Genomic DNA, 69954 nt, shown 5'->3' with positions numbered 1-69954 from the left:
GGCTGGATGTTAGGGGTGGGATAGGGCTTTAGTCTCTATGGAAGAGGCTGGATGTTACGGGTGGGATAGTGCTTTAGTCTCTATGGAAGAGGCTGGATGTTAGGGGTGGGGCTTTAGTCTCTATGGAAGAGGCTGGATGTTATGTGTGGGGCTTTAGTCTCTATGGAAGAGGCTGGATGTTAGGGGTTGGATAGGGCTTTAGTCTCTATGGAAGAGGCTGGATGTTAGGTGTGGGGCTTTACTCTCTATGGAAGATGCTGGATGTTAGGTGTGGGGCTTTAGTCTCTATGGAAGATGCTGGATGTTAGGTGTGGGGCTTTAGTCTCTATGGAAGAGGCTGGATGTTAGGGGTGGGATAGGGCTTTAGTCTCTTTGGAAGAGGCTGGATGTTAGGGGTGGGATAGGGCTTTAGTCTCTATGGAAGAGGCTGGGTGTTAGGGGTGGGGCTTTAGTCTCTATGCAAGAGGCTGGATGTTAGGGATTGGGCTTTAGTCTCTATGGAAGAGGCTGGATGTCAGTAGTGGGATAGGGCTTTAGTCTCTATGGAAGAGGCTGGATGTTAGTGGTCGGATAGGGCTTTAGTCTCTATGGAAGAGGCTGGATGTTAGGGGTGGGATAGGGCTTTAGTCTCTGGAAGAGGCTGGAAGTTAGGCGTGGGGATTTAGTCTCTATGGAAGAGGCTGGATGTTAGGGATGGGATAGGGCTTTAGTCTCTGGAAGAGGCTGGTTGTTAGGGGTGGGGCTTTAGTCTCTGGAAGAGGCTGGATGTTAGGGGTGGGATAGGGCTTTAATCTCTATGGAATGGGCTGGATGTTAGGGGTGGGATAGTGCTTTAGTCTCTTGAAGAGGCTGGATGTTAGGGGTGGGATAGGGCTTTAGTCTCTATGGAAGAGGCTGGATGTTAGTGGTGGGATAGGGTTTTAGTCTCGAAGAAGCTGAATATTATTGATAGGGCTTTAGTCTCTATGGAAGAGGCTGGATGTTAGGGGTGGGATAGGGCTTTAGTCTCTATGGAAGAGGCTGGATGTTAGGGGTGGGATAGGGCTTTAGTCTCTATGGAAGTGGCTGGATGTGAGGGGTGGGATAGGGCTTTAGTCTCTATGGAAGAGGCTGGATGTTAGGGGTGGGATAGGGCTTTAGTCTCTATGGAAGAGGCTGGATGTTAGTGGTGGGATAGGGCTTTAGTCTCTATGGAAGATGCTGGATGTTAGGGGTGGGGATTTAGTCTCTTTGGAAGAGGCTGGATGTTAGGGGTGGGATAGGGCTTTAGTCTCTATGGAAGAGGATGGATGTTAGGGGTGGGATAGGGCTTTAGTCTCTATGGAAGAGGCTGGATGTTAGGGGTGGGATAGGGCTTTAGTCTCTATGGAAGAGGCTTGATGTTAAGGGTGGGATAGGGCTTTAGTCTCTATGGAAGAGGCTGGATGTTAGGGGTGGGGCTTTAGTCTCTATGGAAGAGGCTGGATGTTAGGGGTGGGATACGGCTTTAGTCTCTATGGAAGAGGATGGATGTTAGGGGTGGGATAGGGCTTTAGTCTCTATGGAAGAGGCTGGATGTTAGGGGTGGGATAGGGCTTTAGACTCTATGGAAGAGGCTGGATGTTAGGGGTGGGGCTTTAGTCTCTATGGAAGAGGCTGGATGTTAGGCGTGGTGCTTTAGTCTCTATGGAAGAGGCTGGATGTTAGGGGTTGGATAGGGCTTTAGTCTCTATGGAAGAGGCTGGATGTTAGGTGTGGGGCTTTAGTCTCTATGGAAGATGCTGGATGTTAGGTGTGGGGCTTTAGTCTCTATGGAAGATGCTGGATGTTAGGTGTGGGGCTTTAGTCTCTATGGAAGAGGCTGGATGTTAGGGGTGGGATAGGGCTTTAGTCTCTATGGAAGAGGCTGGATGTTAGGGGTGGGATAGGGCTTTAGTCTCTATGGAAGAGGCTGGATGTTAGGGATTGGGCTTTAGTCTCTATGGAAGAGGCTGGATGTTAGTAGTGGGATAGGGCTTTAGTCTCTATGGAAGAGGCTGGATGTTAGGGGTGGGATAGGGCTTTAGTCTCTATGGAAGAGGCTGGATGTTAGGGGTGGGATAGGGCTTTAGTCCATATGGAAGAGGCTGGATGTTAGGGGTGGGGCTTTATTCTCTATGGAAGAGGCTGGATGTTAGGGGTGGGATAGGGCTTTAGTCTCTATGGAAGAGGCTGGATGTTAGGGGTGGGATAGGGCTTTAGTGTCTTTGGAAGAAGAGGCTGGATGTTAGTGGTGGGATAGGGCTTTAGTCTCTATGGAAGATGCTGGATGTTAGGGGTGGGGATTTAGTCTCTTTGGAAGAGGCTGGATGTTAGGGGTGGGATAGGGCTTTAGTCTCTATGGAAGAGGATGGATGTTACGGGTGGGATAGTGCTTTAGTCTCTATGGAAGAGGCTGGATGTTAGGGGTGGGATAGGGCTTTAGTGTCTATGGAAGAGGCTGAATGTTAAGGGTGGGATAGGGCTTTAGACTCTATGGAAGAGGCTGGATGTTAGGGGTGGGGCTTTAGTCTCTATGGAAGAGGCTGGATGTTATGTGTGGGGCTTTAGTCTCTATGGAAGAGGCTGGATGTTAGGGGTTGGATAGGGCTTTATTCTCTATGGAAGAGGCTGGATGTTAGGTGTGGGGCTTTACTCTCTATGGAAGATGCTGGATGTTAGGTGTGGGGCTTTAGTCTCTATGGAAGATGCTGGATGTTAGGTGTGGGGCTTTAGTCTCTATGGAAGAAGCTGGATGTTAGGGGTGGGATAGGGCTTTAGTCTCTATGGAAGAGGCTGGATGTTAGGGGTGGGATAGGGCTTTAGTCTCTATGGAAGAGGCTAGATGTTAGGGGTGGGATAGGGCTTTAGTCTCTATGGAAGAGGCTGGATGTTAGTGGTCGGATAGGGATTTAGTCTCTATGGAAGAGGCTGGATGTTAGGGGTGGGATAGGGCTTTAGTCTCTGGAAGAGGCTGGATGTTAGGCGTGGGGATTTAGTCTCTATGGAAGAGGCTGGATGTTAGGGGTGGGATAGGGCTTTAGTCTCTGGAAGAGGCTGGTTGTTAGGGGTGGGGCTTTAGTCTCTGGAAGAGGCTGGATGTTAGGGGTGGGATAGGGCTTTAATCTCTATGGAATGGGCTGGATGTTAGGGGTGGGATAGTGCTTTAGTCTCTGGAAGAGGCTGGATGTTAGGGGTGGGATAGGGCTTTAGTCTCTATGGAAGAGGCTGGATGTTAGTGGTGGGATAGGGTTTTAGTCTCGAAGAAGCTGAATATTATTGATAGGGCTTTAGTCTCTATGGAAGAGGCTGGATGTTAGGGGTGGGATAGGGCTTTAGTCTCTATGGAAGAGGCTGGATGTTAGGGGTGGGATAGGGCTTTAGTCTCTATGGAAGTGGCTGGATGTGAGGGGTGGGATAGGGCTTTAGTCTCTATGGAAGAGGCTGGATGTTAGGGGTGGGATAGGGCTTTAGTCTCTATGGAAGAGGCTGGATGTTAGTGGTGGGATAGGGCTTTAGTCTCTATGGAAGATGCTGGATGTTAGGGGTGGGGATTTAGTCTCTTTGGAAGAGGCTGGATGTTAGGGGTGGGATAGGGCTTTAGTCTCTATGGAAGAGGATGGATGTTAGGGGTGTGATAGGGCTTTAGTCTCTATGGAAGAGGCTGGATGTTAGGGGTGGGATAGGGCTTTAGTCTCTATGGAAGAGGCTGGATGTTAGGGGTGGGGCTTTAGTCTATGGAAGAGGCTGGATGTTAGGGGTGGGATACGGCTTTAGTCTCTATGGAAGAGGATGGATGTTAGGGGTGGGATAGGGCTTTAGTCTCTATGGAAGAGGCTGGATGTTAGGGGTGGGATAGGGCTTTAGACTCTATGGAAGAGGCTGGATGTTAGGGGTGGGGCTTTAGTCTCTATGGAAGAGGCTGGATGTTAGGCGTGGTGCTTTAGTCTCTATGGAAGAGGCTGGATGTTAGGGGTTGGATAGGGCTTTAGTCTCTATGGAAGAGGATGGATGTTAGGGGTGGGATAGGGCTTTAGTCTCTATGGAAGAGGCTGGATGTTAGGTGTGGGGCTTTAGTCTCTATGGAAGATGCTGGATGTTAGGTGTGGGGCTTTAGTCTCTATGGAAGATGCTGGATGTTAGGTGTGGGGCTTTAGTCTCTATGGAAGAGGCTGGATGTTAGGGGTGGGATAGGGCTTTAGTCTCTATGGAAGAGGCTGGATGTTAGGGGTGGGATAGGGCTTTAGTCTCTATGGAAGAGGCTGGATGTTAGGGATTGGGCTTTAGTCTCTATGGAAGAGGCTGGATGTTAGTAGTGGGATAGGGCTTTAGTCTCTATGGAAGAGGCTGGATGTTAGTGGTCGGATAGGGCTTTAGTCTCTATGGAAGAGGCTGGATGTTAGGGGTGGGATAGGGCTTTAGTCTCTGGAAGAGGCTGGATGTTAGGCGTGGGGATTTAGTCTCTTTGGAAGAGACTGGATGTTAGGGGTGGGATAGGGCTTTAGTCTCTATGGAAGAGGCTGGTTGTTAGGGGTGGGGCTTTAGTCTCTGGAAGAGGCTGGATGTTAGGGGTGGGATAGGGCTTTAATCTCTATGGAATGGGCTGGATTTTAGGGGTGGATTAGTGCTTTAGTCTCTGGAAGAGGCTGGATGTTAGGGGTGGGATTGGGCTTTAGTCTCTATGGAAGAGGCTGGATGTTAGTGGTGGGATAGGGCTTTAGTCTCGAAGAAGCTGAATATTATTGATAGGGCTTTAGTCTCTGTGGAAGATGCTGGATGTTAGGCGTGGGGATTTAGTCTCTATGGGAGAGGCTGGATGTTAGGCATGGGGCTTTAGTCTCTATGGAAGAGGCTGGATGTTAGGGGTGGGATAGGGCTTTAGTCTTTATGGAAGAGGCTGGATGTTAGGGGTGGGATAGGGCTTTAGTCTCTATGGAAGAGGTGGGATGTTAGGGGTGGGATAGGGCTTTAGTCTCTATGGAAGAGGCTGGATGTTAGGGGTGGGGCTTTAGTCTCTATGGAAGAGGCTGGATTTTAGGGATTGGGCTTTACTCTCTATGGAAGAGGCTGGATGTTAGTAGTGGGATAGGGCTTTAGTCTCTATGGAAGAGGCTGGATGTTAGGTGTGGGGCTTTAGTCTCTATGGAAGATGCTGGATGTTAGGTGTGGGGCTTTAGTCTCTATGGAAGACGCTGGATGTTAGGTGTGGGTCTTTAGTCTCTATGGAAGATGCTGGATGTTAGGGGTGGGATAGGGCTTTAGTCTCTATGGAAGAGGCTGGATGTTAGGTGTGGGCTTTAGTCTCTATGGAAGAGGCTGGATATTAGGGGTGGGATAGGGCTTTATTCTCTATGGAAGAGGCTGGATGTTAGGTGTGGGGCTTTAGTCTCTATGGAAGATGCTGGATGTTAGGGGTGGTTAGGGCTTTAGTCTCTATGGAAGAGGCTGGATGTTAGGGGTGGGGCTTTAGTCTCTATGGAAGAGGCTGGATGTTAGGGGTGGGATAGGGCTTTAGTCTCTATGGAAGAGGCTGGGGTGGGATAGGGCTTTAGGGGTGGGATAGGGCTTTAGTCTCTATGGAAGAGGCTGGATGTTAGGGGTGGGATAGGGCTTTAGACTCTATGGAAGAGGCTGGATGTTAGGGGTGGGGCTTTAGTCTCTATGGAAGAGGCTGGATGTTAGGTGTGGGGCTTTAGTCTCTATGGAAGAGGCTGGATGTTAGGGGTTGGATAGTCTTTAGTCTCTATGGAAGAGGCTGGATGTTAGGTGTGGGGCTTTAGTCTCTATGGAAGATGCTGGATGTTAGGTGTGGGGCTTTAGTCTCTATGGAAGATGCTGGATGTTAGGTGTGGGGCTTTAGTCTCTATGGAAGATGCTGGATGTTAGGTGTGGGGCTTTAGTCTCTATGGAAGATGCTGGATGTTAGGTGTGGGGCTTTAGTCTCTATGGAAGAGGCTGGATGTTAGTAGTTGGATAGGGCTTTAGTCTCTATGGAAGAGGCTGGATGTTATTGGTCGGATAGTGCTTTAGTCTCTATGGAAGAGGCTGGATGTTAGGGGTGGGATAGGGCTTTAGTTTCTGGAAGAGGCTGGATGTTAGGCGTGGGGATTTAGTCTCTATGGAAGAGGCTGGATGTTAGGGGTGGGATAGGGCTTTAGTCTCTATGGAAGAGGCTTGTTGTTAGGGGTGGGGCTTTAGTCTCTGGAAGAGGCTGGATGTTAGGGGTGGGATAGGGCTTTAATCTCTATGGAATGGGCTGGATGTTAGGGGTGGGATAGTGCTTTAGTCTCTGGAAGAGGCTGGATGTTAGGGGTGGGATAGGGCTTTAGTCTCTATGGAAGAGCCTGGATGTTAGGGGTGGGGCTTTAGTCTCTATGGAAGAGGCTGGATTTTAGGGATTGGGCTTTAGTCTCTATGGAAGAGGCTGGATGTTAGCGGTGGGATAGGGCTTTAGTCTCTATGGAAGAGGCTTGTTGTTAGGGGTGGGGCTTTAGTCTCTGGAAGAGGCTGGATGTTAGGGGTGGGATAGGGCTTTAATCTCTATGGAATGGGCTGGATGTTAGGGGTGGGATAGTGCTTTAGTCTCTGGAAGAGGCTGGATGTTAGGGGTGGGATAGGGCTTTAGTCTCTATGGAAGAGCCTGGATGTTAGGGGTGGGGCTTTAGTCTCTATGGAAGAGGCTGGATTTTAGGGATTTGGCTTTAGTCTCTATGGAAGAGGCTGGATGTTAGCGGTGGGATAGGGCTTTAGTCTCTATGGAAGAGGCTGGATGTTAGGGGTGGGGCTTTAGTCTCTATGGAAGAGACTGGATTTTTGGGATTGGGCTTTAGTCTCTATGGAAGAGGCTGGATGTTAGGGGTGGGATAGGGCTTTAGTCTCTATTGAAGAGGCTGGATGTTAGGGGTGGGATAGGGCTTTAGTTTCTGGAAGAGGCTGGATGTTAGGCGTGGGGATTTAGTCTCTATGGAAGAGGCTGGATGTTAGGGGTGGGATAGGGCTTTAGTCTCTATGGAAGAGGCTTGTTGTTAGGGGTGGGGCTTTAGTCTCTGGAAGAGGCTGGATGTTAGGGGTGGGATAGGGCTTTAATCTCTATGGAATGGGCTGGATGTTAGGGGTGGGATAGTGCTTTAGTCTCTGGAAGAGGCTGGATGTTAGGGGTGGGATAGGGCTTTAGTCTCTATGGAAGAGCCTGGATGTTAGGGGTGGGGCTTTAGTCTCTATGGAAGAGGCTGGATTTTAGGGATTGGGCTTTAGTCTCTATGGAAGAGGCTGGATGTTAGCGGTGGGATAGGGCTTTAGTCTCTATGGAAGAGGCTTGTTGTTAGGGGTGGGGCTTTAGTCTCTGGAAGAGGCTGGATGTTAGGGGTGGGATAGGGCTTTAATCTCTATGGAATGGGCTGGATGTTAGGGGTGGGATAGTGCTTTAGTCTCTGGAAGAGGCTGGATGTTAGGGGTGGGATAGGGCTTTAGTCTCTATGGAAGAGCCTGGATGTTAGGGGTGGGGCTTTAGTCTCTATGGAAGAGGCTGGATTTTAGGGATTGGGCTTTAGTCTCTATGGAAGAGGCTGGATGTTAGCGGTGGGATAGGGCTTTAGTCTCTATGGAAGAGGCTGGATGTTAGGGGTGGGGCTTTAGTCTCTATGGAAGAGACTGGATTTTTGGGATTGGGCTTTAGTCTCTATGGAAGAGGCTGGATGTTAGGGGTGGGATAGGGCTTTAGTCTCTATTGAAGAGGCTGGATGTTAGGGGTGGGATAGGGCTTTAGTCTCTATGGAAGAGACTGGATGTTAGTAGTGGGATAGGGCTTTAGTCTCTATGGAAGAGGCTTGGAAAGCCGGTGCTGAAGGTCAGATATCGGTCCGCTGTCGTTACTGGAAGAGGCTAGTAAAGCTCTGTCAGGACAGACCCCTGGGTCTATCTAGTCACTGCTGGAGATATCGTTGTAGACGGCTCCGTCTATGTGTGTGTGATGCATAATTTATGATCCTCTGTCTTCTCTCATCTACCATGGCTGTAGACTACTCTCATCAGTTACACAGCACGGCTCTCTGCAGACAGACATTGGATATACAGAGAGAACCTGGCTCTGGGCAGGCAGTCAGGCAGTGAAGGGCGTGGTTAGCAATTAGCATAGCAGTCAAGGACATGGCTAGCATGGTAGCAGGGTTAGCATTATCACAGCTGTGAAGGGTATGGTTCGCATGGGTAGCAATATCACAGCAGTGAAGAATATGGTTAGCACGATAAGCAATTTTCATAAGACATTTTCATGATAAGCAAATAGCATGGTTAGCAGTAGCATGGTTAGCAATAGCATGGTTAGCAGTAGCATGGTTAGCACAGTAGTGAATGGCATGGTTAGCATTAGCAGTGCTGATCTCATGAAGGATTAGTGTTGGGGTACAGACAGACCCAGTGAGTAACTCTCCCCCAGAGGACGGACGGACAGAGACCCAGTGAGTAACTCTCCCAGAGGACGGACGGACAGAGACCCAGTGAGTAACTCTCCCAGAGGACGGACGGACAGAAACCCAGTGAGTAACTCTCCCAGAGGACGGACTTACAGAGACCCAGTGAGTAACTCTCCCAGAGGACGGACGGACAGAGACCCAGTGAGTAACTCTCCCAGAGGACGGACAAAGGATAGGAGAGACTACTAAGGGCATGCAGTCCATTACGACACAGATCAGAGGTCACTAAGCTTACTCTGAAAGCACACACAAACACTGTCCACCAGACTGTTAAAATCAACCAACCCAGCCAAAGAAGCTTGTTTCATTGACCTCTGCATTGAAGAGCTTGTTTCATTGACCTCTGCATTGAAGAGCTTGTTTCATTGACCTCTGCATTGAAGAGCTTGTTTCATTGACCTCTGCATTGAAGAGCTTGTTTCATTGACCTCTGCATTGAAGAGCTTGTTTCATTGACCTCTGTCTGGCCATCCAGAATCACACCACACGGCCTTTGGCCCCGTTGAAGCGTGCTCATCGTTTTCCTGACGTTCTCAGCTAACCCGTTTATTCACACAAACACACACACACACACACACACACACACACACACACACACACACACACACACACACACACACACACTATCAACCAGACTGTTCAAACCAACCAACCCGGCCAAAGCTCTCCAACATTACTTTCTCTCTCTGGTTTTTCAGGAGATTGTGGACAAAGATGGGAACAGCAAGCTCCTGTCGTTCACCATCCCCTCCCTGTCCAAGCCCTCTGTGTATCACGAGGTAAGTCACCATCCCCTCCCTGTCCAAGCCCTCTGTGTATCACGAGGTAAGTCACCATCCCCTCCCTGTCCAAGCCCTCTGTGTATCAAATCAAATCACATTTTATTTGTCACATACACATGGTTAGCAGATGTTAATGCGAGTGTAGCGAAATGCTTGTGCTTCTAGTTCCGACAATGCAGTACTAACCAACAAGTAATCTAACCTAACAATTCCACAACTACTACCTTATACACACAAGTGTAAAGGGATAAAGAATATGTACATAAAGATATATGAATGAGTGATGGTACAGAACGGCATAGGCAAGATGCAGTAGATGGTATAGAGTACAGTATATACATATGAGATGAGTAATGTAGGGTATGTAAACATAAGGTGGCATAGTTTAAAGTGGCTAGTGATACATGTATTACATAAAGATGGCAAGATGCAGTAGATGGTATAGAGTACAGTATATACATATGAGATGAGTAATGTAGGGTATGTAAACATAAAGTGACATAGTTTAAAGTGGCTAGTGATAAATTTTTACATAATTTCCATCAATTCCCATTATTAAAGTGGCTGGAGTTGAGTCAGTATGTTGGCAGCGGCCACTAAATGTTAGTGGTGGCTCTTTAACAGTCTGATGGCCTTGAGATAGAAGCTGTTTTTCAGTCTCTCGGTCCCTGCTTTGATGCGCCTGTACTGACCTCGCCTTCTGGATGATAGCGGGGTGAACAGGCAGTGGCTCGGGTGGTTGTTGTCCTTGATGATCTTTTTGGCCTTCCTGTGACATCGGGTGGTGTAGGTGTCCTGGAGGGCAGGTAGTTTGCCCCCGGTGATGCGTTGTGCAGACCTCACTACCCTCTGGAGAGCCTTACGGTTGTGGGCGGAGCAGTTGCCAGGCGGTGATACAGCCCGACAGGATGCTCTCGATTGTGCATCTGTAGAAGTTTGTGAGTGCTTTTGGTGACAAGCCGAATTTCTTCAGCCTCCTGAGGTTGAAGAGGCGCTGCTGCGCCTTCTTCACAACGCTGTCTGTGTGAGTGGACCAATTCAGTTTGTCCGTGATGTGTACGCCGAGGAACTTAAAACTTTCTACCCTCTTCACTACTGTCCCGTCGATGTGGATAGGGGGGTGCTCCCTCTGCTGTTTCCTGAAGTCCACAATCATCTCCTTTGTTTTATTGACGTTGAGTGAGTGGTTATTTTCCTGACACCACACTCCGAGGGCCCTCACCTCCTCCCTGTAGGCCGTCTCGTCGTTGTTGGTATCAAGCCTACCACTGTAGTGTCGTCCGCAAACTTGATGATTGAGTTGGAGGCGTGCAAGGCCACGCAGTTGTGGGTGAACAGGGAGTACAGGAGAGGGCTCAGAACGCACCCTTGTGGGGCCCCAGTGTTGAGGATCGGCGGGGTGGAGATGTTGTTACCTACCGGGCAGGGTCGAGACCCGGGGTCGAGACACAGGGCGGGGTCGAGACCCGGGGTCGAGACACAGGGCGGGGTCGAGACCCGGGGTCGAGACACAGGGCGGGGTCGAGACCCGGGGTCGAGACACAGGCGGGGTCAAGACCCAGGGTCTCGAGCTTGATGACGAGTTTGGAGGGTACTATGGTGTTAAATGCTGAGCTGTAGTCGATGAACAGCATTCTCACATAGGTATTCCTCTTGTCCAGATGGGTTAGGGCAGTGTGCAGTGTGGTTGCGATTGCGTCGTCTGTGGACCTATTGGGTCGGTCAGCAAATTGGAGTGGGTCTAGGGTGTCAGGCAGGGTGGAGGTGATATGGTCCTTGACTAGTCTCTCAAAGCACTTCATGATGACGGAAGTGAGTGCTACGGGGCGGTAGTCGTTTAGCTCAGTTACCTTAGCTTTCTTGGGAACAGGAACAATGGTGGCCCTCTTGAAGCATGTGGGAACAGCAGACTGGGATAAGGATTGATTGAATATGTCCTTAAACACACCGGCTAGCTGGTCTGCGCATGTTCTGAGGACGCGGCTGGGAATGCCGTCTGGGCCTGCAGCCTTGCGAGGGTTAACACGTTTAAATGTTTTACTCACCTCGGCTGCAGTGAAGGAGAGCCCGCAGGTTTTGGTAGCGGGCCGTGTCGGTGGCACTGTATTGTCCTCAAAGCGAGCAAAAAAGTTATTTAGTCTGTCTGGGAGCAAGACATCCTGGTCCGCGACGGGGCTGGTTTTCTTTTTGTAATCCGTGATTGACTGTAGACCCTGCCACATTCCTCTCGTATCTGAGCCATTGAATTGCGACTCTACTTTGTCTCTATACTGGCACTTAGATTGTTTGATTGCCTTGCGGAGGGAATAGCTACACTGTTTGTATTCGGTCGTGTTTCCGGTCACCTTGCCCTGGTTAAAAGCAGTGGTTCGCGCTTTTATCACGAGGTAAGACTGGTAGCCTAGCGTTTAGTGTTGGGCCAGTAACCGAAAGGTCGCTGGTTCGAATGCCCGAGCCAACAAGGTGTAAAATCTGTCTGTGCCTTTGGGTTTGTGCTTAACCCTAGTATGCTCCTGGGGCGCGGGCTACTAAGCCTGACCCTGTAAAACAGCACATTTCACTGCACCTATGAAAATTAAACGGCATTTCTATGTGTTTTCTGTTGCCCTCTGTCCATCCTCTGTGGGTGCATCCCACAGGGTACAGTATTACACTATATAGGGAATATTGTGTCATTTGAGACATTAATCGCCTTTACTCATCTCTCCTGGCCGTAAGGCAGGCTTATTATCTGACCGTCTGGAGAGTGAAGAATGGAGGCTCTGTGATGTTATTCTCATTGTTCACCTCTAGGGGTAACGGTGGTTTATTTTCCTTTCTACTCTGCTCTGCGGTCGGTCAACCCTTTAGAGAATCAATGAACTGAGCTCATTAGCCTAGCCACCGTGCTTCTACACCTGCATTGCTTGCTGTTTGGGGTTTTAGGCTGGGTTCCTGTACAGCACTTTGAGATATCAGCTGATGTAAGAAGGGCTTTATAAATACATTTGATTAGCCAGGAAGTGTTTACAGGAACACACCAATCTGTTAGCTGCTATTGAATGGAGAGAGCGATGCTTTCTACCAGGCCAAATGGAAGTCTTTATGGTCTGGTGTATTACATTAGCCACTGAGTCTATTGGCACCCTGTTCCCTCTGTAGAGCACTACCCTGTTCCCTCTGTAGAGCACTACCCTGTTCCCTCTGTAGAGCACTACCCTGGTCAACAGTAGGGCGCTGTGGGCCCTCCCGAGTGGTGCAGTGGTCCAAGGCATTGCATTGCAGTGCTTGAGGCGTCACTACAGATCTGTGTTCGATCCCGGGCTGTGTCGCAGCCAGCTGCGACCGGGAGACCCATGAGGCGGTGCACAATTTGCCCAGCGTCGTCCGGGTTAGATAAGGGTTTGGCCGGCTTTAACGAATCCTTGCGCGCTGACACGGTCACCAGCTGTGTTTCCTCCACACATTGGTGCGGCTGGCTTCCGGGTTAAGCGACCAGTGTGTCGAGAAGCAGTGCGGCTTGGCAGGGTCGTATTTCGAAGGATGCATGGCTCTCCGACCTTCGCCTCTTCCGAGTCCATACGGGAGTTGCAGCGATGGGACAAGACTGTAACTACCAATTTGGATATCATGAAATTGGGAGTAAAAAGTAATACAAAATAAATGAAACCATTTTTACTCGGGCTCCCTTTCCAGCGTTGGGGAACATTCCAGTCCCCCTGCTGGCTCCCGCCACGTCTATTTATTTCTATGGCACAAACTGTTCACACCGCTCTGGTTGGCGGAGAAAACATTTAGCAGGTTTAAAGCTTATTTTCTTACAATTATACACATTTTACCCTGTCTAATGTGTATTCGTGTGATATTTGATTGACTAAAAAATAACTATCTATGGGCTAAATGTTAGCTGACATGACAAGAGGAACTGATGATGTCCTACCCAATTTAGAAATTGCACCTTGTGAATTCTACAATTCCAACTTTAAAGCGTAAGTTTAAAGCCGGACTGAGTTCCTTAATAAAAGCCTGCTCCCCCTGCCGACCCCTAAGCGCCCCACCATGCAACAGAAGGCAGCGCTCTACGTGACATCAGTCTTACCCCACAGCATGCTGGACTAGCATATCCTCCATACACCACTAGTCTCATCCAGAATGAATTCCCTCTCTGCTTTCTCCCCCTGATACCATCACCAGAAACCAGTTTACTGAAAGGAGGTCTCTGCTCACTGCCACAGTGACTGAGTGTCTCTGGCTCTACATCACCTCAGGAGAGCTCTACTCTATTCTACAATAGTGTGCCAGTTCAGCCCAGGCCAATGTTCCTATTTAAAGGCTACCTATCCTTACTGCAGTACTGTGGCGTGTAGTCACTTTTGGCTACATGGCTCATCTGCGGCCTATTTCTATGTGCATTTTCCCCTAGTACACACAAGCAGACTGACAGACATAGGACACAGACACACGGAACTCTGACATAACCCAGGAAATATGAACAAAGGAAACGACACAAACAAGCAGAATTTCTACCTCATCAGCAGAACGTTTAGTACAATAAACATGGCACCCACTTAGAGGGTAAGAAATGGTGATTGAAAATGTCTTGTTTCAAACATGAAATGCTAGCTAAACTCATCAAAAAAAGAAACGTCCTCTCACTGTCAACTGCGTTTATTATCAGCAAACTTAACATGTGTAAATATTTGTATGAACATAACAAGATTCAACAACTGAGACATAAACTGAACAAGTTCCACAGACATGTGACTAACAGAAATGGAATAATGTGTCCCTGAACAAAGGGGGGGTCAAAATCAAAAGTAACAGTCAGTATCTGGTGTGGCCACCAGCTGCATTAAGTACTGCAGTGCATTTCCTCCTCATGGACTGCACCAGATTTGACAGTTTTTGCTGTGAGATGTTACCCCACTCCTCCACCAAGGCACCTGCAAGTTCCCGGACATTTCTGGGGGGAATGGCCCTAGCCCTCCAATCCAGCAGGTCCCAGACGTGCTCAATGGGATTGAGATCCGGGCTCTTCGATGGCCATGGCAGAACATTGACATTCCTGTCTTGCAGGAAATCGTGCACAGAACGAGCAGTATGACTGGTGGCATTGTCATGCTGGAGGGTCATGTCAGGATGAGCCTGCAGGAAGGGTACCACATGAGGGAGGAGGATGTCGTCCCTGTAACGCACAGCGTTGAGATTGCCTGAAATGACCACAAGCTCAGTCCGATGATGCTGTGACACACCGCCCCAGACCATGACGGACCCTCCAAATCGATCCCGCTCCAGAGTACAGGCCTCGGTGTAACGCTCATTCCTTTGACGATAAACGCGAATCCGACCATCACCCCTGGTGAGACAAAACCGCGACTCGTCAGTGAACAGCACTTTTTGCCAGTCCTGTCTGGTCCAGCGACAGTGGGTTTGTGCCCGTAGGCGACGTTGTTGCCAGTGATGTCTGGTGAGGACCTGCCTAACAACAGGCCTACAACCCCCCCAGTCCAGCCTCTCTCAGCCTGTTGTGGACAGTCTGAGCACTGATGGAGGGATTGTGCGTTCCTGGTGTAACTCGAGCAGTTGTTGCCATCCTGTACCTGTCCCGCAGGTGTGATGTTCGGATGTACCGATCCTGTGCAGGTGTTGTTACATGTGGTCTGCCACTGCAAGGACGATCAGCTGTCCGTCCTGTCTCCCTGTAGCACTGTCTTAATGGTCTCATCTATTCATCAGTTAAATACTGCTGTGTGTCAGAATGTAATGGTCTCATGTATTCATCAGTTAAATACTGCTGTGTCAGAATGTAATGGTCTCATGTATTCATTTACATTTTACATTTAAGTCATTTAGCAGACGCTCTATTCATCAGTTAAATACCGCTGTGTGTCAGAATGTAATGGTCTCATGTATTCATCAGTTAAATACTGCTGTGTGTCAGACTGTAATGGTCTCATGTATTCATCAGTTAAATACTGCTGTGTGTCAGAATGTAATGGTCTCATGTATTCATCAGTTAAATACTGCTGTGTGTCAGAATGTAATGGTCTCCTCTGCTAAATAGTTAGTTGCTGTTAGTTGCTGTTAGTTGCTGTTAGTTACTGTTAGTTGCTGTTAGTTGCTGTTAGTTGCTGTTAGTTGTTGTTAGTTGCTGTTAGTTACTGTTAGTTGCTGTTAGTTACTGTTAGTTGCTGTTAGTTGCTGTTAGTTGCTGTTAGTTGTTGTTAGTTGCTGTTAGTTGCTGTTAGTTGCTGTTAGTTACTGTTAGTTGCTGTTAGTTGCTGTTAGTTGCTGTTAGTTGTTGTTAGTTGCTGTTAGTTACTGTTAGTTGCTGTTAGTTGTTGTTAGTTGCTGTTAGTTACTGTTAGTTACTGTTAGTTGTTGTTAGTTGCTGTTAGTTGCTGTTAGTTACTGTTAGTTGTTGTTAGTTGCTGTTAGTTACTGTTAGTTACTGTTAGTTGTTGTTAGTTGCTGTTAGTTGTTGTTAGTTGCTGTTAGTTACTGTTAGTTACTGTTAGTTGTTGTTAGTTGCTGTTAGTTGCTGTTAGTTACTGTTAGTTGCTGTTAGTTGTTGTTAGTTGCTGTTAGTTACTGTTAGTTGCTGTTAGTTGTTGTTAGTTGCTGTTAGTTACTGTTAGTTACTGTTAGTTGTTGTTAGTTGCTGTTAGTTGCTGTTAGTTGTTGTTAGTTGCTGTTAGTTACTGTTAGTTGCTGTTAGTTGTTGTTAGTTGCTGTTAGTTACTGTTAGTTGCTGTTAGTTGTTGTTAGTTGCTGTTAGTTACTGTTAGTTGCTGTTAGTTGTTGTTAGTTGCTGTTAGTTACTGTTAGTTGCTGTTAGTTGTTGTTAGTTGCTGTTAGTTACTGTTAGTTGCTGTTAGTTACTGTTAGTTGCTGTTAGTTGCTGTTAGTTGCTGTTAGTTGTTGTTAGTTGCTGTTAGTTGCTGTTAGTTGCTGTTAGTTACTGTTAGTTGCTGTTAGTTGCTGTTAGTTGCTGTTAGTTGTTGTTAGTTGCTGTTAGTTACTGTTAGTTGCTGTTAGTTGTTGTTAGTTGCTGTTAGTTAGTTAGTTACTGTTAGTTGCTGTTAGTTACTGTTAGTTGTTGTTAGTTGCTGTTAGTTTCTGTTAGTTGTTGTTAGTTGCTGTTAGTTAGTTAGTTTCTGTTAGTTTCTGTTAGTTGCTGTTAGTTGCTGTTAGTTGCTGTTAGTTAGTTAGTTACTGTTAGTTACTGTTAGTTTCTGTTAGTTACTGTTAGTTACTGTTAGTTGCTGTTAGTTACTGTTAGTTACTGTTAGTTGCTGTTAGTTACTGTTAGTTGTTGTTAGTTGCTGTTAGTTAGTTAGTTACTGTTAGTTGCTGTTAGTTGCTGTTAGTTGCTGTTAGTTACTGTTAGTTACTGTTAGTTACTGTTAGTTAGTTAGTTACTGTTAGTTGCTGTTAGTTACTGTTAGTTGTTGTTAGTTGCTGTTAGTTTCTGTTAGTTGTTGTTAGTTGCTGTTAGTTAGTTAGTTACTGTTAGTTACTGTTAGTTGCTGTTAGTTGCTGTTAGTTGCTGTTAGTTGCTGTTAGTTGCTGTTAGTTGCTGTTAGTTACTGTTAGTTACTGTTAGTTGCTGTTAGTTGCTGTTAGTTGTTGTTAGTTGCTGTTAGTTGCTGTTAGTTACTGTTAGTTAGTTAGTTGCTGTTAGTTAGTTGCTGTTAGTTGCTGTTAGTTGCTGTTAGTTGCTGTTAGTTACTGTTAGTTACTGTTAGTTGCTGTTAGTTACTGTTAGTTGCTGTTAGTTACTGTTAGTTACTGTTAGTTACTGTTAGTTGCTGTTAGTTACTGTTAGTTGCTGTTAGTTACTGTTAGTTGCTGTTAGTTGCTGTTAGTTACTGTTAGTTGCTGTTAGTTACTGTTAGTTACTGTTAGTTAGTTGCTGTTAGTTAGTTGCTGTTAGTTACTGTTAGTTGCTGTTAGTTGCTGTTAGTTGCTGTTAGTTACTGTTAGTTGCTGTTAGTTGCTGTTAGTTACTGTTAGTTGCTGTTAGTTACTGTTAGTTACTGTTAGTTAGTTGCTGTTAGTTAGTTGCTGTTAGTTGCTGTTAGTTGCTGTTAGTTACTGTTAGTTTCTGTTAGTTTCTGTTAGTTAGTTAGTTACTGTTAGTTGCTGTTAGTTGCTGTTAGTTGCTGTTAGTTACTGTTAGTTAGTTAGTTTCTGTTAGTTTCTGTTAGTTACTGTTAGTTACTGTTAGTTACTGTTAGTTTCTGTTAGTTGCTGTTAGTTGCTGTTAGTTGCTGTTAGTTGCTGTTAGTTACTGTTAGTTGCTGTTAGTTGTTGTTAGTTAGTTAGTTACTGTTAGTTGCTGTTAGTTAGTTAGTTTCTGTTAGTTACTGTTAGTTACTGTTAGTTAGTTAGTTTCTGTTAGTTACTGTTAGTTACTGTTAGTTACTGTTAGTTTCTGTTAGTTGCTGTTAGTTGCTGTTAGTTGCTGTTAGTTACTGTTAGTTAGTTAGTTTCTGTTAGTTACTGTTAGTTACTGTTAGTTACTGTTACTGTTAGTTACTGTTAGTTACTGTTAGTTACTGTTAGTTACTGTTAGTTACTGTTACTGTTAGTTACTGTTAGTTACTGTTACTGTTAGTTACTGTTAGTTACTGTTAGTTACTGTTAGTTACTGTTAGTTACTGTTAGTTACTGTTAGTTACTGTTAGTTAGTTGCTGTTAGTTAGTTACTGTTAGTTGTTGATGTGTGTGGCTTTCTTTCCAGCCCTCCAGTCTGGGCTCCATGGGTCTGACAGAGGGAGCTCTGAGTCATCATGACCTCATCAGGGTCGTCTACAGCGGGCTGCACCCTCAGAGAGAAACCTTCACTGCCCAGAACAGGTACTCCTAACCCCCAGAGACCTTCACTGCCCAGAACAGGTACTCCTAACCCCCAGAGACCTTCACTGCCCAGAACAGGTACTCCTAACCCCCAGAGACCTACACTGCCCAGAACAGGTACTCCTATCCCCCAGAGACCTACACTGCCCAGAACAGGTACTCCTAACCCCCAGAGACCTACACTGCCCAGAACAGGTACTCCTAACCCCCAGAGACCTTCACTGCCCAGAACAGGTACTCCTAACCCCCAGAGACCTACACTGCCCAGAACAGGTACTCCTAACCCCCAGAGACCTTCACTGCCCAGAACAGGTACTCCTATCCCCCAGAGACCTACACTGCCCAGAACAGGTACTTCTGACCCCTAACCCCCAGAGACCTACACTGCCCAGAACAGGTACTCCTATCCCCCAGAGACCTACACTGCCCAGAACAGGTACTCCTAACCCCCAGAGACCTACACTGCCCAGAACATGTACTTCTGACCCCTAACCCCCAGAGACCTACACTGCCCAGAACAGGTACTTCTAACCCCCAGAGACCTACACTGCCCAGAACAGGTACTTCTGACCCCTAACCCCCAGAGACCTACACTGCCCAGAACAGGTACTTCTGACCCCTAACCCCCAGAGACCTACACTGCCCAGAACAGGTACTTCTGACCCCTAACCCCTAGAGACCTACACTGCCCAGAACAGGTACTTCTGACCCCTAACCCCCAGAGACCTACACTGCCCAGAACAGGTACTTCTGACCCCTAACCCCCAGAGACCTACACTGCCCAGAACAGGTACTTCTGACCCCTAACCCCCAGAGACCTACACTGCCCAGAACAGGTACTTCTGACCCCTAACCCCCAGAGACCTACACTGCCCAGAACAGGTACTTCTGACTCCTAACCCCCAGAGACCTACACTGCCCAGAACAGGTACTTCTGACTCCTAACCCCCAGAGACCTACACTGCCCAGAACAGGTACTTCTGACCCCTAACCCCCAGAGACCTACACTGCCCAGAACAGGTACTTCTGACTCCTAACCCCCAGAGACCTACACTGCCCAGAACAGGTACTTCTGACCCCTAACCCCCAGAGACCTACACTGCCCAGAACAGGTACTTCTGACCCCTAACCCCCAGAGACCTACACTGCCCAGAACAGGTACTTCTGACCCCTAACCCCCAGAGACCTACACTGCCCAGAACAGGTACTTCTGACTCCTAACCCCCAGAGACCTACACTGCCCAGAACAGGTACTTCTGACTCCTAACCCCCAGAGACCTACACTGCCCAGAACAGGTACTTCTGACCCCTAACCCCCAGAGACCTACACTGCCCAGAACAGGTACTTCTGACTCCTAACCCCCAGAGACCTACACTGCCCAGAACAGGTACTTCTGACCCCTAACCCCCAGAGACCTACACTGCCCAGAACAGGTACTTCTGACCCCTAACCCCCAGAGACCTACACTGCCCAGAACAGGTACTTCTGACTCCTAACCCCCAGAGACCTACACTGCCCAGAACAGGTACTTCTGACCCCTAACCCCCAGAGACCTACACTGCCCAGAACAGGTACTTCTGACCCCTAACCCCCAGAGACCTACACTGCCAAGAACAGGTACTTCTGACCCCTAACCCCCAGAGACCTACACTGCCCAGAACAGGTACTTCTGACCCCTAACCCCCAGAGACCTACACTGCCCAGAACAGGTACTTCTGACCCCTAACCCCCAGAGACCTACACTGCCCAGAACAGGTACTCTTGACCCCTAACCCACAGAGACCTTCACTGCCCCTCTCTCCCTGTCCTTGATCCCTCTGTCCCCTCTCTCCCTGTCCTTGATCCCCCTGTCCCCTCTCTCCCTGTCCTTGATCCCCCTGTCCCCTCTCTCCCTGTCCTTGATCCCCCTGTCCCCTCTCTCCTCTCTCCTTGATCCCTCTGTCCCCTCTCTCCCTGTCCTTGATCCCCCTGGCCCCTCTCTCCCTGTCCTTGATCCCCCTGTCCCCTCTCTCCCTGTCCTTGATCCCTCTGTCCCCTCTCTCCCTGTCCTTGATCCCCCTGTCCCCTCTCTCCTCTCTCCTTGATCCCCCTGTCCCCTCTCTCCTCTCTCCTTGTCCCCAACCTCCCATCTCTCTGACCCTGGCCCTTCTCACCCTGGCCCCTCTCCCTGGTCCCTCTGTCCCCGATCCCCCTGGCCCCTCTCCCTGGATATTTCCAGCTTGACCCTTTACCTCAGCCTGCAGAGGCAGTGATTTCCTTGATAGCAGGCTGTGTCATCATCACTGTCATCACACTGTGTTTGTACATATAAATGGGAGCACTAGTTCTATTTCCTAATTTTCCACACTCCCTTTGTGTACTGACGGTGGGTGACGTGGTGGGGGACGGTGGGTGACGTGGTGGGGGACGGTGGGTGACGTGGTGGGGGACGGGGTGACGTGGTGGGGGACGTTGTGACGTGGTGGGGGTCGTTGTGACGTGGTGGGGGACGTTGTGACGTGGTGGGGGACGGTGGGTGACGTGGTGGGGGACGTTGTGACGTGGTGGGGGACGTTGTGACGGGGTGACGGTGGAGGACGGGGTGACGGTGGAGGACCGGGTGACGGTGGAGGACGGGGTGACGGTGGAGGACGGGGTGACGTGGTGGAGGACGGGGTGGCGGTGGAGGACCGGGTGACGGTGGAGGACGGGGTGACGGTGGAGGACGGGGTGACGGTGGAGGACGGGGTGACGGTGGGTGACGTGGTGGGGGACGGGGTGACGGTGGAGGACGGGGTGACGTGGTGGAGGACGGGGTGACGGTGGAGGACGGGGTGGCGGTGGAGGACCGGGTGACGGTGGAGGACGGGGTGACGGTGGGGGACGGGGTGACGGTGGAGGACGGGGTGGCGGTGGGGGACGGGGTGACGGTGGAGGTTGGGGTGGCGGTGGAGGACCGGGTGACGGTGGAGGACGGGGTGACGGTGGGGGACGGGGTGACGGTGGAGGACGGGGTGACGTGGTGGGGGACCGGATGACGTGGTGGGGGACGTTGTGACGTGGTGGGGGACCGGGTGACGTGGTGGGGGACGGGGTGACGGTGGAGGATGGGGTGGTGGTGGAGGACCGGGTGACGGTGGAGGACCGGGTGACGGTGGAGGACGGGGTGGCGGTGGAGGACGGGGTGGCGGTGGAGGACGGGGTGGCGGTGGAGGACGGGGTGACGGTGGAGGACGGGGTGACGTGGTGGGGGACCGGATGACGTGGTGGGGGACGTTGTGACGTGGTGGGGGACCGGGTGACGTGGTGGGGGACGGGGTGACGGTGGAGGATGGGGTGGTGGTGGAGGACCGGGTGACGGTGGAGGACCGGGTGACGGTGGAGGACGGGGTGGCGGTGGAGGACCGGGTGGCGGTGGAGGACGGGGTGGCGGTGGAGGACCGGGTGACGGTGGAGGACCAGGTGACGGTGGAGGACGGGGTGGCGGTGGAGGACGGGGTGGCGGTGGAGGACGGGGTGACGGTGGAGGACCGGGTGACGGTGGAGGACCGGGTGACGGTGGAGGACGGGGTGGCGGTGGAGGACCGGGTGGCGGTGGAGGACCGGGTGGCGGTGGAGGACCGGGTGGCGGTGGAGGACGGGGTGGCGGTGGAGGACGGGGTGGCGGTGGAGGACGGGGTGGCGGTGGAGGACGGGGTGGCGGTCGTTGTGACGTGGTGGGGGACGGGGTGACGGTGGAGGACGGGGTGACGTGGTGGGGGACGTTGTGACGTGGTGGGGGACGTTGTGACGTGGTGGGGGACGGGGTGACGGTGGAGGACCGGGTGGCGGTGGAGGACCGGGTGACGGTGGAGGACCGGGTGGCGGTGGAGGACCGGGTGACGGTGGAGGACCGGGTGGCGGTGGAGGACCGGGTGGCGGTGGAGGACGGGGTGACGGTGGAGGACGGGGTGGCGGTGGAGGACGGGGTGGCGGTGGAGGACGGGGTGACGGTGGAGGACGGGGTGACGGTGGAGGACGGGGTGACGGTGGAGGACCGGGTGACGGTGGAGGACGGGGTGGCGGTGGAGGACGGGGTGGCAGGTGGAGGACCGGGTGACGGTGGAGGACGGGGTGACGTGGTGGGGGACCGGGTGGCGGTGGAGGACGGGGTGGCGGTGGAGGACGGGGTGGCGGTGGAGGACGGGGTGACGGTGGAGGACGGGGTGGCGGTGGAGGACGGGGTGTCGTGGTAGGGGACCGGGTGGCGTGGTAGGGGACCGGGTGACGGTGGAGGACCGGGTGGCAGGTGTCTGACAGTGATCCTGTGTGGTGGTGGAGGACGGGGTGGCAGGTGTCTGACAGTGATCCTGTGTTTGTGTTTCAGGTTTGAAGTGCTGTGTTTCCTCATGTTGTGCTACAACTCTGCTGTGGTCTACATGCCTCTCTCCTCCTACCAGTCAGTCTGCAGGATGAGCTCACGGTGAGGACTCGCTCTCTCTGGCTCTCTGGCTCTGTCTCTCTCTGTCGCTCTCTGGCTCTGTCTCTCTCTGTCGCTCTCTGGCTCTCTCTGTCGCTCTCTGTCTCTGTCTCTCTCTGGCTCTGTCTCTCTCTGGCTCTGGCTCTGGCTCTCTCTGGCTCTGGCTCTCTCTGTCGCTCTCTGGCTCTGTCTCTCTCTGTCGCTCTCTGGCTCTGTCTCTCTCTGTCGCTCTCTGGCTCTGTCTCTCTCTGTCGCTCTCTGGCTCTCTCTGTCGCTCTCTGGCTCTGGCTCTCTCTGTCGCTCTCTGGCTCTGTCTCTCTCTGTCGCTCTCTGGCTCTCTCTGTCGCTCTCTGGCTCTGTCTCTCTCTGTCGCTCTCTGGCTCTGTCTCTCTCTGTCGCTCTCTGGCTCTGTCTCTCTCTGTCGCTCTCTGGCTCTGTCTCTCTCTGTCGCTCTCTGGCTCTGTCTCTCTCTGTCGCTCTCTGGCTCTGTCTCTCTCTGTCGCTCTCTGGCTCTGTCTCTCTCTGTCGCTCTCTGGCTCTGGCTCTGTCATTCAGGATTCCTATTTGACTCAGCCATGCCTTCTTAACCGTCCAACATTTCCACAACTCCCACCCCTTCTAATGCGACTAGCCCCGATGCTCCCTCTTTTTCCCCTGCCCCGCTACAAAGTTTCTCCCTGCAGGCAGTCACTGAGTCCGGGGTGCTGAAGGAGCTCCTGAAACTTGACCCCCTTTCTTCTTTAAGGTTTCTCACCCCTATAATCACCGAGCCGATCTCCAACCTTCTCCTTTCTGGGGAGATTCCCATTGTTTAGAAGGCATCCACTGTGCGTCCTTTATTTAAAGGGGGAGATCAAGCGGATCCTAACTGTTATAGGCCTATTTCTATTTTGCCCTGTTTATCAGAAGTTTTGGAAACACTTGTCAATAATCAACTGACTGGCTTTCTTGATGTCTATAGTATTCTCTCTGGTATGTATCTGGTTTCCCCTCAGGTTATGGATGTGTCACTGCAACCTTAATGGTCCTCAATGATGTCACAATTGCCCTTGATTCTAAGCAATGTTGTCCTGCTATCTTTATTGACTTGGCCAAAGCTTTTGATACGGTAGACCATACCATTCTTGTGGGCTTGAGGTAGTCACCTCATACAAGTACTTGGGAGTATGGCTAGACGGTACACTGTCCTTCTCTCAGCACATATCAAAGCTGCAGGCTAAAGTTAAATCTAGACTTGGTTTCCTCTATCGTAATTGCTCCTCTTTCACCCCAGCTGCCAAACTAACCCTGATTCAGATGACCATCCTACCTATGCTAGATTACGGAGACATAATTTATAGATCGGCAGGTAAGGGTGCTCTCGAGCGGCTAGATGTTATTTACCATTCGGCCATCAGATTTGCCACCAATGTTCCCTATAGGACACATCACTGCACTCTATACTCTCTGTAAACTGGTCATCTCTGTATACCCGTCGCAAGACCCACTGGTTGATGCTTATTTATAAAACCCTCTTAGGCCTCACTTCCCCCTATCTGAGAGATCTACTGCAGCCCTCATCCTCCACATACAACACCCGTTCTGCCAGTCACATTCTGTTAAAGGTCCCCAAAGCACACACATCCCTGGGTCACTCCTCTTTCAGTTCGCTGCAGCTAGCGACTGGAACGAGCTGCAACAAACACTCAAACTGGACATTTTTATCTCAATTAGTGGGTATGCATTAGAGTATAGTGGGTATGCATTAGAATATAGTGGGTATGCATCTGGGTATAATGGGTATGCATCAGGCTATAATGGGTATATGCATCATGGTATAGTGGGTATGCATAAGGGTATAGTGGGTATGCATCAGGGTATAGTGGGTATGCATCAGGGTATAATGGGTATGCATCAGGGTTTAATGGTGTATATAATGGGTATGCATCATGGTATAATGGGTATGGATCAGGGTATAATGGGTATGCACCAGGGTATAATGGGTATACATCAGGGTATAATGGGTATGCATCAGGGTATAATGGGTATACATCAGGGTATTCATCAGGGTATAATGGGTTTTCATCAGGGTATAATGGGTATGCATCAGGGTATGTAATGGGTATGCATCAGGGTATACATCAGGGTATAATGGGTATGCATCAGGGTATAATGGGTATACATCAGGGTATAATGGGTATGCATCAGGGTATAATGGGTATACATCAGGGTATAATGGGTATGCATCAGGGTATAATGGGTATGCATCAGGGTATAATGGGTATGCATCAGGGTATAATGGGTATGCATCAGGGTATAATGGGTATACATCAGGGTATAATGGGTATACATCAGGGTATAATGGGTATACATCAGGGTATAATGGGTATACATCGGGGTATTCATCAGGGTATAATGGGTATACATCAGGGTATACATCGGTATACATCAGGGTATAATGGGTATACATCAGGGTATAGTGGGTATACATCAGGGTATTATGAGTATACATCAGGGTATACATCAGGGTATTCAGCAGGGTATAATGGGTATACATCAGGATATAATGGGTATACATCAGGGTATTCTTCAGGGTATAATGGGTTTTCATCAGGGTATAATGGGTATGCATCAGGGTATATAATGGGTATGCATCAGGGTATAATGGGTATGCATCAGGGTATAATGGGTATACGTCTGGGTATTCATCAGGGTATAATGGGTATACATCAGGGTATAATGGGTATACATCAGGGTATAATGGGTATACATCAGGGTATAATAGGTATACATCAGGGTATTCATCTGGGTATACATCTGGGTATAATGGGTATACATTAAGGTATTTGTCAGGGTATACTGGGTATACATCAGGGTATTCATCAGGGTATAATGGGTATTCATCAGGGTATAATGGGTATTCATCGGGGTATAATGGGTATACATCAGGGTATACTGGGTATGTATCAGGGTATAATGGGTATGTATCAGGGTATAATGGGTATACATCAGGGTATAATGGGTATACATCAGGGTATAATGGGTATACATCAGGGTATAATGGGTATACATCTGGGTATTCATCAGGGTATAATGGGTATACATCAGGGTATTCGTCAGGGTATAATGGGTATACATCAGGGTATAATGGGTATACATCAGGGTATAATGTGTATGCATCAGGGTATAATGGGTATGCATCAGGGTATAATGGGTATGCATCAGGGTATAATGGGTATACATCAGGGTATAATGGGTATACATCAGGTTATAAGGGTTATGCATCAGGGTGTAATGGGTATACATCTGGGTATAATGGGTATACATCATGGTATAATGGTTATGCATCTGGGTATAATGGGTATGCATCAGGGTATAATGGTCATACATCAGGGTATAATGGTCATACATCAGGGTATAATGGGTATCTATCAGGGTATAATGGGTATGCATCAGGGTATAATGGGTATACGTCAGGGTATTCATCAGGTTATAAAGGGTATACATCAGGATATACATCAGGGTATAATGGGTATACATCTGAGTATTCATCAGGGTATAATGGGTATACATCTGGGTATACATCAGGGTATAATGGGTATACATCAGGGTATAATGGGTATACATCAGGGTATAATGGGTATACATCAGGGTATTCATCTGGGTATAATGGGTATACATCTGGGTATAATGGGTATACATCAGGGTATTTGTCAGGGTATAATGGGTCTACATCAGGGTATAATGGGTATACATCAGGGTATAATGGGTATTCATCAGGGTATAATGGGTATACGTCAGGGTATTCATCTGGGTGTAATGGGTATACATCTGGTTGTAATGGGTATACATCTGGGTGTAATGGGTATACATCTGGGTGTAATGGGTATACATCAGGGTATAATGGGTATACATCAAGGTATAATGGGTATACATCTGGGTGTAATGGGTATACATCTGGGTGTAATGGGTATATATCTGGGTGTAATGGGTATACATCTGGGTGTAATGGGTATACATCTGGGTATAATGGGTATACATCTGGGTATAATGGGTATACATCTGGGTGTAATGGGTATACATCTGGGTGTAATGGGTATACATCAGGGTGTAATGGGTATATATCTGGGTGTAATGGGTATACATATGGGTATACATCTGGGTGTAATGGGTATACATCTGGGTGTAATGGGTATACATCTGGGTGTAATGGGTATACATCTGGGTGTAATGGGTATACATCTGGGTGTAATGGGTATACATCTGGGTGTAATGGGTATACATCAGGGTGTAATGGGTATACATCTGGGTGTAATGGGTATACATCAGGGTGTAATGGGTATATATCTGGGTGTAATGGGTATACATATGGGTATACATCTGGGTGTAATGGGTATACATCTGGGTGTAATGGGTATACATCTGGGTGTAATGGGTATACATCTGGGTGTAATGGGTATACATCTGGGTGTAATGGGTATACATCTGGGTGTAATGGGTATACATCAGGGTGTAATGGGTATACATCTGGGTGTAATGGGTATACATCTGGGTGTAATGGGTATACATCTGGGTGTAATGGGTATACATCTGGGTATAATGACTATGGCTACATGCCTCCAGAAGGACATCTGAGGCTGAGTGGTGTTTTTCTGAAGGTGGATGGTGCTGTGGAATTACATGGAGATCACAAGCTCTTCAGCTGGGCAGCAGTGTCGTGATGGAGGGAATGGCCTATATGGAGACTACCTAAGACCACTGCAACAGAGTTATTGGGAAGTGTGGGAATAAGCTTATGCCAGAGTACGTTTAACCCCTCCCTTGTTCATTTCAAAAGCCACATGTTCATGACCTAATTCATATAATGTCAAATTATTTTACATTCATATTACCTCTCCTACAGAAGACTGAGTGACAGACTCCAGTGGTCATTATTCATAGATTCACCAAACAGCTATTATTCTATGTTTCATTGTTCCTGGTAGATACTACTGGTTATGATTGCAGACAGAGCCCAGAGACAGAGCCCAGAGAATGGGATGGTGTAGTATTGGATGAGTTATATTTTGATAAGGTGCATACATGGGGATGTCCACTTCAGCCAGAGATATGTCCATGCTGTAGAGAGACACCTAGCGGACTGAGACTTCACTGTTGTAGACATATACCAGAGAGTGATATCTGGCAAACTAATCCATTACATTAGCTACCTAGCTACATAATGTGGCGTGAACTCAACTGAGTAAGACTTTTAACTTGAAAACATGCAGGATACCTCTTTCCCTGATTTCTGTTTTGTTTACACAGTGTTATGCTTGTGGCGGCGGTGTTGTTGGAGGGCGGCGGTGTTGTTGGAGGGCGGCGGTGTTGTTGGAGGGCGGCGGTGTTGTTGGAGGGCGGCGGTGTTGTTGGAGGGCGGCGGTGTTGTTGGAGGGCGGCGGTGTTGTTGGAGGGCGGCGGTGTTGTTGGAGGGCGGCGGTGTTGTTGGAGGGCGGCGGTGTTGTTGGAGGGCGGCGGTGTTGGTGGAGGGCGGCGGTGTTGTTGGAGGGCGGCGGCGGTGTTGGAGGGGTGGGCGGCGGTGTTGTTGGAGGGGTGGGCGGCGGTGTTGTTGGAGGGCGGCGGCGGTGTTGTTGGAGGGCGGCGGTGTTGTTGGAGGGCGGCGGCGTTGTTGGAGGGGTGGGCGGCGGTGTTGTTGGAGGGCGGCGGTGTTGGTGGAGGGCGGCGGCGGTGTTGGAGGGCGGCGGTGTTGTTGGAGGGGTGGAGGGTGGTGATGTTGGAGGGTGGTGATGTTGGAGGCGAAACTGCCAAAACGTATTATTGTACGTCAGAATTGCAGATTTGTTCGAGTCTAAAATGGTTTTTACATTTACATTTATTTACATACATAGGTTTTTACGGAGTTTTTTTATACCTATATACATACACCTATATACACACACATACCTATATACACACACCTATATACACACACATACCTATATACATATACATACCTATATACATATACATACCTATATACATACACATACCTATATATACATACACATACCTATATACATACACATACCTATATATACATACACATACCTATATACATACACATACCTATATACACATACCTATATACATACACATACCTATATACATACACATACCTATATACACATACCTATATACACATACCTATATACATACACATACCTATATACACATACACATACCTATATACATACACATACCTATATACATACCTATATACATACACATACCTATATACATACACATACCTATATACACACACATACCTATATACATACACATACCTATATACATACCTATATACATACACATACCTATATACACATACCTATATACATACACATACCTATATACACATACCTATATACATACACATACCTATATACATACACATACCTATATACATACACATACCTATATACATACACATACCTATATATACATACACATACCTATATACATACACATACCTATATATACATATACATACCTATATACATACACATACCTATATACATACCTATATACATACACATACCTATATATACATACACATACCTATATACATACACATACCTACATACATACACATACCTATATATACATACACATACCTATATACACACACATACCTATATACATACCTATATATACATACACATACCTACATACATATACATACCTATATACATACACATACCTATATACATACCTATATACACATATATACTTTTTTAAAGAATATACCGTTATTATTCCCCAAACCCTACCACCCTTCCCCCAATTGGAGTAAACTAATAAACACTTCTGCTTCTACCTTCAGTTTATACATCTTATACCCAATTTACAGACACAATCTATTTTACAAGAGTTATATTTAGTTGGTTTTTAGTCCTTCCTCTATTTCTGATGTCCATCCAGTTTGATTTCTATTTGTGACTGTGCTATTTCACAAAAGTTCTGAACCAATATAAATTCTACAGACCCGTATGTTTTACATTGGTTATCTTGTTACTAGTCCAACCCTTCAGCTCCATTCAACCCCTCCCATCTATCTCTCAACACCATCCATTTTGGATTTCTATTTGCTATATATTTTTCAACTGTGATGCTTCACAAAAGTACTGAACCTTTCTATTCTCATAGCTTCTACAGATTGTAAATTAAAGATAAAATGTTTTGCTAAAATAATTATTATATTATTGATTGATTGACTATGGCTTTTCAAATCCCCCAGTATTGCTATCTGCAGCGTTAGTTCTCGGCAAATGTTGCAATTCTTCAGCCATTCCCGGACCTGTGACCAAAAACGAGCTACATATGGACAATACCAAAATAAATGATCTAATGACTCTGCCTCCTCACAGCAAAATCTGCAGAGCTGGGAAGATTGTATCCCCCATATAAATAACATTCTATTGGTTGCAAGAATTTTGTATAGAGCCTAAAATTTTAGTCCGTAATCGTGAAAGGGTGTTTGTATGTTCGCAGGTGAAATTTTACGTTTCATAACATGGATTTTCTTACGATCCTAACGATACATATGGTCAACCTTTTGGCAGCTATCTCGCTCCATACCTAACTCCCTTCTGACTCTGTGCCCCTCTCTCTCTTCAGGTTGTATGTGGTTTCCTGTCTCTGTGTCTCCTCTCTTCAGGTTGTATGTGGTTTCCTGTCTCTGTGTCTCCTCTCTTCAGGTTTTATGTGGTTTCCTGTCTCTGTGTCTCCTCTCTTCAGGTTTTATGTGGTTTCCTATCTCTGTGTCTCCTCTCTTCAGGTTTTATGTGGTTTCCTATCTCTGTGTCTCCTCTCTTCAGGTTGTATGTGGTTTCCTGTCTCTGTGTCTCCTCTCTTCAGGTTGTATGTGGTTTCCTATCTCTGTGTCTCCTCTCTTCAGGTTTTATGTGGTTTCCTATCTCTGTGTCTCCTCTCTTCAGGTTGTATGTGGTTTCCTGTCTCTGTGTCTCCTCTCTTCAGGTTGTATGTGGTTTCCTATCTCTGTGTCTCCTCTCTTCAGGTTGTATGTGGTTTCCTCACTCTGTTTCTCCTCTCTTCAGGTTGTATGTGGTTTCCTGTCTCTGTGTCTCCTCTCTTCAGGTTGTATGTGGTTTCCTGTCTCTGTGTCTCCTCTCTTCAGGTTGTGTGTGGTTTCCTGTCTCTGTGTCTCCTCTCTTCAGGTTGTATGTGGTTTCCTGTCTCTGTTTCTCCTCTCTTCAGGTTGTATGTGGTTTCCTATCTCTGTGTCTCCTCTCTTCAGGTTGTATGTGGTTTCCTGTCTCTGTGTCTCCTCTCTTCAGGTTGTATGTGGTTTCCTGTCTCTGTGTCTCCTCTCTTCAGGTTGTATGTGGTTTCCTGTCTCTCTGTCTCCTCTCTTCAGGTTGTATGTGGTTTCCTGTCTCTGTGTCTCCTCTCTTCAGGTTGTGTGTGGTTTCCTGTCTCTGTGTCTCCTCTCTTCAGGTTGTATGTGGTTTCCTGTCTCTGTTTCTCCTCTCTTCAGGTTGTATGTGGTTTCCTGTCTCTGTGTCTCCTCTCTTCAGGTTGTATGTGGTTTCCTGTCTCTGTTTCTCCTCTCTTCAGGTTGTATGTGGTTTCCTGTCTCTGTGTCTCCTCTCTTCAGGTTGTATGTGGTTTCCTGTCTCTGTGTCTCCTCTCTTCAGGTTGTATGTGGTTTCCTGTCTCTGTTTCTCCTCTCTTCAGGTTGTATGTGGTTTCCTGTCTCTGTTTCTCCTCTCTTCAGGTTGTATGTGGTTTCCTGTCTCTGTTTCTCCTCTCTTCAGGTTGTATGTGGTTTCCTGTCTCTGTTTCTCCTCTCTTCGGGTTGTATGTGGTTTCCTGTCTCTGTGTCTCCTCTCTTCAGGTTGTATGTGGTTTCCTGTCTCTGTGTCTCCTCTCTTCAGGTTGTATGTGGTTTCCTGTCTCTGTTTCTCCTCTCTTCAGGTTGTATGTGGTTTCCTGACTCTGTGTCTCCTCTCTTCAGGTTTTATGTGGTTTCCTGTCTCTGTGTCTCTCTCTTCAGGTTGTATGTGGTTTCCTGTCTCTGTTTCTCCTCTCTTCAGGTTGTATGTGGTTTCCTGTCTCTGTGTCTCCTCTCTTCAGGTTGTATGTGGTTTCCTGTCTCTGTTTCTCCTCTCTTCAGGTTGTATGTGGTTTCCTGTCTCTGTGTCTCCTCTCTTCAGGTTGTATGTGGTTTCCTGTCTCTGTGTCTCCTCTCTTCAGGTTTTATGTGGTTTCCTGTCTCTGTGTCTCTCTCTTCAGGTTGTATGTGGTTTCCTGTCTCTGTTTCTCCTCTCTTCAGGTTGTATGTGGTTTCCTGTCTCTGTGTCTCCTCTCTTCAGGTTGTATGTGGTTTCCTGTCTCTGTTTCTCCTCTCTTCAGGTTGTATGTGGTTTCCTGACTCTGTTTCTCCTCTCTTCAGGTTGTATGTGGTTTCCTGTCTCTGTGTCTCCTCTCTTCAGGTTGTATGTGGTTTCCTGTCTCTGTTTCTCCTCTCTTCAGGTTGTATGTGGTTTCCTGTCTCTGTTTCTCCTCTCTTCAGGTTGTATGTGGTTTCCTGACTCTGTGTCTCCTCTCTTCAGGTTGTATGTAGTTTCCTGTCTCTGTTTCTCCTCTCTTCAGGTTGTATGTGGTTTCCTGACTCTGTGTCTCCTCTCTCCAGGTTGTGTGTATGTGGTTTCCCGCAGCAGCAGCAGAAAGTGTGGAGAGAGCCGTGTAACCGTGTGGTGCTGGACCCAGAGTTCATGGTCCAGATGCTGACCGCTGTGTACCATGCCATGTAAGTATTATTAACCCTAACCCTACTACATCTATCAGTACCATGTACAACATTACATCTATTAGGACCGTGTACAACATTACTACATCTATTAGTACCATGTACAACATTACTACATCTATTAGTACCATGTCCAACATTACTACGTCTATTAGTACCATGTACAACATTACTACATCTATTAGTACCATGTACAACATTACTACATCTATTAGTACCATGTACAACATTACATCTATTAGGACCGTGTACAACATTACTACATCTATTAGTACCATGTACAACATTACTACATCTATTAGTACCATGTACAACATTACATCTATTAGGACCGTGTACAACATTACTACGTCTATTAGTACCATGTACAACATTACTACATCTATTAGTACCATGTACAACATTACTACATCTATTAGTACCATGTACAACATTACTACATCTATTAGTACCATGTACAACATTACTACGTCTATTAGTACCATGTACAACATTACTACATCTATTAGTACCATGTACAACATTACTACATCTATTAGTACCATGTACAACATTACTACATCTATTAGTACCGTGTACAACATTACATCTATTAGTACCATGTTCAACATTACTACATCTATTAGTACCATGTTCAACATTACATCTATTAGGACCGTGTACAACATTACTACATCTATTACATTTACATTTACATTTAAGTCATTTAGCAGACGCTCTTATCCAGAGCGACTTACAAATTGGTGCATTCACCTTATGATATCCAGTGGAACAACCACTTTACAATAGTGCATCTAAATCTTTTAAGGGGGGGGGGGGGGGGGGGTTAGAAGGATTACTTTATCCTATCCTAGGTATTCCTTAAAGAGGTGGGGTTTCAGGTGTCTCCGGAAGGTGGTGATTGACTCCGCTGTCCTGGCGTCGTGAGGGAGTTTGTTCCACCATTGGGGTGCCAGAGCAGCGAACAGTTTTGACTGGGCTGAGCGGGAACTGTACTTCCTCAGAGGTAGGGAGGCGAGCAGGCCAGAGGTGGATGAACGCAGTGCCCTTGTTTGGGTGTAGGGCCTGATCAGAGCCTGAAGGTACGGAGGTGCCGTTCCCCTCACAGCTCCGTAGGTAAGCACCATGGTCTTGTAGCGGATGCGAGCTTCAACTGGAAGCCAGTGGAGAGAGCGGAGGAGCGGGGTGACGTGAGAGAACTTGGGAAGGTTGAACACCAGACGGGCTGCGGCGTTCTGGATGAGTTGTAGGGGTTTAATGGCACAGGCAGGGAGCCCAGCCAACAGCGAGTTGCAGTAATCCAGACGGGAGATGACAAGTGCCTGGATTAGGACCTGCGCCGCTTCCTGTGTGAGGCAGGGTCGTACTCTGCGGATGTTGTAGAGCATGAACCTACAGGAACGGGCCACCGCCTTGATGTTAGTTGAGAACGACAGGGTGTTGTCCAGGATCACGCCAAGGTTCTTAGCGCTCTGGGAGGAGGACACAATGGAGTTGTCAACCGTGATGGCGAGATCATGGAACGGGCAGTCCTTCCCCGGGAGGAAGAGCAGCTCCGTCTTGCCGAGGTTCAGCTTGAGGTGGTGATCCGTCATCCACACTGATATGTCTGCCAGACATGCAGAGATGCGATTCGCCACCTGGTTATCAGAAGGGGGAAAGGAGAAGATTAATTGTGTGTCGTCTGCATAGCAATGATAGGAGAGACCATGTGAGGTTATGACAGAGCCAAGTGACTTGGTGTATAGCGAGAATAGGAGAGGGCCTAGAACAGAGCCCTGGGGGACACCAGTGGTGAGAGCACGTGGTGAGGAGACAGATTCTCGCCACGCCACCTGGTAGGAGCGACCTGTCAGGTAGGACGCAATCCAAGCGTGGGCCGCGCCGGAGATGCCCAACTCGGAGAGGGTGGAGAGGAGGATCTGATGGTTCACAGTATCAAAGGCAGCCGATAGGTCTAGAAGGATGAGAGCAGAGGAGAGAGAGTTAGCTTTAGCAGTGCGGAGCGCCTCCGTGACACAGAGAAGAGCAGTCTCAGTTGAATGACTAGTCTTGAAACCTGACTGATTTGGATCAAGAAGGTCATTCTGAGAGAGATAGCAGGAGAGCTGGCCAAGGACGGCACGTTCAAGAGTTTTGGAGAGAAAAGAAAGAAGGGATACTGGTCTGTAGTTGTTGACATCGGAGGGATCGAGTGTAGGTTTTTTCAGAAGGGGTGCAACTCTCGCTCTTGAAGACGGAAGGGACGTAGCCAGCGGTCAATGATGAGTTGATGAGCGAGGTGAGGTAAGGGAGAAGGTCTCCGGAAATGGTCTGGAGAAGAGAGGAGGGGATAGGGTCAAGCGGGCAGGTTGTTGGGCGGCCGGCCGTCACAAGACGCGAGATTTCATCTGGGGAGAGAGGGGAGAAAGAGGTCAAAGCACAGGGTAGGGCAGTGTGAGCAGAACCAGCGGTGTCGTTTGACTTAGCAAACGAGGATCGGATGTCGTCAACCTTCTTTTCAAAATGGTTGACGAAGTCATCCGCAGAGAGGGAGGAGGGGGGGGGAGGGGGAGGAGGATTCAGGAGGGAGGAGAAGGTGGCAAAGAGCTTCCTAGGGTTAGAGGCAGATGCTTGGAATTTAGAGTGGTAGAAAGTGGCTTTAGCAGCAGAGACAGAAGAGGAAAATGTAGAGAGGAGGGAGTGAAAGGATGCCAGGTCCGCAGGGAGGCGAGTTCTCCTCCATTTCCGCTCGGCTGCCCGGAGCCCTGTTCTGTGAGCTCGCAATGAGTCGTCGAGCCACGGAGCAGGAGGGGAGGACCGAGCCGGCCTGGAGGATAGGGGACATAGAGAGTCAAAGGATGCAGAAAGGGAGGAGAGGAGGGTTGAGGAGGCAGAATCAGGAGATAGGTTGGAGAAGGTTTGAGCAGAGGGAAGAGATGATAGGATGGAAGAGGAGAGAGTAGCGGGGGAGAGAGAGCGAAGGTTTGGACGGCGCGATACCATCCGAGTAGGGGCAGAGTGGGAAGTGTTGGATGAGAGCGAGAGGGAAAAGGATACAAGGTAGTGGTCGGAGACTTGGAGGGGAGTTGCAATGAGATTAGTGGAAGAACAGCATCTAGTAAAGATGAGGTCAAGCGTATTGCCTGCCTTGTGAGTAGGGGGGGAAGGTGAGAGGGTGAGGTCAAAAGAGGAGAGGAGTGGAAAGAGGGAGGCAGAGAGGAATGAGTCAAAGGTAGACGTGGGGAGGTTAAAGTCACCCAGAACTGTGAGAGGTGAGCCATCCTCAGGGAAGGAACTTATCAAGGCGTCAAGCTCATTGATGAACTCTCCAAGGGAACCTGGAGGGCGATAAATGATAAGGATGTTAAGCTTGAAAGGGCTGGTAACTGTGACAGCATGGAATTCAAAGGAGGCGATAGACAGATGGGTCAGGGGAGAAAGAGAGAATGTCCACTTGGGAGAGATGAGGATCCCAGTGCCACCACCCCGCTGACCAGAAGCTCTCGGGGTGTGCGAGAACACGTGGGCAGACGAGGAGAGAGCAGTAGGAGTAGCAGTGTTATCTGTGGTAATCCATGTTTCCGTCAGTGCCAAGAAGTCGAGGGACTGGAGGGAAGCATAGGCTGAGATGAACTCTGCCTTGTTGGCCGCAGATTGGCAGTTCCAGAGGCTGCCGGAGACCTGGAACTCCACGTGGGTCGTGCGCGCTGGGACCACCAGGTTAGGGTGGCCGCGGCCACGCGGTGTGAAGCGTTTGTATGGTCTGTGCAGAGAGGAGAGAACAGGGATAGACAGACACATAGTTGACAGGCTACAGAAGAGGCTACGCTAATGCAAAGGAGATTGGAATGACAAGTGGACTACACGTCTCGAATGTTCAGAAAGTTAAGCTTACGTAGCAAAAATCTTATTGACTAAAATGATTAAAATGATGCAGTACTGCTGACTGGTGAAGTAGGCTAGCTAGCAGTGGCTGCGTTGTTGACTTTGTTTGAAAGTGTTGCTGGCTAGGTAGCCTCGATAACTGGCTAGGTAACCTCGATAACTGGCTAGATAATTACTCTAAACTACACAATTATCTTAGATACAAGGACAGCAAAGACAACTATGTAGCTAGCTAACACTACACTAATCAAATCGTTCCGTTGTACTGTTTCGGTAGAAGTTGGCTAGCTGGCTAGCTAGCAGTGTTGACAACGTTAGGACGGCGAAAATAGCTGGCTAGCTGACTTTGTTTGAAAGTGGAGCTGGCTAGGTAACCTCGATAACTGGCTAGATAATTACTCTAAACTACACAATTATCTTAGATACAAAGACAGCAAAGACAACTATGTAGCTAGCTAACACTACACTAATCAAATCGTTCCGTTGTACTGTTTCGGTAGAAGTTGGCTAGCTGGCTAGCTAGCAGTGTTGACAACGTTAGGACGGCGAAAATAGCTGGCTAGCTGACTTTGTTTGAAAGTGGAGCTGGCTAGGTAACCTCGATAACTGGCTAGATAATTACTCTAAACTACACAATTATCTTAGATACAAAGACAGCAAAGACAACTATGTAGCTAGCTAACACTACACTAATCAAATCGTTCCGTTGTAATGATTCGGTAGAAGTTGGCTAGCTGGCTAGCTAGCAGTGTTGACAACGTTAGAAGATTCGATAATTCGATAATAATCTAAACTACACAATTATCTTTGATACAAAGACGGCTATGTAGCTAGCTAAGAAAAAAGTGCTAAGATCAAACAAATCAAACCGTTGTACTGTAATGAAATGAAATTAAATGTAATACTACCTGTGGAGCGAAGCGAAATGCGACTACTCGCTCCAACCCGGAAGTTCTATTAGTACCATGTACAACATTACTACATCTATTAGTACCGTGTTCAACATTACTACATCTATTAGGACCATATACAACATTACTACATCTATTAGTACCATGTACAACATTACTACATCTATTAGTACCATGTACAACATTACTACATCTATTAGTACCATGTACAACATTACTACATCTATTAGTACCATGTACAACATTACTACATCTATTAGTACCATGTACAACATTACTACATCTATTAGTACCATGTACAACATTACTACATCTATTAGGACCATATACAACATTACTACATCTATTAGTACCATGTACAACATTACTACATCTATTAGTACCATGTACAACATTACTACATCTATTAGGACCATATACAACATTACTACATCTATTAGTACCATGTACAACATTACTACATCTATTAGTACCGTGTTCAACATTACTACATCTATTAGGACCATATACAACATTACTACATCTATTAGTACCATGTACAACATTACTACATCTATTAGTACCATGTACAACATTACTACATCTATTAGTACCATGTTCAACATTACTACATCTATTAGTACCATGTTCAACATTACTACATCTATCAGTACCATGTACAACATTACTACATCTATTAGTACCATGTACAACATTACTACATCTATTAGTACCATGTACAACATTACTACATCTATTAGTACCATGTACAACATTTCTACATCTATTAGTACCATGTACAACATTACTACGTCTATTAGTACCATGTACACCATTACTACGTCTATTAGTACCATGTACAACATTTCTACATCTATTAGTACCATGTACAACATTACTACATCTATTAGGACCGTGTACAACATTTCTACATCTATTAGTACCATGTACAACATTACTACATCTATTAGTACCATGTACAACATTACTACATCTATTAGTACCATGTACAACATTACATCTATTAGTACCATGTACAACATTACTACATCTATTAGTACCATGTACAACATTCCTACATCTATTAGTACCATGTACAACATTTCTACATCTATTAGTACCATGTACAACATTACATCTATTAGTACCATGTACAACATTACTACATCTATTAGTACCATGTACAACATTTCTACATCTATTAGTACCATGTACAACATTACATCTATTAGTACCATGTACAACATTACATCTATTAGTACCATGTACAACATTACTACATCTATTAGTACCATGTACAACATTACTACATCTATTAGTACCATGTACAACATTACTACATCTATTAGTACCATGTCCAACATTACTACATCTATTAGTACCATGTACAGCATTACTACATCTATTAGTACCATGTCCAACATTACTACATCTATTAGTACCATGTCAAACATTACTACATATATCAGGACCATGTACAACATTACTACTTCTATCAGGACCATGTCCAACATTACTACGTCTATTAGTACCATGTACAACATTACTACATCTGTTAGTACCATGTGCAACATTACTACACCTATTAGTACCATGTACAACATTATTACATCTATTAGTACCATGTACAACATTACCACATCTATTAGTACCATGTACAGCATTACTACATATATTAGTACCATGTCCAACATTACTACATCTATTAGTACCATGTACAACATTACATCTATTAGTACCATGTACAACATTACATCTATTAGGACTGTGTACAACATTACTACATCTATTAGTACCATGTACAACATTACTACATCTATTAGTACCATGTACAACATTACTACGTCTATTAGTACCATGTACAACATTTCTACATCTATTAGTACCATGTACAACATTACTACATCTATTAGGACCGTGTACAACATTTCTACATCTATTAGTACCATGTACAACATTACTACATCTATTAGTACCATGTACAACATTACTACATCTATTAGTACCATGTACAACATTACATCTATTAGTACCATGTACAACATTACTACATCTATTAGTACCATGTACAACATTTCTACATCTATTAGTACCATGTACAACATTTCTACATATATTAGTACCATGTACAACATTACATCTATTAGTACCATGTACAACATTACTACATCTATTAGTACCATGTACAACATTACTACATCTATTAGTACCATGTACAACATTTCTACATCTATTAGTACCATGTACAACATTACATCTATTAGTACCATGTACAACATTACTACATCTATTAGTACCATGTACAACATTACTACATCTATCAGTACCATGTACAAATTACATCTATTAGTACCATGTACAACATTACTACATCTATTAGTACCATGTACAACATTTCTACATCTATTAGTACCATGTACAACATTACTACATCTATTAGTACCATGTACAACATTACATCTATTAGTACCATGTACAACATTACATCTATTAGGACTGTGTACAACATTACTACATCTATTAGGACTGTGTACAACATTACTACATCTATTAGTACCATGTACAAAATTACTACATCTATTAGTACCATGTACAACATTACTATGTCTATTAGTACCATGTACAACATTTCTACATCTATTAGTACCATGTACAACATTACTACATCTATTAGGACTGTGTACAACATTTCTACATCTATTAGTACCATGTACAACATTACTACATCTATTAGTACCATGTACAACATTACTACATCTATTAGTACCATGTACAACATTACATCTATTAGTACCATGTACAACATTACTACATCTATTAGTACCATGTACAACATTACTACATCTATTAGTACCATGTACAACATTTCTACATCTATTAGTACCATGTACAACATTTCTACATCTATTAGTACCATGTACAACATTACTACATCTATTAGTACCATGTACAACATTACTACATCTATTAGTACCATGTACAACATTTCTACATCTATTAGTACGATGTACAACATTACTACATCTATTAGTACCATGTACAACATTACTACATCTATCAGTACCATGTACAAATTACATCTATTAGTACCATGTACAACATTACATCTATTAGTACCATGTACAACATTACTACATCTATTAGTACCATGTTCAACATTACTACGTCTATTAGTACCATGTACAACATTGCTACATCTATTAGTACCATGTACAACATTTCTACATCTATTAGTACCATGTACAACATTTCTACCTCTATTAGTACCATGTACAACATTATATCTATTAGGACCGTGTACAACATTTCTACATCTATTAGTACCATGTACAACATTACTACATCTATTAGTACCATGTACAACATTACTACATCTATTAGTACCATGTACAACATTACTACATCTATCAGTACCATGTACACAACATTACTACATCTATTAGTACCATGTACAAATTACATCTATTAGTACCATGTACAACATTACATCTATTCGTACCATATACAACATTACTACATCTATTAGTACCATGTTCAACATTACTACATCTATTAGTACCATGTACAACATTACTACATCTATTAGTACCATGTACAACATTACTACATATATTAGTACCATGTACAACATTACTACATCTATTAGTACCATGTACAACATTACTACATCTATTAGTACCATGTACAACATTACTACATCTATCAGGACCGTGTACAACATTACTACATCTATCAGGACCGTGTACAACATTACTACATCTATCATGAACGTGTCCAACATTACTACGTCTATTAGTACCGTGTCCAACATTACTACATCTATTAGTACCATGTCAAACATTACTACATATTTCAGGACCATGTCCAACATTACTACGTCTTTTAGTACCATGTCCAACATTACTACGTCTATTAGTACCATGTCCAACATTACTACGTCTATTAGTACCATGTACAACATTTCTACATATATTAGTACCATGTTCAACATTACTACATCTATCAGTACCATGTACAACATTACTACATCTATTAGTACCATGTACAACATTACTACATCTATTAGTACCATGTACAACATTACTACATCTATTAGTACCATGTACAACATTTCTACATATATTAGTACCATGTCCAACATTACTACATCTATTAGTACCATGTACAGCATTACTACATCTATTAGTACCATGTCCAACATTACTACATCTATTAGTACCATGTTCAACATTACTACATCTATCAGTACCATGTACAACATTACTACATCTATTAGTACCATGTTCAACATTACTACATCTATCAGTACCATGTACAACATTACTACATCTATTAGTACCATGTACAACATTACTACATCTATTAGTACCATGTACATAACATTACTACATCTATTAGTACCATGTACAAATTACATCTATTAGTACCATGTACAACATTACATCTATTAGTACCATGTACAACATTACTACATCTATTAGTACCATGTTCAACATTACTACATCTATTAGTACCATGTACAACATTACTACATCTATTAGTACCATGTACAACATTACTACATCTATTAGTACCATGTACAACATTACTACATCTATTAGTACCATGTACAACATTACTACATCTATTAGTACCATGTACAACATTACTACATCTATTAGTACCATATACAACATTACTACATCTATTAGTACCATGTACAACATTACTACATCTATCAGTACCATGTACAACATTACTACATCTATTAGTACCATGTACAACATTACTACATGTATTAGTACCATGTACAACATTTCTACATCTATTAGTACCATGTACAACATTACTACGTCTATTAGTACCATGTACAACATTACTACATCTATTAGTACCGTGTTCAACATTACTACATCTATTAGTACCATGTACAACATTACTACATCTATTAGTACCATGTACAACATTACTACATCTATCAGGACCGTGTACAACATTACTACATATATTAGTACCATGTCCAACATTACTACGTCTATTAGAACCATGTCCAACATTACTACGTCTATTAGTACCATGTACAACATTACTACATCTGTTAGTACCATGTGCAACATTACTACACCTATTAGTACCATGTACATCATTATTACATCTATTAGTACCATGTACAACATTACCACATCTATTAGTACCATGTACAACATTACTACATCTATTAGTACCATGTCCAACATTACTACATCTATTAGTACCATGTACAACATTACATCTATTAGTACCATGTACAACATTACATCTATTAGGACCGTGTACAACATTACTACATCTATTAGTACCATGTACAACATTACTACATCTATTAGTACCATGTACAACATTACTACGTCTTTTAGTACCATGTCCAACATTACTACGTCTATTAGTACCATGTCCAACATTACTACGTCTATTAGTACCATGTACAACATTTCTACATATATTAGTACCATGTTCAACATTACTACATCTATCAGTACCATGTACAACATTACTACATCTATTAGTACCATGTACAACATTACTACATCTATTAGTACCATGTACAACATTACTACATCTATTAGTACCATGTACAACATTTCTACATATATTAGTACCATGTCCAACATTACTACATCTATTAGTACCATGTACAGCATTACTACATCTATTAGTACCATGTCCAACATTACTACATCTATTAGTACCATGTTCAACATTACTACATCTATCAGTACCATGTACAACATTACTACATCTATTAGTACCATGTTCAACATTACTACATCTATCAGTACCATGTACAACATTACTACATCTATTAGTACCATGTACAACATTACTACATCTATTAGTACCATGTACAAATTACATCTATTAGTACCATGTACAACATTACATCTATTAGTACCATGTACAACATTACTACATCTATTAGTACCATGTTCAACATTACTACATCTATTAGTACCATGTACAACATTACTACATCTATTAGTACCATGTACAACATTACTACATCTATTAGGACCATGTACAACATTACTACATCTATTAGTACCATATACAACATTACTACATCTATTAGTACCATGTACAACATTACTACATCTATCAGTACCATGTACAACATTACTACATCTATTAGTACCATGTACAACATTACTACATCTATTAGTACCGTGTTCAACATTACTACATCTATTAGTACCATGTACAACATTACTACATCTATTAGTACCATGTACAACATTACTACATCTATTAGTACCATGTACAACATTTCTACATCTATTAGTACCATGTACAACATTACTACGTCTATTAGTACCATGTACAACATTACTACATCTATTAGTACCGTGTTCAACATTACTACATCTATTAGTACCATGTACAACATTACTACATCTATTAGTACCATGTACAACATTACTACATCTATCAGGACCGTGTACAACATTACTACATATATTAGTACCATGTCCAACATTACTACGTCTATTAGAACCATGTCCAACATTACTACGTCTATTAGTACCATGTCCAACATTACTACATCTGTTAGTACCATGTGCAACATTACTACACCTATTAGTACCATGTACAGCATTATTACATCTATTAGTACCATGTACAACATTACCACATCTATTAGTACCATGTACAACATTACTACATCTATTAGTACCATGTCCAACATTACTACATCTATTAGTACCATGTACAACATTACATCTATTAGTACCATGTACAACATTACATCTATTAGGACCGTGTACAACATTACTACATCTATTAGTACCATGTACAACATTACTACATCTATTAGTACCATGTACAACATTACTACATCTATTAGTACCATGTACAACATTACTACATCTATTAGTACCATGTACAGCATTACTACGTCTATTAGTACCATGTACAACATTACTACATCTATTAGTACCATGTACAACATTACTACATCTATTAGTACCATGTGAAACATTACTACATCTATTAGTACCATGTCCAACATTACTACATCTATTAGTACCATGTACAACAATACTACATCTATTAGTACCATGTACAACATTACTACATCTATTAGTACCATGTACAACATTACTACATCTATTAGTACCATGTACAACATTACTACATCTATTAGTACCGTGTTCAACATTACTACATCTATTAGTACCATGTACAACATTACTACATCTATTAGTACCATGTACAACATTACTACATCTATTAGTACCATGTACAACATTACTACATCTATTAGTACCATGTACAACATTACTACATCTATCAGTACCATGTACAACATTACTACATCTATTAGTACCATGTACAACATTACTACATCTATTAGTACCATGTACAGCATTACTACATCTATTAGTACCATGTACAACATTACTACATCTATTTATCAGCACTAGACATGTAATAACTAACCCACTGTCAGAGAAACAACACCTCCATATCCTGTTAGCACTAGACATGTAATAACTAACCCACTGTCAGAGAAACAACACCTCCATATCCTGTCAGCACTAGACATGTAATAACTAACCCACTGTCAGAGAAACAACACCTCCATATCCTGTCAGCACTAGACATGTAATAACTAACCCACTGTCAGATAAACAACACCTCCATATCCTGTTAGCACTAGACACGTAATAACTAACCCACTGTCAGAGAAACAACACCTCCATATCCTGTCAGCACTAGACATGTAATAACTAACCCACTGTCAGAGAAACAACACCTCCATATCCTGTCAGCACTAGACATGTAATAACTAACCCACTGTCAGAGAAACAACACCTCCATATCCTGTCAGCACTAGACATGTAATAACTAACCCACTGTCAGAGAAACAACACCTCCATATCCTGTCAGCACTAGACACGTAATAACTAACCCACTGTCAAAGAAACAACACCTCCATATCCTGTCAGCACTAGACACGTAATAACTAACCCACTGTCAGATAAACAACACCTCCATATCCTGTCAGCACTAGACATGTAATAACAAACCCACTGTCAGAGAAACAACACCTCCATATCCTGTTAGCACTAGACATGTAATAACTAACCCACTGTCAGAGAAACAACACCTCCATATCCTGTCAGCACTAGACATGTAATAACTAACCCACTGTCAGAGAAACAACACCTCCATATCCTGTCAGCACTAGACATGTAATAACTAACCCACTGTCAGATAAACAACACCTCCATATCCTGTCAGCACTAGACATGTAATAACTAACCCACTGTCAGAGAAACAACACCTCCATATCCTGTCAGCACTAGACATGTAATAACTAACCCACTGTCAGATAAACAACACCTCCATATCCTGTCAGCACTAGACATGTAATAACTAACCCACTGTCAGAGAAACAACACCTCCATATCCTGTCAGCACTAGACATGTAATAACTAACCCACGGTCAGAGAAACAACACCTCCATATCCTGTCAGCACTAGACATGTAATAACTAACCCACTGTCAGAGAAACAACACCTCCATATCCTGTTAGCACTAGACATGTAATAACTAACCCACTGTCAGAGAAACAACACCTCCATATCCTGTTAGCACTAGACATGTAATAACTAACCCACTGTCAGAGAAACAACACCTCCATATCCTGTCAACACTAGACATGTAATAACTAACCCACTGTCAGATAAACCACACCTCCATATCCTGTTAGCACTAGACATGTAATAACTAACCCACTGTCAGAGAAACAACACCTCCATATCCTGTTAGCACTAGACATGTAATAACTAACCCACTGTCAGAGAAACAACACCTCCATATCCTGTTAGCACTAGACATGTAATAACTAACCCACTGTCAGAGAAACAACACCTCCATATCCTGTCAGCACTAGACATGTAATAACTAACCCACTGTCAGAGAAACAACACCTCCATATCCTGTTAGCACTAGACATGTAATAACTAACCCACTGTCAGAGAAACAACACCTCCATATCCTGTCAACACTAGACATGTAATAACTAACCCACTGTCAGAGAAACAACACCTCCATATCCTGTCAGCACTAGACATGTAATAACTAACCCACTGTCAGAGAAACAACACCTCCATATCCTGTCAGCACTAGACATGTAATAACTAACCCACTGTCAGAGAAACAACACCTCCATATCCTGTCAGCACTAGACATGTAATAACTAACCCACTGTCAGAGAAACAACACCTCCATATCCTGTCAGCACTAGACATGTAATAACTAACCCACTGTCAGAGAAACCACACCTCCATATCCTGTCAGCACTAGACATGTAATAACTAACCCACTGTCAGATAAACAACACCTCCATATCCTGTCAGCACTAGACATGTAATAACTAACCCACTGTCAGAGAAACAACACCTCCATATCCTGTCAGCACTAGACATGTAATAACTAACCCACTGTCAGAGAAACAACACCTCCATATCCTGTCAGCACTAGACATGTAATAACTAACCCACTGTCAGAGAAACAACACCTCCATATCCTGTCAGCACTAGACATGTAATAACTAACCCACTGTCAGAGAAACAACACCTCCATATCCTGTCAGCACTAGACATGTAATAACTAACCCACTGTCAGAGAAACAACACCTCCATATCCTGTTAGCACTAGACATGTAATAACTAACCCACTGTCAGAGAAACAACACCTCCATATCCTGTCAGCACTAGACATGTAATAACTAACCCACTGTCAGAGAAACAACACCTCCATATCCTGTCAGCACTAGACATGTAATAACTAACCCACTGTCAGAGAAACAACACCTCCATATCCTGTCAGCACTAGACATGTAATAACTAACCCACTGTCAGAGAAACAACACCTCCATATCCTGTTAGCATTAGACATGTAATAACTAACCCACTGTCAGAGAAACCACACCTCCATATCCTGTCAGCACTAGACATGTAATAACTAACCCACTGTCAGAGAAACAACACCTCCATATCCTGTCAGCATTAGACATGTAATAACTAACCCACTGTCAGAGAAACAACACCTCCATATCCTGTTAGCACTAGACATGTAATAACTAACCCACTGTCAGAGAAACAACACCTCCATATCCTGTCAGCACTAGACATGTAATAACTAACCCACTGTCAGAGAAACAACACCTCCATATCCTGTCAGCATTAGACATGTAATAACTAACCCACTGTCAGAGAAACAACACCTCCATATCCTGTTAGCACTAGACATGTAATAACTAACCCACTGTCAGAGAAACAACACCTCCATATCCTGTCAGCACTAGACATGTAATAACTAACCCACTGTCAGATAAACAACACCTCCATATCCTGTCAGCACTAGACATGTAATAACAAACCCACTGTCAGAGAAACAACACCTCCATATCCTGTCAGCACTAGACATGTAATAACTAACCCACTGTCAGAGAAACAACACCTCCATATCCTGTCAGCACTAGACATGTAATAACTAACCCACTGTCAGATAAACAACACCTCCATATCCTGTCAGCACTAGACATGTAATAACAAACCCACTGTCAGAGAAACAACACCTCCATATCCTGTCAGCACTAGACACGTAATAACTAACCCACTGTCAGAGAAACAACACCTCCATATCCTGTCAGCACTAGACATGTAATAACAAACCCACTGTCAGAGAAACAACACCTCCATATCCTGTCAGCACTAGACATGTAATAACTAACCCACTGTCAGAGAAACAACACCTCCATATCCTGTCAGCACTAGACACGTAATAACTAACCCACTGTCAGAGAAACAACACCTCCATATCCTGTCAGCACTAGACATGTAATAACAAACCCACTGTCAGATAAACAACACCTCCATATCCTGTCAGCACTAGACATGTAATAACAAACCCACTGTCAGAGAAACAACACCTCCATATCCTGTTAGCACTAGACATGTAATAACTAACCCACTGTCAGATAAACAACACCTCCATATCCTGTCAGCACTAGACATGTAATAACTAACCCACTGTATCAGATAAACAACACCTCCATATCCTGTCAGCACTAGACATGTAATAACTAACCCACTGTCAGAGAAACAACACCTCCATATCCTGTCAACACTAGACATGTAATAACTAACCCACTGTCAGAGAAACAACACCTCCATATCCTGTCAACACTAGACATGTAATAACTAACCCACTGTCAGAGAAACAACACCTCCATATCCTGTCAGCACTAGACATGTAATAACTAACCCACTGTCAGAGAAACAACACCTCCATATCCTGTCAGCACTAGACATGTAATAACTAACCCACTGTCAGAGAAACAACACCTCCATATCCTGTCAGCACTAGACATGTAATAACTAACCCACTGTCAGAGAAACAACACCTCCATATCCTGTCAGCACTAGACATGTAATAACTATCCCACTGTCAGATAAACACCTCCATATCCTGTCAGCACTAGACATGTAATAACTAACCCACTGTCAGAGAAACAACACCTCCATATCCTGTCAGCACTAGACATGTAATAACTAACCCACTGTCAGAGAAACAACACCTCCATATCCTGTCAGCACTAGACATGTAATAACTAACCCACTGTCAAAGAAACAACACCTCCATATCCTGTCAGCACTAGACATGTAATAACTAACCCACTGTCAGAGAAACAACACCTCCATATCCTGTTAGCACTAGACATGTAATAACTAACCCACTGTCAGAGAAACAACACCTCCATATCCTGTCAGCACTAGACATGTAATAACTAACCCACTGTCAGAGAAACAACACCTCCATATCCTGTCAGCACTAGACATGTAATAACTAACCCACTGTCAGAGAAACAACACCTCCATATCCTGTCAGCACTAGACATGTAATAACTAACCCACTGTCAGAGAAACAACACCTCCATATCCTGTCAGCACTAGACATGTAATAACTAACCCACTGTCAGAGAAACAACACCTCCATATCCTGTCAGCACTAGACATGTAATAACTATCCCACTGTCAGATAAACACCTCCATATCCTGTCAGCACTAGACATGTAATAACTAACCCACTGTCAGAGAAACAACACCTCCATATCCTGTCAGCACTAGACATGTAATAACTAACCCACTGTCAGAGAAACAACACCTCCATATCCTGTCAGCACTAGACATGTAATAACTAACCCACTGTCAAAGAAACAACACCTCCATATCCTGTCAGCACTAGACATGTAATAACTATCCCACTGTCAGAGAAACAACACCTCCATATCCTGTCAGCACTAGACATGTAATAACTAACCCACTGTCAGAGAAACAACACCTCCATATCCTGTCAGCACTAGACATGTAATAACTAACCCACTGTCAGAGAAACAACACGGATGCAACCTCCAAAGGCAACACACCCAACAATTCCTGTCTACAGCTCCAATGGTGTATAACATAATCTTGGTGTGTTACGTAATCTGCTTTTCAATTTCTTATAGACTGAATTCAACATGAAGGCCTCATTCTATCTTAGATTCTAGGCACGAGGCTCCAATATGTTGTCTTTACTACCATTAATGTGATGACTGTTATTTTATCAAATCAATGAATTATGTTTAATTATTACGTGATTTAGTTAATCATGTAACAATTAACTCATTAGCAGTCTGGGGGCACCACGGGAAAAGTTATTTAACGAGTTACTATCTCCCGACTTAAACTCTAAAGATATAAATATCTCTTACATCAATAACAATCAATTGTTATTACCTCATATCAGTCTTTCTGAATGTCGTTGACTTCAAATTTCCACGAACCATAGTCTAAATGATGATTCAGCGATATACAAATTGGCTTAATTATTTATTTACTAACAAAATAATCACACAGAAATACATAAACACACACTGTATAGGTTGAATTGGTTACTAACATAATCCAATGAAAAGTCCCTAGTGGACTAACCCGAAATGACGGCTTGTTACACAATGAAAAGGGGTGGGGAAAGACAGGGGACACATTGTACATACAGTTGGAAAACTATGCTCATCGGAATGTGAATACTTTTCACATGAACGACCGCTCATTTGAAAATAATTGCAATGTATTTTTTTACGCTTGTATGTCTTTGTCGTCTCTGTTGAAATCACCCGGTCCATCTATGGGGAGTCGTTTGACAAAAAGTCTCTGGTTGTGTACGTCTCTGGTTGTCCACCAGAGGTCACAATGTCCTCAGTTGTAGTAGTAGGCTTTCTTTGTTCTGGAAGTGTCTGTTAGAATGGATACATCAGAAATGTACCAATGGTCATTTGCTGAGATCTTCCTCGTGTCTTTGGTCGAGTTTCCTAGACTACGTTACATGCAGAGCTGCAGGCGGTGCATGTCTTAGTCTAGTCTTCTTCTCTGTTGAGTTTGAGGGTCTTACCATTTCATAACATTTAGCTCACGCTGTCGGTCACGCTGGTCTGTATTTAAATTACAACCATTTCAACGTGTAGCCACCGCTCCACGCTTTCTGGTCTTGTAGTTTTAACCATTTGTCAGTCGTGTAGCCACCACTCCACGCTTTCTGGTCTTGTAGTTTTAACCATTTGTCAGTCGTGTAGCCACCACTCCACGCTTTCTGGTCTTGTAGTTTTAACCATTTGTCAGTCGTGTAGCCACCACTCCACGCTGTCTGGTCTAATGTAAATTTTGTTAGCAGTCCTTTTATGCCCTCGCCTTGGAGGGCGGTTCCATCACATTGCCACAATGGCTGTGCTCACGTGGGCGTGGTTACTGACTTGGCAAACGGCTAAAATCACATTTTATCTTCTCACAAATAGTTTCATATTTAATCATATAAACTCCACAACATTTAGATGTAAATCTGATAACTGGGACGTATGCATTTGTAGAGTTACTGTTATTTAATTATACCGTCCTTAATAGTATCACAAAACAACAACTGATTTGATATGATTGTTGTTTGAATCCCCACCAACCATTTCACACATTTCTGTTAGAAATATTGTTTCGATATCCAATCTTTTGATGTTAAAATACTGCAAAGTCTCTCTGTTGTAACACTCAGACATTCTGCATTCTGCAAAGTCTCTCTGTTGTAACACTCAGACATTATGCATTCTGCAAAGTCTCTCTGTTGTAACACTCAGACATTCTGCATTCTGCAAAGTCTCTCTGTTGTAACACTCAGACATTCTGCATTCTGCAAAGTCTCTCTGTTGTAACACTCAGACATTCTGCATTCTGCAAAGTCTCTCTGTTGTAACACTCAGACATTCCATTATGCATTCTGCAAAGTCTCTCTGTTGTAACACTCAGACATTATGCATTCTGCAAAGTCTCTCTGTTGTAACACTCAGACATTCTGCATTCTGCAAAGTCTCTCTGTTGTAACACTCAGACATTATGCATTCTGCAAAGTCTCTCTGTTGTAACACTCAGACATTCTGCATTCTGCAAAGTCTCTCTGTTGTAACACTCAGACATTCCATTCTGCATTCTGCAAAGTCTCTCTGTTGTAACACTCAGACATTCCATTCTGCATTCTGCAAAGTCTCTCTGTTGTAACACTCAGACATTCCATTATGCATTCTGCAAAGTCTCTCTGTTGTAACACTCAGACATTCCATTCTGCATTCTGCAAAGTCTCTCTGTTGTAACACTCAGACATTCCATTCTGCATTCTGCAAAGTCTCTCTGTTGTAACACTCAGACATTCCATTCTGCATTCTGCAAAGTCTCTCTGTTGTAACACTCAGACATTCCATTCTGCATTCTGCAAAGGGCAGTATTTTTCTTTTAGGTAGATAGGATTCCATCCATCTATTTGTGCTACCTGATAGGTTTTGGGTTGACAGTTTGGATAGCAGCATATTGTGGTTCACTAGTACTTAGTCTTATAGTACTGTCTACCTCTACAGTACTGTCTACCTCTACAGTACTGTCTACCATGCCATGTAAGTAGCTCTTAATATGTCTACTTTAGGTTAATATTCCTACAGTACCTCGCTGTCTTGGTCCATAGACGTACAGTAATGCCAGTGGAACCTTGAAGTTCCTGGTTCTGGTATTGGACAACGGGCATATCATCCCCAGGACAAACCTCTGGCATTAGCGACACCAGACAGAGGAATCAACCGTCCTGACACACTGACCCTCCTTACTTCCTGTCTATCTCAGAGTACAACACTCCATAATGAGCTCTGATTATATTGGTAATACATTGTAGTAGCAGGTAGGGCTGGGCGATATGGACAAAATATAATATTACAATATATTTTCATATTTTTGACGTTTTTTTAATGTTTTTGAATAATCAAAGTTCTAAATTTGCTTTATGGATTGTGCATAACCCTTGGGTGGCAACGGATTGTTTTATGCTGTGTAATGAAACTCCAACCAACTGATAGTTTCATTGAACAGCATAAATCAACCAGTTGGTTGTAGTTTCATTGAACAGCATAAATCAACCAGAAGTTGGTTACTCCACTGCCATGTAGGGCAGCACGATATGGGTAAAAGATCTTGGCCTTATTTTGAACCAAATATTGCAATTTGACTTGCAATTTTCATCAAAACACTTGGGTGAACTGTTGGAATCATGGAAATAGAATAATTATTTAAATTATGTATATAGTTAGACTGTAATAGTGGGCACTTTGTATACGGTGTTTGATGCTTCTCACCTTAGATTTTGTAGCAAAGAATTAGTAGCCGTGTCAGTTCCTGGAACCATAACCACAGAAAGAGGGGCGCGGCCCGATGCAGCCCTATTAGTAATCTAACTCTAAACACGCCTCCCTGGCTTTTTCATTCGTTGTCTTGATTAATTCAAAAGATTAGAAATCGCTTTACAAAAACTGTGATACAGTGCATACGGAAAGTATTCAGACCCCTTGACTTTTTCCACATTTTGTTACTTTACAGCCTTATTCTAAAATAGATTCAATCGTTTTTTCCCCTGATCAATCTACACACTACACCATAATGACAAAGCAAAAACAGTTTTTTAGCAATTTTTTCAAAATGAAAAAATGTATAATCTGAAATCATATCTACATAAGTATTCAGACCCTTTACTCAGTACTTTGTTGATGCACCTTTGGCAGTGATTACAACCTCCAGTCTTTTTGGGTATGACGCTACAAGCTTGGCTTACAAGCACACACACACACACCACCACACACACACATCCCCCCACACACACACCATCATATTACAGACTGTGGACCTATATTGTCCCTAAATGGCTTTTCATAGAACCGTTTTCTTCCAGCACAAAGAGGACACGGGAAACATGTTGGTAATAGCATGGTGGAGTGGAGGACGATGTGACCTTTGGGTTGCTGTGACAAGTGCCTCTGACTTGCTTCGGGCTAGAGGGCCCCGACAGAGATCATTGCGGTACAGTCAGCATGTTTCATGCTGTGGGCAAGAGTGGGTGGTCAGACAACTTTGGGATGAGAATATTTGGAAACGGTCCTCTTTCTGCTTTGTATGCATTAGCCTTACCTATTGTATTGAAGTAACATCTTACCTATTGTATTCAATTAATTGTCTCTCCTATTGTATTCAATTAATCGTCTTACCTATTGTATTCAATTAATTATCTTTGTCACATTCACACACATTCGCAGCTTCAAGTTAAAGGTTAACCATCCGAGTGATGTTCTATCGATTCACTGGGTCATTTCATGTTTTCCTGTGTATCTGAGTTCAAGCAGGCAGAAATCCGGCTGGCATGACGTATCACTGTGACAGTCTCTCTCAATACACTGGAAGTTCATAGGAATATGACGTTTAGATGGTTAAAATGTCTATCATACATGTCAGATTTCAATACTGGACGATGTCATAACTTGGGAGGATGTCTTCTCTAGAATGAGCCATTGATCATATTTTTGCGATATTCCTACCTGGAGAAATGTGTAAATGAACGGAGGGTCTATCACTTTTTAGTCCAGGGTGCATTGCCTGGCACCGTTGCCAGAGATGTTATAGAAAGAAGATAGGAGTCCACAGAATGAAGGAACGTATAATGCCCCACCCAGCAGACTGTCGACCAATCACATTCACGTTGTCATGCCACGTCACGAGGTTGCTAAGCTAATCGTCACAAATCATGTGGTCACAATATATTGTTCTCACATATTAGTGTTATTGAACGGAGCGTCTCTCAGAGGACCTGAGCCCTAGGACCATGCCTCAGGACTACCTGGCATGATGACTCCTTGCTGTCCCCAGTCCACCTGGCCGTGCTGCTGCTCCAGTTTCAACTGTTCTGCCTGCGGCTGTGGAACCCTGACCTGCTCACTGGACGTGCTTCCTGTCCCAGACCTGCTGTTTTCAACTCTCTCTCTCTACCGCACCTGCTGTCTCTAACTCTGAATGATCGGCTATGAAAAGCCAACTGACATTTACTCCTGAGGTGCTGACCTGTTGCACCCTCTACAACCACTGTCATTATTATTATTTGACTCTGCTGGTCATCTATGAACATTTGAACATCTTGGCCATGTACTGTTATAATCTCCACCCGGCACAGCCAGAAGAGGACTGGCCACCCCTCATAGCCTGGTTTCTCTCTAGGTTTCTTCCTAGGTTCCTGCCTTTCTAGGGAGTTTTTCCTAGCCACTGTGCTTCTACATCTGCATTGCTTGCTGTTTGGGGTTTTAGGCTGGGTTTCTGTACAGCACTTTGTGACATCAGCTGATGTATAAAGGGCTTTATAAATAAATTAGATTTTTTAACACTGAATTAAATGAATGAATGGTTTTGGGTGGATTTTTCCTTTTAAGTAGCCTACCTCCTCTCCTAGTTGGACGTGCCAGATCATGTGTGTCTAGTATATGTGTGGTCTCAATGAAATAGAGTAGGCTATAGCCTACGCATGGGCAGAGAAACACGGGGCAGCTATCTTTCCAAGGAAATGCACTTCCTAAATATGATTAAGCTATGGTTTACTACATTACCTGGAAATAAATATTGATCACCCATATTTGTCTCCATCTGAAAATCGTCCCACTCCTAAAAGATAAAATAGCTCAAGAGAAAGCACAAGTCTCTCCAACTCGGCTCTCTTCAAACTGTGTATCCTATTTTCTGATATAGCCTAGTAATCAAATCAAAGGTATTTATAAAGCCCTTCTTACATCTGCTGATATCTCAAAGTGCTGTACAGAAACCCAGCCTAAAACCCCAAACAGCAAGCAATGCAGGTGTAGAAGCACTGTGGCTAGGAAAAACTCCCTAAAAAGTCCCAAACCTAGGAAGAAACCTAGAGAGGAACCAGGCTATGAGGGGTGGCCAGGCCTCTTCTGGCTGTGCCGGGTGGAGATTATAACAGAACATGGCCAAGATGTTCAAATGTTCATAGATGACCAGCAGGGTCAAATATTAATAATCACAGTAGTTGTCGAGGGTGCAACAGGTCAGCACCTCAGGAGTAAATGTCAGTTGGCTTTTCATAGCCGATCATTCAGAGTATCTCTACCGCTCCTGCTGTCTCTAGAGAGTTGAAAACAGCAGGTCTGGGACAGGTAGCACGTCCGGTGGACAGGTCAGGGTTCCATAGCCGCAGGCAGCACAGTTGAAACTGGAGCAGCAGCACGGCCAGGTGGACTGGGGACAGCAAGGAGTCATCAGGCCAGGTAGTCCTGAGGCATGGTCCTAGGGCTCAGGTCCTCCGAGAGAGAGAAATAAAGAATTAGAGAGAGCATACTTAAATTCACACAGGACACCGGATAAGACAGGAGAAATACTCCAGATCTAACAGACTGACCCTAGCCCCCCGACACATAAACTACTGCAGCATAAATACTGGAGGCTGAGACAGGAGGGGTCAGGAGACACTGTGGCCCCATCCGATGATACCCCCGGACAGGGCCAAACAGGCAGGATATAACCCCACCCACTTTGCCAAAGCACAGCCCCCACACCACTAGAGGGATATCTTCAACCAACAACTTACTACTCTGAGACAAGGCCGAGTATAGCCCACAAAGATCTCCCCAACGGCACAACCCAAGGGGGGGCGGCAACCCAGACAGGAAGATCACGTCAGTGACTCAACCCACTCAAGTGACACACCCCTCCTAGGGACGGCATGAAAGAGCACCAGTAAGCCAGTGACTCAGCCTCTGTAATAGGGTTAGAGGCAGAGAATCCCAGTAATACAGATGGCCCATTATATTAGGCTACCTGAGAATCTCTGGTAATTTAACCTATTTCTGAAGTTATTTTTGCACATTTTGATATTGCCTATAGTGTGCAAAATTGCTGGAACCATGGCTGGTAGGCGAGCTGCATCACATACGCCTAAAATAACATTGCATGACTGTGGTTGGGTTGGGACCATTTCCTGCAGGTGGAAATAGAACAGAAAGCCAGCAGGAGCGGTATAAACAGCTGCAGGTGTGGCAGAACTCTACCTTGGACTAGTAATCATAGCCCTGCTCTAATAACAGATTCACATTATCTGTGTGAGTGAGACATCAGGACTCCTAGCTGGTCATCCTGGATGTTGACTTGGACATCGTCGTGGTGATTAGAAGTGATGTTTGACTTTTTATTGTATGTGTTTTGTCTCATACAGATATAATGGCGAGTGGGAGATGGGGAAGGAAGCTCTGGAAGACATCCTCTACAGAGCTCAGCTGGAACTCTACTCTCAGCCCCTACTGGTAAGACCTAACCCATGGGCCTATAAACTCAGCCCTTACTGGTAAGACCTAACCCATGGGCCTATAAACTCAGCCCTTACTGGTAAGACCTAACCCATGGGCCTATAAACTCAGCCCTTACTGGTAAGACCTAACCCATGGGCCTATAAACTCAGCCCTTACTGGTAAGACCTAACCCATGGGCCTATAAACCCAGGGTCCCATTTCCGTAGTCCTGTACCAGGGTCCCATTTCCGTAGTCCTGTACCAGGGTCCCATTTCCGTAGTCCTGTACCAGGGTCCCATTTCCGTAGTCCTGTACCAGGGTCCCATTTCAGAAGTCCTGTACCAGGGTCCCATTTCCGTAGTCCTGTACCAGGGTCCCATTTCCGTAGTCCTGTACCAGGGTCCCATTTCCGTAGTCCTGTACCAGGGTCCCATTTCCGTAGTCCTGTACCAGGGTCCCATTTCCGTAGTCCTGTACCAGGGTCCCATTTCCGTAGTCCTGTACCAGGGTCCCATTTCCGTAGTCCTGTACCAGGGTCCCATTTCCGTAGTCCTGTACCAGGGTCCCATTTCCGTAGTCCTGTACCAGGGTCCCATTTCAGAAGTCCTGTACCAGGGTCCCATTTCCGTAGTCCTGTACCAGGGTCCCATTTCCGTAGTCCTGTACCAGGGTCCCATTTCCGTAGTCCTGTACCAGGGTCCCATTTCCGTAGTCCTGTACCAGGGTCCCATTTCCGGAGTCCTGTACCAGGGTCCCATTTCAGGAGTCCTGTACCAGGGTCCCATTTCAGGAGTCCTGTACCAGGGTCCCATTTCAGGAGTCCTGTACCAGGGTCCCATTTCCGGAGTCCTGTACCAGGGTCCCATTTCCGGAGTCCTGTACCAGGGTCACATTTCCGGAGCCCTGTACCAGGGTCCCATTTCCGGAGCCCTGTACCAGGGTCCCATTTCAGAAGTCCTGTACCAGGGTCCCATTTCCGTAGTCCTGTACCAGGGTCCCATTTCCGTAGTCCTGTACCAGGGTCCCATTTCCGTAGTCCTGTACCAGGGTCCCATTTCCGTAGTCCTGTACCAGGGTCCCATTTCCGTAGTCCTGTACCAGGGTCACATTTCCGGAGCCCTGTACCAGGGTCCCATTTCCGGAGCCCTGTACCAGGGTCCCATTTCCGGAGCCCTGTACCAGGGTCCCATTTCAGAAGTCCTGTACCAGGGTCCCATTTCAGAAGTCCTGTACCAGGGTCCCATTTCCGTAGTCCTGTACCAGGGTCCCATTTCCGTAGTCCTGTACCAGGGTCCCATTTCCGTAGTCCTGTACCAGGGTCCCATTTCCGGAGTCCTGTACCAGGGTCCCATTTCCGGAGTCCTGTACCAGGGTCCCATTTCCGGAGTCCTGTACAACCATAGAGCTAAGACTGTTCCATCAGAAACTCTATCTATTAGTCTAGTGACCTCAAACCTCTATTCCCCTTGCCAGCTGGGTAACGCTATGAGCAGTTTCCTGCCAGACACCGGGTTTGGGGTTAAGGTTAGTTAGGGTTAGCATTAGGGTTTGGTTGACCAGTCCATTTGTTCTCTGACCTGTGCTTCTGCTAGCTGGGTAACGCTATGAAGAGTTCCCTGCCAGACAACGCTCCAGACGAGACGCGAGGCAGGAAGGTCCTTCAGGTGGAGGTCACGCCAACCGTCAGTCGCATCTCCCGCTCCGCCATCACTGCCGCATCCATCAGACGACACCGCTGGAAGAGGGAGGGTAAGAGACAGCAACACTTACTGTACACACAGCAACACTTACTGTACACACAGCAACACTTACTGTACACACAGCAACCCTGGAAGAGAGAGGGTAAGAGACAGCAACACTTACTGTACACACAGCAACCCTGGAAGAGAGAGGGTAAGAGACAGCAACACTTACTGTACACACAGCAACACTTACTGTACACACAGCAACACTTACTGTACACACAGCAACCCTGGAAGAGAGAGGGTAAGAGACAGCAACACTTACTGTACACACAGCAACCCTGGAAGAGAGAGGGTAAGAGACAGCAACACTTACTGTACACACAGCAACACTTACTGTACACACAGCAACACTTACTGTACACACAGCAACCCTGGAAGAGAGAGGGTAAGAGACAGCAACACTTACTGTACACACAGCAACCCTGGAAGAGAGAGGGTAAGAGACAGCAACACTTACTGTACACACAGCAACACTTACTGTACACACAGCAACACTTACTGTACACACAGCAACCCTGGAAGAGAGAGGGTAAGAGACAGCAACACTTACTGTACACACAGCAACCCTGGAAGAGAGAGGGTAAGAGACAGCAACACTTACTGTACACACAGCAACCCTGGAAGAGAGAGGGTAAGAGACAGCAACACTTACTGTACACACAGCAACACTTACTGTACACACAGCAACACTTACTGTACACACAGCAACCCTGGAAGAGAGAGGGTAAGAGACAGCAACACTTACTGTACACACAGCAACACTTACTGTACACACAGCAACCCTGGAAGAGAGAGGGTAAGAGACAGCAACACTTACTGTACACACAGCAACACTTACTGTACACACAGCAACCCTGGAAGAGAGAGGGTAAGAGACAGCAACACTTACTGTACACACAGCAACACTTACTGTACACACAGCAACACTTACTGTACACACAGCAACACTTACTGTACACACAGCAACCCTGGAAGAGAGAGGGTAAGAGACAGCAACTATTACTGTACACACAGCAACACTGGAAGAGAGAGGGTTAGAGACAGCAACACTTACTGTACACACAGCAACACTTACTGTACACACAGCAACACTTACTGTACACACAGCAACACTTACTGTACACACAGCAACCCTGGAAGAGAGAGGGTTAGAGACAGCAACACTGTTGTCAGATGTCATTTATAACCCACTCGTCACCAGTGGAGTGTACAGTGTGTGGTCAGATGTCATTTATAACCCACTCGTCACCAGTGGAGTGTACAGTGTGTGGTCAGATGTCATGTATAACCCACTCGTCACCAGTGGAGTGTACAGTGTGTGGTCAGATGTCATGTATAACCCACTCGTCACCAGTGGAGTGTACAGTGTGTGGTCAGATGTCATTTATAACCCACTCGTCACCAGTGGTGTGTACGGTGTGTGTTCAGATGTCATTTATAACCCACTCGTCACCAGTGGAGTGTACAGTGTGTGGTCAGATGTCATGTATAACCCACTCGTCACCAGTGGAGTGTACAGTGTGTGGTCAGATGTCATGTATAACCCACTCGTCACCAGTGGAGTGTACAGTGTGTGTTCAGATGTCATGGTTGATTGCCTGATCATGATAAGTGCTGTACCATGTAGGCTGCTGATGGGCGTGGCTGTTAAGAGCATCTCATCCTGTGTTACACCCCAGATTGTTTTGACTACACAAACGAAGCAGAGCTCAGTGTCACCATCACTCCTAGCCACACCTCCTGGGATCCAGCGGCCAATCGAGAGCGAGGAGGGCGGGGCTACAACATCATCCCCCCCATCACATTGGAGTGTAGGCAGGAACGGGAGGAGTCACAGAGCAGTGAGGGTTCCGTCCCATTGGTTACCTCTCCACCTCCCCAGAGTTCACAAACTCCTCCAGCCCTTGTTCAGATACTTACATTGCTACCTCTAACTTCCTGTTTCCACGTCATTTCTACACTGCCCTACAAAGTGCTGTAACTACGTAACAACATTACTGACTTTAGTCGTTTTCTGATTCTTCATGATTTATTCTGAACGACTGGCTTGTTCTTGTGTCAGGAAACCAAATACCACATTAATCAGATAATATGCCTTGCCATTACAACAGATCAAACATATTGACCAAATTCAGAGTTACTGCACTTTGCCTTTTTTGGGCAGTATTGTCCTCTGTGCTGTATAGCAGTCCAGAGAGAGGAAGGAAGACTTCTGGGCTGAAGGATAGGTGGACAGGATCATAGCATGGTGCTCCTAACTATGACCCCTGATCTACAACCTTACCATGACCCCATGCTTCCTGCTTAGAGCACCGCCTATCGTCAATACTGAGCATGCTCATCTGTTTCATTCAGAAACTTCAGGATGTTTAGAAAAGTCCTGTCCTAACCTCTGGTGCTTGGTTCTGGTTCTCACCTGGAATGACTCGTATTGTTTTAGACCCAGTTGTTATGTCACTGTGGTATGTCTCTGCAGCTCCATGTGGCGTCTGTTTCATTACAGGAAACATTTGGGCCAGCAGCACCCAGCTGTACCTGTAAACTGGAAGTGTTTGCCGTTACAGGAAACATTTGGGCCAGCAGCACCCAGCTGTACCTGTAAACTGGAAGTGTTTGCCGTTACAGGAAACATTTGGGCCAGCAGCACCCAGCTGTACCTGTAAACTGGAAGTGTTTGCCGTTACAGGAAACATTTGGGCCAGCAGCACCCAGCTGTACCTGTAAACTGGAAGTGTTGTCCATTTAGTTGTGTAGTGCAGCTGTATAGATGTGCACAGTTACAGCTGTATTCATGTATCTAAAGTAGTGCAGCTCAGTGAGTGAGAAACTGCCTCCAAGCATATGCATGACATGGCCTCCACACGTACTGCCATCATCTCAATCATCAACCTTCCAAACCATGCTCAACTCCAGCCCCATATGCCTGCCGGCCAGCCACAGAGGTCCCTGTAAGCCATATGCCAGCCAGCCAGCCACTGAGGCCTCTGTAAGCCATATGCCAGCCACAGGGCCCCCTGTAAGCCATATGCCAGCCACAGAGGCCTCTGTAAGCCATTTGCCAGCCACAGAGGCCTCTGTAAGCCATTTGCCAGCCACAGAGGCCTCTGTAAGCCATTTGCCAGCCACAGAGGCCTCTGTAAGCCGTATGCCAGCCAAAGAGGCCTCTGTAAGCCGTATGCCAGCCACAGAGGCCTCTGTAAGCCGTATGCCAGGCACAGAGGCCTCTGTAAGCCGTATGCCAGCCACAGAGGCCTCTGTAAGCCGTATGCCAGCCACAGAGGCCTCTGTAAGCCGTATGCCAGCCACAGAGGCCTCTGTAAGCCGTACGCCATCCAGCCAGCCACAGAGCCCTCTGTAAGCCGTACGCCATCCAGCCAGCCACAGAGCCCTCTGTAAGCCATATGCCAGCCAGCCAGCCACAGAGGCCTCTGTAAGCCATTTGCCAGCCACAGAGGCCTATGTAAGCCATTTGCCAGCCACAGAGGCCTCTGTAAGCCATTTGCCAGCCACATAGCCCCCTGTAAGCCATATGCCAGTTAGCAACAGAAACCTCTGTAAGCCATATGCCAGTTAGCAACAGAGCCCTCTGTAAGCCATATGCCAGTTAGCAACAGAGCCCTCTGTAAGCCATATCAAAATCAAATCAAATTTATTTATATAGCCCTTCATACATCAGCTGATATCTCAAAGTGATGTACAGAAACCCAGCCTAAAACCCCAAACAGCAAGCAATGCAGGTGTAGAAGCACAGTGGCTAGGAAAAACTCCCTAGAAAGGCCAAAACCTAGGAAGAAACCTAGAGAGGAACCAGGCTATGAGGGGTGGCCAGTCCTCTTCTGGCTGTGCCGGGTGGAGATTATAACAGAACATGGCCAAGATGTTCAAATGTTCATAAATGACCAGCATAGTCAAATAATAATAATCACAGTAGTTGTCGAGGGTGCAGCAAGTCAGCACCTCAGGAGTAAATGTCAGTTGGCTTTTCATAGCCGATCATTAAGAGTATCTCTACCGCTCCTGCGGTCTCTAGAGAGTTGAAAACAGCAGGTCTGGGACAGGTAGCACGTCCGGTGAACAGGTCAGGGTTCCATAGCCGCAGGCAGAACAGTTGAAACTGGAGCAGCAGCACGGCCAGGTGGACTGGGGACAGCAAGGAGTCATCATGCCAGGTAGTCCTGAGGCATGGTCCTAGGGCTCAGGTCCTCCGAGAGAGAGAAAGAAAGAGAGAATTAGAGAGCGCATACTGGCTGTGTCAGCCAGCCACAGAGCTCTCTGTAAGCCATACACCAGCCACAGAGCCCTCTGAAAGCCATATGCTTGCCGGCCAGCCACAAAGCCCTCTGTAAGCCATTTGCCAGCCACAGAGCCCTCTGTATAGCCATTTGCCAGCCACAGAGCCCTCTGTATAGCCATTTGCCAGCCACAGAGCCCTCTGTAAGCCATTTGCCAGCCACAGAGCCCTCTGTAAGCCATTTGCCAGCCACAGAGCCCTCTGTATAGCCATTTGCCAGCCACAGAGCCCTCTGTAAGCCATTTGCCAGCCACAGAGCCCTCTGTAAGCCATTTGCCAGCCACAGAGCCCTCTGTAAGCCATTTGCCAGCCACAGAGCCCTCTGTAAGCCATTTGCCAGCCACAGAGCCCTCTTTGAGCCATTTGCCAGCCACAGAGCCCTCTTTAAGCCATTTGCCAGCCACAGAGCCCTCTTTAAGCCATTTGCCAGCCACAGAGCCCTCTGTAAGCTATTTGCCAGCCACAGAGCCCTCTGTAAGCTATTTGCCAGCCACAGAGCCCCCTGTAAGCTATTTGCCAGCCACAGAGCCCTCTGTATAGCCATTTGCCAGCCACAGAACCCTCTGTAAGCCATATGCCAGCCACAGAGCCCTCTGTAAGCCATCCAGTTGTGGTTTGACAGGTCTTTTATAAGAGCTAAGGGTTGAAACACGAAGTGCAACAGAAGAGCAACAGAAGAGCGTGTTGCTCGTGTTCTTGTCATGTGCATGTCTTCCTCTCTTCCGTCTTCTCTCTTCTTCTGTTTTCTCTCTTCCTCTTCTCTCTTTGGAGGACAGATTGGATATGGTCTATAGTGTCTCCATTCATCCACCTGTGGCTGATCTGTTTATGTTATTGATGGATAATTCAGATATGCTGTACCTCAATATAGTCAACCTGCATAGACTGTAGTCTCCACTGTGACACCTTATAGCGTTTTTCTAGTGGAGACAAAATGTCTGTTCTAGGGTTGCAAAATTCCTGTCACTTTCCCCAAATTCCCTGCTTTTCCAGATATCCTGGTTTGAGGATTCCGGGAATATTTTTGCTGGAATTTATGGAAAACCTGGGAATTTTGGGGGAAATTTACTGGAATTTTGCAACTCTGGTCTGTTCCCTCCAGTTCAACCTGCTTCACCGGTCTCTGTCTCTATCACTTAATTCGCTCATCCTGTTTTCTGTCTGTTTTTAATCACTTTATTTTCTCAACCTGTTTTCTGTCTGTTTTTAATCACTTTATTTTCTCAACCTGTTTTCTGTCTGTCTCTCCAGATGCTGATGGGATGAGTGTAGGTGAGGAGTCATTCAACCTCAACGACCCAGACGAGGGTTTCTCCTCAGGGGCTTCCAACAGCAGTCAGCCCAGCGCCACCAAGCCTGGGGGCCCCGGGCCCCGGGGGGGCAGTCAGAAGAGCAGCAGCGTCAAGAAGACAGTCACTGCCAGACTGTCCCGAGAGAGAGAGCGGGAGCTGATGCATAGGGAGAAGGAGATGGAGAAGATGAAAGACCAGGAGAGAGTGAGGGAGAAGGAGAGAGAGCTGGAGAGATGGAGGGAGAAGGAGAGGCAGAGAGAGAGGGTGGCGGAGAGTCGCAGGGAGCTGTTCTCCGCCGTGGTGGCCACTCCCACAGCAGCTCTGAGACGACGTCAGCAAACACAGACCCCTTCCCCTGCTCCTCCCCCCGTCACCATGGACACCATCGACATCGAGCTCAGCCCAATCAAGAAGCAGCAATCCTTCCCTGGCCCCTGCCCCAGCCCCTCCCCCGGCACACTGGTCCGAACAGCCAGCTCCACCTCCTCCAAGTCATTGTATGAAGGTGTGAACATGAACCTGAACGGCAGCATTAGCAGCCTGGGGGGGGCTCTGGGAGGTTCTGGGGGGCTGGAGGGGGCTCTGGGAGGGCTGGGTGCCAGCGTGGGGGGAGGAGGGACCCACCGCTACTCCACCATCAGCCTGCAGGAGGAGGTGCTGGCCCGGCCTGAGGAGAACCAGGAGCTACTCTCCTCGGGAGCGCCCCTCACCAAGCAGTCCCGCTCCCCCAGCTTCAACATGCAGATCATATCACAGGTGTAGCCTAGCCTGGTGGGTTGGCGGGGGGGCCAGGCAGGGCGGGACCTGGTGGGGAGGTAGACGCGCGCACACACATATAGACACACACAAATTAATACATACATATATATATACACGTGTGTGTGTGTGTGTGTGTGTGTGTGTGTGTGTGTGTGTGTGTGTGTGTGTGTGTGTGTGTGTGTGTGTGTGTGTGTGTGTGTGTGTGTGTGTGTGTGTGTGTGTGTGTGTGTAGGTATGTATGTATGCATGTATGTATATGTATATATATACACACATCTCACACCCAGCAGTCTCTCTGTTTCCTATTGTTCCGACTGGAACCCCACCTCCTGTATGGCTGAACCCCACCTCCTATATGGCTGAACCCACCTCCTATATGGCTGAACCCATTTCCTGTATGGCTGAACCCCACCTCCTGTATGGCTGAACCCCACCTCCTATATGGCTGAACCCACCTCCTATATGGCTGAACCCACCTCCTGTATGGCTGAACCCACCTCCTGTATGGCTGAACCCCACCTCCTATATGGCTGAACCCACCTCCTATATGGCTGAACCCATTTCCTGTATGGCTGAACCCCACCTCCTGTATGGCTGAACCCCACCTCCTGTATGGCTGAACCCACCTCCTATATGGCTGAACCCATTTCCTGTATGGCTGAACCCATTTCCTGTATGGCTGAACCCACCTCCTATATGGCTGAACCCCACCTCCTGTATGGCTGAACCCCACCTCCTGTATGGCCGAACCCCACCTCCTGTATGGCTGAACCCCACCTCCTGTATGGCTGAACCCCACCTCCTGTATGGCTGAACCCCTCCTCCTGTATGGCTGAACCCCACCTCCTGTATGGCCGAACCCCACCTCCTATATGGCTGAACCCACCTCGTGTATGGCTGAACCCCACCTCCTGTATGGCTGAACCCCTCCTCCTGTATGGCTGAACCCCACCTCCTGTATGGCCGAACCCCACCTCCTGTATGGCTGAACCCCACCTCCTGTATGGCCGAACCCACCTCCTGTATGGCTGAACCCACCTCCTGTATGGCCGAACCCACCTCCTGTATGGCTGAACCCCTCCTCCTGTATGGCTGAACCCCACCTCCTGTATGGCCGAACCCACCTCCTGTATGGCTGAACCCACCTCCTGTATGGCTGAACCCCACCTCCTGTATGGCCGAACCCCACCTCCTGTATGGCTGAACCCCACCTCCTGTATGGCTGAACCCATTTCCTGTATGGCTGAACCCATTTCCTGTATGGCTGAACCCACCTCCTGTATGGCTGAACCCCACCTCCTGTATGGCTGAACCCATTTCCTGTATGGCTGAACCCATTTCCTGTATGGCTGAACCCATTTCCTGTATGGCTGAACCCATTTCCTGTATGGCTGAACCCACCTCCTATATGGCTGAACCCACCTCCTGTATGGCTGAACCCCACCTCCTGTATGGCTGAACCCCACCTCCTGTATGGCTGAACCCCACCTCCTGTATGGCTGAACCCCACCTCCTGTATGGCTGAACCCCACCTCCTGTATGGCCGAACCCACCTCCTGTATGGCTGAACCCCACCTCCTGTATGGCTGAACCCCACCTCCTGTATGGCTGAACCCCACCTCCTGTATGGCTGAACCCCACCTCCTGTATGGCTGAACCCCACCTCCTGTATGGCTGAACCCACCTCCTGTATGGCTGAACCCCACCTCCTGTATGGCTGAACCCCACCTCCTGTATGGCTGAACCCACCTCCTGTTTGGCTGAACCCACCTCCTATATGGCCGAACCCACCTCCTGTATGGCTGAACCCCACCTCCTGTATGGCTGAACCCCACCTCCTGTATGGCCGAACCCCACCTCCTGTATGGCTGAACCCACCTCCTGTATGGCTGAACCCCACCTCCTGTATGGCTGAACCCCACCTCCTGTATGGCTGAACCCACCTCCTGTATGGCTGAACCCACCTCCTGTATGGCTGAACCCATTTCCTGTATGGCTGAACCCCACCTCCTGTATGGCTGAACCCCACCTCCTATATGGCTGAACCCACCTCCTATATGGCTGAACCCATTTCCTGTATGGCTGAACCCACCTCCTGTATGGCTGAACCCCACCTCCTATATGGCTGAACCCACCTCCTATATGGCTGAACCCATTTCCTGTATGGCTGAACCCACCTCCTGTATGGCTGAACCCCACCTCCTGTATGGCTGAACCCACCTCCTATATGGCTGAACCCATTTCCTGTATGGCTGAACCCATTTCCTGTATGGCTGAACCCACCTCCTATATGGCTGAACCCCACCTCCTGTATGGCTGAACCCCACCTCCTGTATGGCCGAACCCCACCTCCTGTATGGCTGAACCCCACCTCCTGTATGGCTGAACCCCACCTCCTGTATGGCTGAACCCCACCTCCTGTATGGCTGAACCCCTCCTCCTGTATGGCTGAACCCCACCTCCTGTATGGCCGAACCCCACCTCCTATATGGCTGAACCCACCTCCTGTATGGCTGAACCCATTTCCTGTATGGCTGAACCCCTCCTCCTGTATGGCCGAACCCCACCTCCTGTATGGCTGAACCCCACCTCCTGTATGGCCGAACCCACCTCCTGTATGGCTGAACCCACCTCCTGTATGGCCGAACCCACCTCCTGTATGGCTGAACCCCTCCTCCTGTATGGCTGAACCCCACCTCCTGTATGGCCGAACCCACCTCCTGTATGGCTGAACCCACCTCCTGTATGGCTGAACCCCACCTCCTGTATGGCTGAACCCACCTCCTGTATGGCTGAACCCCACCTCCTGTATGGCTGAACCCACCTCCTGTTTGGCTGAACCCACCTCCTATATGGCCGAACCCACCTCCTGTATGGCTAAACCCCACCTCCTGTATGGCTGAACCCCACCTCCTGTATGGCCGAACCCCACCTCCTGTATGGCCGAACCCACCTCCTGTATGGCTGAACCCCACCTCCTGTATGGCTGAACCCCACCTCCTGTATGGCTGAACCCCACCTCCTGTATGGCTGAACCCACCTCCTGTATGGCTGAACCCACCTCCTGTATGGCTGAATGGTCACTAAGCCCAGGGTCTTCTGCCCTTGTAGAGAGAGAGAGACTAATGTTTTGAGAAATAGCAGAGGGCTTTTGTCTTCATGTTCAAATGTATACATAGTCAATCTATTTGAAACTTGCTGTCTTCAACAGCAGTAAGCCAGTGGTGGACGTGCAACTGAGAATGGGAGTGTATAGTCATCTGACCAGACTTCCACTACCTAGAGTTAGGGTTCTGTCCTACTGCTATCCTGGGTCTGTCTCCCTGAAGAACACACCATTCCACCTCTGACAGGCAGAGCCACAGGAACACACCATTCCACCTCTGACAGGCAGAGCCACAGGAACACACCATTCCACCTCTGACAGGCAGAGCCACAGGAACACACCATTCCACCTCTGACAGACAGAGCCACAGGAACACACCATTCCACCTCTGACAGGCAGAGACCCACAGAAACACACCATTCCACCTCTGTGACAGTCTGAGACCCAACACACCATTAGACAGCAGCAGGGCAACACACCATTAGACAGCAGTAGGGCAACACACCATTGGACAGTAGTAGGACAACACACCATTAGACAGCAGTAGGACAACACCATTAGACAGCAGCAGGGCAACACCATTAGACAGCAGCAGGACAACACACCATTAGACAGCAGCAGGACAACACACCATTAGACAGCAGCAGGGCAACACACCATTAGACAGCAGCAGGGCAACACACCATTAGACAGCAGTAGGACAACACACCATTAGACAGCAGCAGGGCAACACACCATTAGACAGCAGCAGGGCAACACACCATTAGACAGCAGTAGGACAACACACCATTAGACAGCAGCAGGACAACACACCATTAGACAGCAGCAGGACAACACACCATTAGACAGCAGTAGGACAACACACCATTAGACAGCAGTAGGACAACACACCATTAGACAGCAGCAGGACAACACACCATTAGACAGCAGCAGGACAACACACCATTAGACAGCAGCAGGGCAACACACCATTAGACAGCAGCAGGACAACACACCATTAGACAGCAGCAGGACAACACACCATTAGACAGCAGCAGGGCAACACACCATTAGACAGCAGTAGGACAACACACCATTAGACAGCAGCAGGGCAACACACCATTAGACAGCAGCAGGGCAACACACCATTAGACAGCAGCAGGACAACACACCATTAGACAGCAGCAGGACAACACACCATTAGACAGCAGTAGGACAACACACCATTAGACAGCAGCAGGACAACACACCATTAGACAGCAGCAGGACAACACACCATTAGACAGCAGCAGGACAACACACCATTAGACAGCAGCAGGACAACACACCATTAGACAGCAGCAGGACAACACACCATTAGACAGCAGTAGGACAACACACCATTAGACAGCAGCAGGACAACACACCATTAGACAGCAGCAGGGCAACACACCATTAGACAGCAGCAGGACAACACACCATTAGACAGCAGCAGGACAACACACCATTAGACAGCAGTAGGACAACACACCATTAGACAGCAGTAGGACAACACACCATTAGACAGCAGCAGGACAACACACCATTAGACAGCAGTAGGACAACACACCATTAGACAGCAGCAGGACAACACACCATTAGACAGCAGCAGGACAACACACCATTAGACAGCAGCAGGACAACACACCATTAGACAGCAGCAGGACAACACACCATTAGACAGCAGCAGGACAACACACCATTAGACAGCAGCAGGGCAACACACCATTAGACAGCAGTAGGACAACACACCATTAGACAGCAGCAGGACAACACACCATTAGACAGCAGCAGGGCAACACCATTAGACAGCAGCAGGACAACACCATTAGACAGCAGTAGGACAACACACCATTAGACAGCAGTAGGACAACACACCATTAGACAGCAGCAGGACAACACACCATTAGACAGCAGCAGGGCAACACACCATTAGACAGCAGCAGGACAACACACCATTAGACAGCAGCAGGGC

General features: G+C 46.1%; 1 protein-coding gene across 1 annotated transcript; it reads left to right on the top strand.

Annotated features, from left to right (window-relative positions):
• Nucleotides 1-9259: 9259 nt before the first annotated feature.
• Nucleotides 9260-64986, top strand: LOC120042713 (protein FAM126B-like). The gene is made up of 7 exons (XM_038987514.1): nucleotides 9260-9293; nucleotides 17976-18091; nucleotides 22438-22533; nucleotides 32204-32320; nucleotides 56716-56803; nucleotides 58382-58538; nucleotides 64077-64986. Exons 2-7 carry the CDS (start codon nucleotides 17994-17996, stop codon nucleotides 64877-64879), a joined length of 1359 nt encoding a protein of 452 aa, XP_038843442.1. The 5' UTR covers nucleotides 9260-9293; nucleotides 17976-17993; the 3' UTR covers nucleotides 64880-64986.
• The last annotated feature ends 4968 nt before the right edge of the window (nucleotides 64987-69954 follow it).

The sequence above is a fragment of the Salvelinus namaycush genome, unplaced genomic scaffold, assembly GCF_016432855.1.
Source record: "Salvelinus namaycush isolate Seneca unplaced genomic scaffold, SaNama_1.0 Scaffold750, whole genome shotgun sequence".
NCBI lineage: Eukaryota > Metazoa > Chordata > Actinopteri > Salmoniformes > Salmonidae > Salvelinus > Salvelinus namaycush.
The sequence above is the reverse complement of the archived record's forward strand: the minus strand, read 5'-3'. Positions and strand labels throughout refer to the sequence as shown.

What these genes read in the sequence shown, in the direction of transcription:
- LOC120042713 (XM_038987514.1), top strand. Translation starts at nt 17,994, where the DNA reads ATGGGTCTGACAGAGGGAGCTCTGAGTCATCATGACCTCATCAGGGTC. An exon ending in GTCTGCAGGATGAGCTCACG is followed by an intron (nt 22,534 to 32,203) that starts GTGAGGACTCGC and finishes TCCTCTCTCCAG; the next exon opens with GTTGTGTGTATGTGGTTTCC. An exon ending in ACCGCTGTGTACCATGCCAT is followed by an intron (nt 32,321 to 56,715) that starts GTAAGTATTATT and finishes TGTCTCATACAG; the next exon opens with ATATAATGGCGAGTGGGAGA.